This window comes from Gracilinanus agilis, chromosome 1 (assembly GCF_016433145.1).
Source record: "Gracilinanus agilis isolate LMUSP501 chromosome 1, AgileGrace, whole genome shotgun sequence".
NCBI classification, from domain to species: domain Eukaryota; kingdom Metazoa; phylum Chordata; class Mammalia; order Didelphimorphia; family Didelphidae; genus Gracilinanus; species Gracilinanus agilis.
The window spans coordinates 482,809,051-482,881,139 of record NC_058130.1 but is presented as its reverse complement, the minus strand read 5'-3'; the positions used below and the strand labels follow the sequence as shown (position 1 = coordinate 482,881,139).

General features: G+C 35.6%; 1 protein-coding gene across 3 annotated transcripts; it reads right to left on the bottom strand.

The window, feature by feature from the left end:
* Positions 1-17,722: 17,722 nt before the first annotated feature.
* Positions 17,723-50,345, bottom strand: SNX16 (sorting nexin 16). Of its 3 annotated transcripts, XM_044665815.1 has the most exons (8): positions 50,115-50,345; positions 49,888-50,027; positions 44,231-44,317; positions 41,660-41,808; positions 36,601-36,670; positions 24,870-25,006; positions 22,994-23,110; positions 17,723-17,945 (listed from the first exon to the last, which is right to left on the bottom strand). In XM_044665815.1, exons 1-8 carry the CDS (start codon positions 50,260-50,262, stop codon positions 17,843-17,845), a joined length of 951 nt encoding a protein of 316 aa, XP_044521750.1. In that variant the 5' UTR covers positions 50,263-50,345; the 3' UTR covers positions 17,723-17,842. The 3 variants fall into 3 exon arrangements, with proteins under 3 accessions (XP_044521750.1, XP_044521748.1, XP_044521749.1); XM_044665813.1 differs by having other exon boundaries at positions 49,888-50,345; XM_044665814.1 differs by lacking the exon at positions 44,231-44,317 and having other exon boundaries at positions 49,888-50,345.
* Positions 50,346-72,089: the final 21,744 nt, after the last annotated feature.

Here is a 72,089-nt window from a genome sequence, read left to right as displayed (position 1 = left end):
TTGATTCTCTTCTTTTTTTTCTTAAAGTCAAATTTAACCAATACTCTATTTTATTTTTTTATTCATTTATTTTTTCAAAGAACCAGCTCCTGATCTTATTTATTAGTTCAATAGTTCTTTTACTTTCAATTTTATAATTTCTCTTTTAATTTTTAGGATTTCCAATTTAGTCTTTAACTGGGGATTTTTAATTTTTTTTTATTCTTGGTTTTTTTTTTAGTTGCATGTCCAATTTATTGATGTTTTTAATCCATTTTATTGATATAAGTATTCAAGGATATAAAATTCCTGAGTAATGCTTTGAGTGTATTATATAAATTTTGCTATGTTGTCTCCTTATTGTTATTCTCTTCAATGAAATTAGCGATTCTATGATTTATTCTTTGACACCTGTTTTGAATAATTTTATTATTTAGTTTCAAATTAATTTTTAATTTTCCTTTCCATGAACCCTTTTTGATTTTAATTGTTTTGCATTATCATCTGAAAAGTTGATCTGTTTTTCTGCTTTTGGTTGTAAAGTTGTTTATGCCCTAGTATATGGTCAATCTTCATGTTTATAGCATATGCCGCTGAAAAGAAGGTATGTTCTTTTTTATCCCTATACAATTTTTTCCAGAAAAATATTAAATCTAACTTTTCTAAAATTTTCACTTCCGTTTTTTAATTTATTTTTTGGTTAGATTTATCTGGTTCTGAGAGGGGAAGGTTGAGGTCCTCCACTAGTATAGTTTTATGATCTATTTCTTCCTTGAGCTCCTTTAGTTTCTCCCTTAAAAATCTAGATGCTATAGCATTTGGTGTATATGTATTAAGTTATATTTATTTCTTGTCTATACTAACTTTTATCAAAATTTAATTACCTTCCTTATCTCTTTTAATAAGATCTATTTTTGCTTTAGTTTTATCTGAGATCATGATTACTACTGCTTTTTTTTGGTCTCAGTTAAAGCCCAATAGATTCTGCTCCAGCCTCTTACCTTTACTCTGTGCATGTCTCGTCTCAAATGTGTTTCTTCTAAACATATGATAGGATTTTGTTTTTTAATCCACTTTGCTATGCACTTTAGTTTTTTGGGGGTGCGTTCATCCTATTTACATTCACAGGTATGATTCCCATCTGTGTATTCTCCATTATGATTTCTCTTTTAATCCTGCCCTTTCTCCTTTCACTCTTTCCCTCCACACCAGTATTTTGCTTTTACTTACACCCCTACTTCTCCCTCCCTTATATTACTCCCCTCCCCACCACCACCTTTCTTATTCCCCTTCTGCTTTTTTTAAAGGAAAAGATAAGATTCTGTATCTCAATGAATTTGGCTGTTTCTCCCTCTCTGAGCCAACCTCAATGCCAGTAAGGTTTAAGTATTGTCTAGTACTACCCTCATTCTCCCCTCCATTGTAGTAGCATAACTCCCCTATGTAATATAATTTACCCCATTTTACTTCTCTCTTTCTATTTCTCTTAGTACAATCCTCTTTTTCACTCGTAGTTTTTTTCTTTTTAACATATCAACCTGAACAGCTTACTACCACACCCTCTGTCTATGTACAGGTCTTCTATTATGATAGCAATTTTAAGAGTTACAGATATCATCTTTCCATATAGAAATATAAACAATTTGACCTTATTGAAACCCTTAAATTTTTCTCTTAAATTTCTTATTTACTTTTTATGCTTCTGTTGAATTTTGTATTTGGACATCAAATTTTCTGTGTAAGTCTGTTCTTTTCTTCAGGAAATTGTCTATTTTATTAAATAACCATACTTTCCCCTGAAAGAATATAGTGAGTTTTGATGGGTAGGTGACTTTTGATTGTAAACCCAGTTGCCTCACCTTCTGGAATATCATATTCTAAGCCTTCTGGTCCTTCACTATGGAAGTTGACAGATCCTGTGTAATCCTGACTGGGGCTCCATGATATTTGAACCGTTTCTTTCTAGCTACTTGGAGTATTTTCTCCTTGACCTGGGAGCTCTTGAACTTGGCTATATCATTCCTGGGAGTTATCATCTGGGGATTTATTGCAGGAAAGGATCTGTGAATTCTTTCAATTTCTATTTTACCACCTTGTTCAAGAATATGAGGGTAGTTTTCTTGGATAATTTCTTATAATATGATGTCTAGGCTTTTTTTTTCCCATCATGACTTTCAGGTAGTCTGATAATTTTTAAATTGTTTCTCCTGGATCAATTTTCCAGGTCAGTTGCTTTTTCAAAGAGATATTTCCTATTTTCTTCATTCTTTTGATTTTTTTTTTTTATCGTTTCTTGATGTCTTGTGAAGTCATTAGCTTCTATTTGCCCAATTCTAGTTTTTTGAAAACTGAATTTTTCCCATGATCTTTTGATCCTCCACTTCCATTTGGTCTATTTTACTTTTCATGATACTCTTTTCTTCATTGGATTTTTTTTTGCCTTTTTCCAGTAGGTCAGTTATGTTTTTTAGTTATCTTTTCTTCATTGGATTTTTGTTCCTTTTTTCCAGTTGACCAATTTTGCTTTTTAGCTATTTTCTTTTTGCATTGCTTTATTTTCCTCATTTTTCTTCAACCTTTCTTATTTGATTTTTCAATTCCTTTTTGAGTTCTTCCAGAGCTTGAGACCAACTTTCATTTTTTTTTTTTTTAAGTTTTGCATGTGGTTGCTTGGATCTCATGATCCCCTTTTGGTTCTGTATTTTGCTCTTCGTCCCCATAGATATTTTTGAGCATGAAGAGTTTCTTTTGCTGTTTGCTCATTTTATCAGCCTTTTTTTTCGCCTGTGGATGAAAATTCTGAAAGTTGATGATTCTGTCTTCCCTGTTGCTGCCTTAAAGGGTTTGACAGTGTGAGGTATTTTGCCCTGGGGCTAGGTCTTCATCACGGCAGCATAGTCTTGAAAGAGCCCAGTGTTATGGATCTCTAGGCATCACTATGGCCTGGTTCTAGGACCTGGGACTTCAAGGGGTGAGTTATATGTGCTCTTTTTTGGGTGTAGCCCAGGTCTTGGGATCCTGAAGTTAATCTATTCCCAGTTGTGGAAACTGGTGTAGTAGGTAGAGGGGTGGTAAGCCAGCACTTGTATGTGTGCAGTTTTACTTCTAGTTTCCTCTTATCCCATGAGAACCAACTCTCTCTGCCTATCTCTAATTTTGTTCAATGGAAAGCCCCCTCACTCTGTGTTGCTATTTGTTTTTGACTCTTGTCATTTTGAGGCACTTTTTAAAGATTGGTTTGGAAGGATTGTCAGAGCAATTTCAGCTTTTGTTGCTATTAAGACACCATCTTGACTCTACCTGAAAGAACTAATTTTTGCTACTCCACTTTTTGAGACTGTGGAGATGAGAGTCAAAATGAAAAAGCAGCGAATAAAGGAAGAGAGCTAGGTGAGCCAATTGACTAAACTTTCACTGGAGACCCCCTGAAAATTAAGCCTTATTGTTGCATAACTTCTGTTTGGTTAGCATTCTCTTCATTAAACTCTTGGATCTCTTCTGCAGAATAGCCAATTTATCTCGTTCCCCAAATGGGTGGGCATGTATTAGCATCTCTAGTCTGGGAGAAGCCATTTGTTTTGTCAAAGTTCTTTGAAAAACTCTTGGTATTCTCATAGATGAAAACTTTTATTATGCCTTTGTCTACCTTGAATTTTTTTTTAAGGAGCTCTCTAAGCTATCTGATCTGAGTCCCAGTTATTATGTACTGTTATCAGCACAAAGTCTTTTAAGGTACATTGCCAATGTAGTCCAAGGGGTCTTTTACACTTGAAAGATATCTAGTCATTCACATCAAAGGAGAGGAAAAAAGAATAAAATGCTCTCCATTCTGACAGACATCGAAATCAGAAAATGTTCAGGAAGAGAACAGAAATGCAACAGCCTGAATGTTCACATATCCACAGGCAGGTGATTTGTCTGCCTGCTAATAGGCTTCCCTGTGTTTTGTATTGATTATAGTGTAACCCAGAAGAAAAAAAAAGGTTGACAAGATAAAGAATCCACAGTTTCTGTCATTTAGCAATGCATTAAATGAGAAATATATTTTTAAATTTTATTTTTTTTTAAAAACCCTTACCCTCCATCTTGGAGTCAATACTGTGTATTGGTTCCAAGGCAGAAGAGTGGTAAGGGCTAGGCAATGGGGGTTAAGTGACTTACTCAGGGCCACACAGCTGGGAAGTGTCTGAGGCCAGATTTGAACCTAGGACCTCTCTTCTCTAGGCCTGACTCTCAATTCACTGAGCTACCCAGCTGCCCCTATAAGAAATATATTTAACCAGTTCTTTCTTAGTAAGTGAAAGGATTATCCGCTATGGGTAATGATCTCTAGGTTACATGAAATGTTTGCCAAATTATGCTAGCCCATACCTAAAGGATGCAAGGTGCTGACGATGTATATCCCAGCTTCACAAAGGAGAGTGATTCATTATCTGCAATGAGGGTTCAAGCTTTTGAGAATCTTCCTATTGAAGGCAAACACAAGAGGGAGAAATCCCAACATTTATGCTCATTGTTGGATGTCTTTGACCAAGAAACCAGATTAGAAATGGCATCTTGGAGAGCTGGACTTTTCTCAAACAACTATCCCCTTGGATTTAGACAAAGATGGCAGTTTATCATAGGTCCCTGACACCATCATGTTTAATGACAAGGTGAACAAATAATTATCTTGTCAGGATGTCAGATTTCTAACTACCTTATTTCTGTGGAAAGAGAATACTTTTAAAAAATTATAGATTTCTAATTAAGGCTCCTTGTCTTTCATTCAGTTTATCTTTTATAAGAAAACCTCAGGGGCTGCAATTATTAGAGGTTGTGATGTTCTTGTAAGTCCCTTCATCCTCAAGTGTTCTAAGAACACAGATTGCCAGGCCTATGGGACTTTCATTTGAGTTGTATATTTTAGTTTCCTAAGTTGAGGAAAAGTTTTTATCCTTGAAAAAAAGATCATCAGACTATAATGGGCTCTCTATCCTAAAGCAATGTGGTGCTTGATAATATATATTATAAAATAATAATGCATAAGATAACATATAATATCACATATCTATGCTTATATTGAGATTATACTATGTAAGCAACCATGAATATTATGTTTGAAAGTTATTTTCCCCATAACCAGCCCTCTATTACTTTAATTATATTTTAGTTCTTCTCTTAACAGATGTAAGTTCTTTCAGGATAAGGACTCTTTCTTTTCTCTTTTCTTTTCTTTTTTCTTTTCTCTCTTTTTTAAACCTTTGTAGCCTCAGTACCCAGCATACTGCTAGACACAGGCTTGATTTTCCTGTTTCATATCTAGTTAACTTGAGGATAATATGGCTCAATGGGAAGAGATCTGCCCCTGGACTCAAAGGACCTGCATTCAAATCCAGCCTCTGATATTACCTGTGTGACCAGGGGCTGAGGTCCCTTTCAAATCTAGTTCAATGCTCCTAGGGCTCATGCATGGTCTCTAGCTCCCTTGCCATCCTGGTTGTTGTCCAGGCTTTCCTAAAATTTGTTGTCTAGAACTCAAGATAATATTCTAGATGAAGTTTGATCAGGAAAGTATACAGAAAGACTAACTACCTATTTCATTATAAATATGTTCATTCTGCCTATTATTTTTTTTTTAGCAGCCTGAGACATATTTTTGAATCATATTGAGCTTGAGGTCCCCTAAAACCACAGGTTTTCTTTCAAAGGAGCTATTGTCCAGTTACAACTTCCTCATTTTATTGATTATTTGGATCTAAGTTTGAGATATTATATTTAATCTGATTAAATTAATTTTAATAAGACCTGGCCTATAGTTCTAGCTTGCAGAAATTCTTTGGGATCAAGACAGCTCTCCAACATCCTATTTTAACTTGCTAATTCTGTGTCACTGGAAAATCTGAAATGTAGCATTTATCCCTTTATATCTAAATAACTGCTAAAATAGTTAAACAGCACGAGGCCAATCACATATCATTTGGGTACTTCCCTAGAGATCTCATTCAAATTATTTTTGTCAGCTTTGCCAATCTGATGAGTGTGAGGTAGAATATCAGAACTGCTTTAATTTGCATTTCTCCCACTTTTAGTGATTTGGAGTACCTTTTTATATGGTTGGCCCAGTCAGAACTCTACCAATAGCATATCAAAGTGCCTATTTCCTCACATGTTGTTTTCCAACACGTCATTTAAAAAAATAATCATCTTTGAAGAGGCTCTAGAAAAACATATGCACTGATGAACTGTTGGTGGTATTGTGAATTGGTCTGACCATTCTGGAAAGCAATTTAGAATTATACATAAAAAATTACAAAATAATCCTTTTTCTTTGACTACCTATGCCACTAAAAAGGCTTATGTATCCAAGAGACCAAAGAAAGAGGAAAAGACCCCATATATACAAAAAAATTTTTATCAGCTTTTTTTCTGTGGTGGCAAAAAGCTAGAAACAAGTGCCTATTGATTGGGACTAATTGAATAAATTTTGCTATATCAACATAATGGGATACTATCATGCTATAAAAGATAAGGAAATAGTTAATTTCAAGGAGACATTAAAATATTTTAAGAACTAATATAGAATGAAATGAGCAGAACCAGAAGAACAATTTATACTTAACATCAATATTATAAAAACGGACAATTTTGAAAGTCCTAAGGGCTCCAATTAATGCACCCCCAGTTCCACTGGATCTACTACTTACCTCCTGAAAGGTGATAAACTAAGGGTGAAGAATGAGGCATCTATTTTTTGGACATGGCCAATGAGGGAAATTGTTTTGCTTGACTATGCATATTCTCAAGGATTTTGTTTTTCTTTCTTTTATTTTCCTCTAATGGAAATGGGAAGGAGAGAAGATAGATTTTTGTTTATTAAAAAACAAAATTTAATAAAAATATAAAAAAAGAATGAAGAGATCTCACTCTAAATTGAGCCATTAATGACTACTTTTGGGAGACCTGCTCATTTAACTTGTGTTGAGCCTACTGAATTATGTTATCATCTATAGTCTAGTGATGGTGAACTTATGGCATAGGTGCCAAAGATGACATGCATGTGGGCATTCAGTCACTCTCCCTCCCCACTGCTTAGCCCCAGAGTTTGTTACTAGAAAGGCAGAGGGAGTCAGGTGGAGCTGCTCCCCTCCCCTTCTCCACCATGCCTGATGACATTTTTCCCATCCCCAATCCCTCTGCCCAGCAGCCAATGGGAATGCACAGAGTGTAAGGTGGGCAGCTCCCAGACAGCAGAGCTGGAGGGGAGCAGAGCCCTCAGACCACTCCCCTTCCTCTCTTTACAATAACTGAGGACATTTCTCACTTCATCCGCCCCTCTTCCTAGCAACCCAGTGAGAGCAATTTCTCCCTCCTCTGTGTGGGGTAAAGGGGAAGGGGTGCTGGCACAAGGTCTGTGGGGTGGGGTGGAAGGTAGGGCCTGGAGCTCCATCTCTAAAAGGTTCGCCATCACTGATCTAATCCAACTCTCTATCTTCTCCACAAAGAAACCATGAGAGATTTTGTCAAATGTTTTGCTGAAATTTAAGTGTCATGTCTGAAACATGCTCCTGATTCATGAAATCAATAACTATCCAAAAAAATTAAATAAATTAAGTTAGTCTAGCATGACCTATTTTTGGAGATCCTGTACTAGCTCTTTGTGAATATTGCTTATTTTTGTACATGCCCAGAAACCACTCCTTTAATAACACATTCTAGAGTTTTGCCAGGAATTAAAGTCAAGTTCCACCCCCCCTTTTTAAAAAAAAACTAGACATTTGCCTATCATTAAGCTGTATCACCTCTCCCATTCTGCATGATTTTTCAGAGATTTCTTACAATGACTAAAAAAATCACAACTCCTCATTCTTTGAGAGCAGTGAGGTACTCTCTGACCACTTCATCACTTGGGTTTCAATTTAATTGAATATTTAGTTATTTCCAGCTTGGCAATTCAGTGGATAGAATATCTATCTAAGTCTAAGGATAGGTATACTTTAGTTAAAATCCAACCTCAGACACCCCTGTGAAGTCTTTTAACTTCTATCTGCCTCAGTTTCCTCAGTCTAAAATGAGGATAATAATAATAATAATAATAAATTTTGTTGTTGGGAGGATACAATCAGATATAATTTGTAAAGTATTTATTGCAGTGCTTGGCACATAATAGGTGATTAATAAATGATGTTCTCTTCTCCATTCTCTTTCTTTCAAGTCCAAAGATCATTCTCTTTGGTAGAAACAAAATGAAAACATTTTTTCCTTTTTCTTATTTATCCATTATCATTATCTCATCCACTCTAAATAGTAGTCCTTTGCTTTTTTCCCTATTTCTCCCAAAGTAGCATAGTTTTAAAAAATTGCCACTAACAAAAATGAATAATATGGAAATAGGATTTGAGTGATAATATTTGTATAACTCAGTGCTTGTCGCTTTTGGGAGGGGGAGAAGGAAGAAGGGAGAAATACAACAAGAATCATGTAACCATGGAAAAAAATTAAGAAATACAATTTAAAAAACTGTTCCGTCATAGGTATTGTATGATCTAATGTAATGCAGAGTAAGAAATTTTGCAAATGAGCATAACTATTAAATCAATCAGATTGAAATATTACTTTGTTTAATCACAGTGATTAACCTATTTTGTATTAACTTGCAACTATTAAAGATTTGTGTTTCAAAGACATTTTAAATTTAGAAACCTTTTGTTTGTATGAACATTTGTATGAATCTTTTCTAAGTGGTATGAACGCCTTTGTTCTGCTCATGTTTCTAACAACTTAAGGTACTATCAAATTATTCTTCTCTTCACAGATTTTTGCCAGACCCATGTAATTTAGCACATGCCAGTTTTATATAGTGAGTAGACTTTCTTTGCCCTCACTGTCTCAAATCAAGACTGGTTCCCTGGCCCTCTCAAGGTTCTAGGAGTATCCATAGGAAGTTAGGATGTCTTTGTATAATGCCATGAGTTCAGGCTCCCATTCTGTGTGTGATCCACTCACAGTTATCTATCAGTGGCTAATGCCCAGTTCTATTTTGCCAACTAATATCAATTAGCTTTTATAAAAGGATATTTACTTCAAATATAGTAAGACCAGAAGTGTAGCTGGAAAAATCTTAAGTGGGGTGAATTACCCCACAGAACCCCAAGACAGGAACAGTTAAGAGCAGTTAAGAATGTGGGTATATAAGCAGCACCCCAAGTTGAGTGACTTTCACTCCTTCCTGGGACTGGGTGCTAGGTGGATGAGGGTAGTGGGATAATTACTGCTTTCTGAGGTCTAGCATAACTGACCAGAAGAGCTTGGTGGAATTTAACTTTTACCCATACTGATAATCAAGAGAGTTTCACATTGACCCTGAGTCAATTATTGCTGAAATCAACTAGCAGCAATTTCAACCTAAACTTCAATATCTTCAGATCTCCAATCAAGATCATCTTTAAACCATCTCGCTTTAGAATTTAGTTTATATAGGGAATTAGATTAGCTTGTGAGGAAGTGAGGGAAACAAGATCCTGGTGTGGGGCTTCTGCCCCATTAGGGGAGAAGTCATCCCATCAGCAACAAAGAGCTTTAGGCAGATTTGACCTTACCCTCTGTCCTATTACCTATCCACCCTTTCCCCTTCAAGATCATTAAATCCTTTTTTAACTAAGGCAATTGGTGTGAGATCTTCTGAGTTAAACTATATGACCTAATACATACATTACCAAAGTCAACCTCCATCTTGCCAGCCTTGGGGACAGTTGAAATCCAAAGAGATAGGAATCAGCTTTGTAGACATCCTGAGCCAATTACCCAGCCCTGTTTGGGGACAAACCTCAAACAGCTAAAGTCAGCAATTTCTTGTGGGGTTATTCCCTTTTAATATCAAGTTCAGCCCTAGAAAGCTTATCAGATAAACAGCCATACTAGTCCACAAACATTTCAGTTAGATCAACTCCCAGAGTCCTAAATTGCCAAAAGGGGGGAGGGGAGCTGGAGTTCTATTTACTTTCTTCCCTTCCCTGACCTGAGGTTTGAGTTTCTCAGTGGGGGTTCTGGGCCAGCTGCTTCACTTTTACATAAATACTAATGGTGTAGTGCATAGAGTTGTTGGACTTGAAGTTACGAAGACTCATCTGAGTTCAAATCTGGTCTTAGACAATTAGTTGTATGATCCATGGCAAGCTACTTAGCCCCTTTTGCCTCAGTTTCCTCATCTATAAAATGAACTGGAGAAGGAAATGGCAAACTACTCCTGTATCTTTGCCAAGAAAATCCCAAATGGTGTTCACAGAATCAGAACAACTGAAACGACTGAATAATAATGACTAATAAATACTTCAGGAACTCACTCTCCCCTATGCCACCTTGGTCTCTGGCGAAAGTGGGCTCAGATAACCCCAGTTTCTAGATTGCATTTGTCCCACCTACTTCATATCTACAGGGGGCATAATCCAGGTAAGCTCTTGTCTCACATACTGCTGGGCTGGTTCTGATGTTTGTTCCAAACTTCTTTGTACAGCAATACTTCCTAGTAATTAAACAGAATAAATTTAACTCTTGAACTTGGGCTTTGGGTAGTTCTCTCAAAAAGGCTTAGTTTCCAGATTCATTTCCTTGGAAAGAAGGCTCTATATTCATGGGAACCACATATCAGTTTAGGAAGGAGACGACCTGAGAGCTCTCCCTTTATAGCACTGTCTCACCTTATGGAATGGTTGTCATGACTCTCCAGTAGGTGGGTTCTACCCTTTTCCCCAAGGGGAATTCATCAGTGGCATTATGTGCATGTTCTTAAGGACTGGACTCTAATTAATCCCCCATTACATTTATTTCAAGAATACTTATCTTTTCTTGCAGTGAATAAGAATGGCCAGAAAATGTCCTTGTTAAAAAGGACCTTTAGGTATAGGTTTTTAAAATCCCTCACCTTCATCTTAGAATCAATACTAAGGGATAAGGGCTAGGCAGTTGGTGTTAGGTGACTTGCCCCAGGGTCACATAGCTAGGAAGTGTCTGAGGCCAAATTTGAATCAAGGACCAACTGTTTCTAAGCGTGGCTCTCTATCCACTGAGGCACCTAGCTGCCTCAGATATATTATTTAAAGATTTTTAGGAACATCTTCCCTGGAAGTCTTAAATATACTAGGCAGTAATAATATGAATAATTTAGATGTGGTTCTACCTTGAGTTACCTGTTTTTTGAGATCTCCTTCAGTCACCTCAAAACTAAACAAATTTGCTAGGAAAAACAAAATAAAACTTGAAGCTCCTTAACTAAGCACACTGAAAAAGACAATGTTTTGGGATGGCTTTAATGGCATCACAGATGTACTACTTGTGAAATAGAAGACGATTGTTTCTTATCTACCCTTTTTGTCTTTAAAGAGAAGTCCTAGTTCCTCTATCACCCTTAAACTTTCCTTCCCTTTGTTGCTATTCAGTTGCGTCCAATTCTTTGTGACCCCATTTTGGGTTTTCTTGGCAAAGGTTTTGGAGTGGTTTGTCATTTCCTTCTCCAGCTCATTTTACAGATGAGGAACCTAAGGCAAACAGGGTGAAGTGACTTGCCCAGGGTCAGAGAGCTATTAAGTGTCTGAAGCCTGATTTGAATTCAGGTCTTCCTGACCCCAGACCTGGCTCTTCTTCCACTGTCTCACTTAGCTGCCCCTTCTTTCTTCACTTAGAGTAGGGGTCAGCAACCTTTTTGGCCGTGAGAGCCATAAACACCACATTTTTTAAAGTGTAATTTCATGAGAGCTGTACAGTGCTCACAGTGCCGCTCCTGTAACAGCGCCTGAAAAAAAATTGATTTTATGGCTCCTGCAGAAAGAGCCATACGTTGCCAACCCCTGACTTAGAGGATGTCTGTTTTGGTCTTGGATAGCTGCCCCCTCTCTACTAATGTATTCAGGCTGCATATCAAATTCCATCCATATACAGGACTCTAACCCTCTAAAACAAAATTAAAAATGCTTTAAATTATATACATATATATATATACATATACATATATATATATGCATATAAACCATATATGAATTATAGAACTTGTAGGGCCTGGGAGTTGGTCAGGATGATATGCATAAGTTCTAAGCAGCTGAGTTATGACCCAGCAGAGTAGACTCAGCCAGGGAGCACCCAGGGATAGGTAAGCTCCCAAGTGAGGGAAAACATATAACCCAAAGAAAAGATGGAAGATCTGGTGACACAAGTTAAAGAAAACAAGTCCTCCTCTCACTTTCTGTCTTCTGATGCAGCAACATCCTCCTTGGCTGGATGGGTCACAGATGTACCAAATCTTTCACTTCTGTGTCAATACTTTGAAGAAACCTAGCCCTGACCCCAGTCTGGCCTTTTAGTTTATTTTGGCTTGGATCCTATTCATATTCTTGCTCTCTTACCCAGAAGACTATCTCTTATATTCCAGGGTTAGTCTTCATTGCTAGTATTTGTGGGTCTCTCCTCAGTGAAGAAGAGTTGGGAGGGGTGTTGATGTCATTTGTCTTCCTCCCACTTTTTTTTTTTTGCAAACAGTTCATGGATTCAAAAAGAGAAGCTGAGCATTACATGCAACATGGAAAATGGCAGGGTGGAATTCCTGCAAGATACAGGGTCAAGCCTCACCCAGAATTCCAGGGGACCCCCTCTGGAGAACTCTGGTTGAAGGGACAGTTTGAGAGTAGTTAGGCAGTTGATTCCTGGGGGTTGAAGTGAGCAGATCACTCTGCTTGCTGTTCCCGGTTTTGGGATTGCTTTGGAGGCCATTTGGGGCAAAAAGCCATTTTGGTTCTTCTCTCCAGTTTGCCTGTTTAGCTGAACTAGGCCTTTCCTGCAATAACATTTTTGTTAGCATTTGGCTATTTTAGATATTAGAAGTGATAATTATAGGCTTGAGGGGAAGCTAATTAAAAAGTCTGCCACTCCCTCCTGGGGGGGGAGGGGCAGTTTCTAACAATTCAGGGTTTCCCAGATCTTATCCAAATCCTGGAAACCCCTTTCCTTGGTTCCCCTTCCTCTCTTATCAGTAAAATACATCTTTTAGTAGCTGTGCCTGGCTATTATTTTGGGCATACTCACAGCCACCATAGAGCTTGGTTCCTTTCAGTTGCCAGCCAAAGAAGTCAGATCCTCGTTCTGTCCCTGATAACTACAAGACATCAAGCTTCTCCTATTATCCCTTAGTCAAACCTGTGGGGAATATAAATTGAGAAAGTGAACATCATTAGAGATTTGCCTTGCGGAGCCTTGCCAGAAGACACCAGTCCTGCCACCATTTCCAACTGATTTCTAACTGCTTGTTGGGAGGGGGGGAGAAAGGAGCACTGAGTTAGAATGAGCCCCTCCCTTCTCACTCAAGACTGTGTGTGGGGGAGGAGTGTGTCCTGCAGGTTCCTAGTTTCAGACCATCTCTTAAGCTTCCCAAATATCTGTTAAGATCAACATAACAGTTTACATAACACTACATCAGGGTTGTTGTTAGTAGCTAGAATGTATGTTAAAATTTTTTTTAAAGCCTTCTCTATTAGAATCAAGACTGTGTGTTGGTTCAAGGAGAAGAGATAGGCAATGGGGGTTAAGTGACTTGCCCAAGGTCATAGCTAGCAAGCATCTCAGGCCGGATTTGAACCTAGGCCCTCTCCTGTCTCTAGGCCTGGCTCTGTATGCATTAAGCCAACTAGCTGCCCCTATGCCAATTTCCAAATAAAATTTTTTTAAACCCTTAATTTCTGTCTTAGAATCAATATTGTTTACTGGTTCTAAGGCAGAAGAGTGGTAAGGGCTAGGCAATGGGGGTTAAATGACTTGCCCAGGGTCACACAGCTAGGAAGTGTCTGAGGCCAAATTCCAACCCAGGGCCTCTTGTCTCTAGGCCTGGCTTTCAGTACATTAAGCTACCCAGCTGCCCTTTCAAATAAGGTTTTCCACAAATAAGGAAGACGGCATCAATTGGGTTGTTTCCCCCATGTATAAGATCTACTCTCTTCATTATGACAATATGGCAAATAGTTGGGATTTGCTGTGTAATGTGTGACCACTGAAATGAGCTAAATAACTAATTTGGATAAAATCCAAGATCTTTACTTTCAATAAATAGCCAAATTGTCTCCAAACTTTTCTGATTATGCATCCCATTAGTAAAAAAAAAATTATCACTTATGCCTAATATGGTGATGGCAAACCATTGACACGTGTAGCCATTTTTGATGACATGCAGCCGCATATAGAGAAGTATGGAGCTGCATGATGAGGATGAAACATTTGCTGTAGTGTAGTGTAGATACTCTGTGCACTATAGATGACAATTCTACCTATATTGATTTACCTATTTTGGGTTATTAAATATAGTTATATATTACAATTATACATTTTTGTTATTTAAACTATAAATATTATGAAATTATGTTTTTTTTTTCTCAGTGACATACCACCCAAGTTATGCTCGGTTTTTTGGCAAATTTTGACACATCAAGCTCAAAAGGTTGCCCATCACTAGCCTAATATATAGATGCTTATTTAAATTATATAAATGCTCTACTGTGCTAATAATTATACATTAGAAAATAGAAATGAAGAATTATAAGGATGAAATATTTAGAAAATGATTATTTTATTAATGATACAAAACTATTATTTAAAAATTTAATTATATTTTAAATGAGAACAGTATAATTGAATATGCTTTATTATTATTATTTTTAATCTTGAAGGTCTGGTTCTAAGTTTAGTTTAATTTGATACTTAATTTTGGAGATTGTCATAGGTAAAAAAGATATTTCACAAAGATATATTGATGAAAAAAGTACATCATTACTTCTACTTGCTAAGTCATAATAAGCATTTTCTATTCTCCTCCACCAATTATGCAAAGGTTTTTGTTGATTTTAGTGAGTATATTTCCATTTTCCCTGATGTCAATCAGTTGCTTTTGCAAACTAATTAAAAGATGTTGTATTTAAATATTTAACATATACTAAATTTATTTTTTACTGCTTTGAGTTAACAAAATTTCCAATTAAAAAGTAGTACTTTCTTGATGCGCTATCAATAAATGAACTTGTATTAAGTTGTGCTAACAAAGCAGCCATAAAATTGTTTTCTATATGAATTATATTCAATTTTATTAATGTTGGTTATGTTTGAAGGTCACTACAACTATGCATGAAAACTCAAAATGATCAGGAATATAAAAGGCAAACTTAAGGGGAAAAAATTTTTCCCTCTGCTAAGCTAAACATTTAAATTTCAAATCTACCCTAAGGGAGATAGGGGGAGAAAAGAACAACACACAGAAGAGACAGAAATAAGGTATTTGCCATTGAAACTACAATACTTTCCATTGTACAGAAGAAATTCAGAAAGTAAATATAATACTGAGAATAAAATTACAAAGTAAAACAAAGAAAAATTCAAAATATAAACTAGTAGCTTCTAAGTACCCCCAAATTCAAATTCCTGCAAAACTATTGTTTCCTGATTCATTTATTCATTCATTCATTCATTTATTTATTTTTTAAACCCTTAACTTCTGTGTATTGACTTATAGGTGGAAGAGTGGTAAGGGTAGGCAATGGAGGTCAAGTGACTTGCCCAGGGTCACACAGCTGGGAAGTGGCTGAGGCCAGATTTGAACCTAGGACCTCCTGTCTCTAGGCCTGGCTCTCAATCCACTGAGCTACCCAGCTGCCCCAAAACTATTCTGTTTCTAAAGAAAAATATTTTAGGGGTTACAACTTTGGCTAATTTTAAAATAAGTAAATTATATTTCAGCAATTTGGTAAAAATCAATACTGTTAAGACTAAAAAATATGAAAGATTTAAATTATTTCTATATTGGGAAAGAAAATCTAGGCTATCTTAAAAGTTAAGTCAAAGAAATTCTCTTTCCTTTTCTATGTACAATTAAATAAAAAAGCAACAACAAATATTCTCTAGTGATTTATGAAATATTTCCAGAGAAACAAAAGCCTACTCAGGTACCTTTTTATCATATGGAAGTGAAAATAGGTTCTCAAATGTTATGCAAGTCTAGTATAATCTCTGGCAGGTCTTTCTAAGTTTAAAAGACTTTTAGTAAAGATCTCTGGTACAATGAATGTCAACAAAGACAGCTAATTTTAGAGAGGCTCATCAGCAGCAGGTTTGGTCACTAGGAAAATGAATTTCTTCTTCTCCAATCAAAATAATGCATGAAGAATGTTTTCTTTAGAGAAAGGTATACCAAATATGAGTGAAATCATAAATCCTTGAAATATTACAGACACTTTTTTTGTCCCCACCAACAGAACTGTAAATTTCTTGAATGGAGACTGTTAATCTTTTGTTATGCTGTGAACATAATGGGTTGTTATGTTGTTTTCGACAAAAGCCTAAATTAGATTTTTGGTACTTTCATGCCAAAGTATGTTCTAAGTTAGAATCAAAGGTGAATAACATTTATTCTTTGGAAATGTTTGTTATTAGTATTTGAGCTAATAGCCATCTATTAGTAAAAATGGAACAGAAATAAAACATTTTAAAAAGTTACAAAAATGGATAGTCACAATTTTATTTATCAGTTTCTATTTCTAGGAAAAAACACACACACATACATATATAAGTACAAAGCCTAACCATTAACTTAGTTTTCAAACTATGCATCATAGTCATGCTAGCATTAATAGCACTAAGCAAACAGTATGCACAAAAACATGTAACAACTTCTCACTGGAAAAAAAACCCAAAGGCACTTCCAATAACTAAAGGCAGGGCCCCAAATAAACATTAAAGAAGTTTCACAAAGCTGATCCAAAGAATTCTAAGACTTCTGTAATAGTAAAATATTAAAGGCACTACATAATCTTTTCTTCCTAACTCCTCTCTCTAATGAAGTTAACCAATTAAACTTGGCACAAAGGAGTTTTAATTATTGTAAAGTGCATCACTTGGCTAAATAAATATATTTTGGAAAAAAACAGGCTATAACATACTGAAACATCTCAACTACACAGCAATCAGATCAAACTAGTTATTAACCCGGCAGAAAGTATGGCTTTCTCTTTTGGTTATAAATCAGTTATCTTTAGATTACCTAGAATACATTTTCAAAAGAGCATACCTTAATTAGCAAGAAGAGGTAGTAGTTTGGGAAAAAGGCAAGCTCATTAAACCTACAGTTCAAGATGAGATATTAAAGTGTTGAGTGAAAAATAAACACAATACAGAATTATAATAATGAGGGATGCAGATAATACAATATCTGGATACCAATGAATTAGTTATTTTACCAATTACTATTTTATTACTTTCCTTCCAAGTAAAGGGAGAGGCAATCATAACTATTAAGGAACTTTTCATTTGATACTAACAAGTTTTTCTTTCTTTAAAGCATTAAAATGAAAAAAATTTTAAAAAAAATTTAAGGTACTTAAAATCACTGTTTTAAATTGTTCTTATGTTTTTACAATAAATTCCCTTAACTTTAACCAATTAAAAAGTATGTCTAAGACAAGTATGCTTCACATATGTAATTTCCATTTGACTAATATTACTAGTGATTTTATATATATGTAATATGTATATAGTTTAAAATATATTGGCAAAATATCATAATCATTTATGTACAGTACTTAAGAATATGGGTCTAAGTCAATAGAATCCTAACTAGACCTTTTTAATATATTAAATATAAATGCTAGATAAAAGCAAATCAAAAGCAGCATTGCATATATTTCCTATGTCAATAAGTTATATGATTTTGCTTATGTAAACATTTCAAATGTGCATCCTTTTTTCTTCTTCAGTAAATGCTTTACAATTTCTGTTCTATTTTTTAAATAAGTGTTTTTGCTAAAACATAATCCAGTCCAAATTGCTAAATCTTCAGATTTTGGCAGCAGTTGCTGCTGATTTCTCACTCTTCTTCAGCAGCGTAGGCTACTTCAGCTACCTCCACTTCAGGAATTGATTTTTCAGGTTCAGAATCAGTCCAGCCACCCTTGGGAATCTTATCAGACCTAGAACAACAATAAAACTATCTAATGAATGAACTCAAAGTTTGTTATCACCTTTAAAAGTCTTATTGAAGCTGTCAAATGAACTACATCTACCACATAAAACTACTTCATATATTCACTGCTGTGAAAGTGACTATGTAACGTATTTAAACCTTAGTTTTATAAAGAACCTGCAAAAGTAACCCATGTAACAAGAATAACCAGTCATATTTTGGTTATATTAGCATTAAACACCTTTTTAGTGACTTTTTAATTACTGCCACCAAAATAGGAATATTATCTTAATTATTAATATTACACCTCAATGTACATCCCACATCTGTTACTTAATTTTAATGTCCCCAGAATTCTTTTGGAGTATGCTGGGCGATTGCAATCATAAAATTTAGAAATAGGGCAGGCAAGTAAATTGTCTGAATTTACAAAATCAGCAAAAATTGGAGCTAGAGGGGACAGCCAGGTAGCTCAGGATTGATAGACAGGCCTAGAGATAGACGGTTCTGGGTTTAAATGTGGCTTCAGATACTTCCTAGCTGTGTGACACTGGGCAAGTTATTTAATTCCCATTGCCTGGCCCTTACTGTTCTTCTACCTTGGAACTTATACACAGTATCAATTCTAAGATAGAAGGTAAGGGTAATTGGCCAGAAAAAACACCCCAACTCTTCTAAATTCTAATTGAATTATATATGGGACACCAGTGATGTCTATGGTTTGTGGACTGGATCTGGCTTAATAAAGATGTATGGTTCTTAACTAATGCTCACCATGTGAAGGGTTGTCTTCTGCTGGACAAGATCTGTTCCTGAAGCTTCTACAGACTACACTGTCTGCCAAACCCTTTAATTCTATTAGTGTTCCTCACAGTTTTTCATAGTACAGATCACTTAAAACAGATGACTATTAAGATTAGCTAGTCTACTCTCTTTCTATTGTTTATAATTTACAATGACCCAAAAAAATCCCTTGAAACCACTTCACTAGAAAATTGACCAAACCAGCACTATTTCTGATATTGGAACTATATTAAATAGCCTAGGTAAGTAATTTTTTTCAAGGATAAAAATAATGGATGTTAATATTAAAAAACACATTATGACAATTTAGTCTAAAATCACTTGTAGCATTATTATGAACTAGATTATGTTCTTGCAGCTGAAAAAATGCAGTAAAATTGTTTTTGTTTGGATGTCTCTAATGCTGAATGCATGATAATCTGAAGAGACTTGAATATTTACCACTTTATTATTCCTGAAAAAAAATATTTGCTAAGCAATTTGCTTACAAAATTTTAAAGAAAATTTGTTCCTTAATGTGTGTGTGTGTGTGGGGTGGTAGCAGTAGGGGAAGACCACTTTATTGGCCTGAATAGAAAACAACAATAATAATTTGGCTTATTAAGTATAAGAACTGTTTCCAAGACTTCTGTTGAAGTAGAGGTTCTTCAGATACAAAGCTCTGAAAGTCTCAGTACACATTTCCATTTATTAAAAATTAAGTTAATTAAATTTAAAAAAGAAAAAAACAAAACAAAAAAAATTAAGTTAACCAATATCCTAATAAATAACAATTTGAAAGCAACTTTTTGCAAATGTATAGTTAGCTCTTTGTAAATGAATTTTTTTAAATACTGGAAGTCTTTTCTTCAGAAGAATATACAATTCCCCTCCTCCTCAATTATAGTTTATGCCATTAATTAGCTTTATAAACCATTAAAAAAATTGGTACCTAAGGTCAAACTTCAGCATTGCCCATGTTTGAATTATTGCAAATTCTAAATTCATGAAGTTTCATTTTACTTTTAAAGTTGATTAACAGAAGAAAAAAATTATCTATTAAAATAACTGGGTGTAGAGCAGGCTGAGGTAGTAATCCCCCAGCCTGATCCCTTCATTTTAAAGAAAACTAGACTCAAGAAGTTACTTACCTACAGCTAGTGACAGAAGAGTGAATTAACTAGGCCAGATGCATAATGCTTGGGAGATTAATAACTTCTTCCACATAAACTGTTCTCTGCTATCAATTCTATCTCAGAGCTAGCAAAGTCCCATCTTCTGTTCCCTCAGAGTTGCTAGAAACTGGAAGCAAAACACTTTTTTCATGGCCACTTGTTCTTGTACTATCAATCAGTTTAGCTGTACCAGTTCCCTGTCCCCCTTCCTATGTCCTCTCTTGCTTTTCCATTCTGTCCTCTAGAACTTTCACTCTATTGACACCCTGCCCCTACATCCTCCATCTCTTCTTTTTATCCTCTTTTAAAGCACTTTATCAAATTCAGTAATGATTGTTTCTGAATATTCTTTTCTCTTTTCAGAAACAACTTTCTATTTATTACCAGAAGTGATGAAAACCATCGGTTTTCCTAAGGTTCCCAAATTTCTTTCCCCAAAACTGATAATGTTAATAAAGATCAGTTACTTTTTGGAAAGAACTTTTGTTACTTAGCTCCAAATGTTTCTCCTCTATGATATGCTTGTACCTTCCAACCTCTTGACATGGATCAAGATAACTCTCTAGGTCTATTTTTGGAATGCTCTTTGCTTCCTATTGCCACTTCCAGATTCTTCCATCTCTACCACTTGGTAGTCTCTTCTCTTTTAAGGTTCATGAAATCCATATCTATTACCTAGTCAAAATTTCTGAGAGCTGTTGCTTATAGACCTCTAGGTCACACTCTTTCTTAATTCAATGTGAAATTTCAGTGCATGGCTCATTTTTCTTTCTCTCCCTGCTTCCTGCTTTCATACTAGGAGATCTCAATATACATACCAACTTTCCCTCAAACACTTTAACTATTCAGTTCCTCAATCTATTCACTTCCATGACCCACTCCTCAATCACACAAAAAGATGGTCATATCTTTGATTTCATCATCAACAAATGCTCCATACTGCTTTGTTTTAAAAACAACAACAAAAAAAACAACTCTTACCATGTTTTAGTATCAATTCTAAAAGAGTGCCAAGGGCAAGGAAACTGGGATTAAGGGCCTTGCCCAGGGCCACACAGCTAGTAAATGTCTGTGGCCAGATTTGAAACCAGGACCTCCTGACTCCAGGCCTAGTTCTCTATCCATTGTGCTACCCAGCTGCCCTCTACCCTCCATGTTTAAGAATTATGAAGTCCCCTTACCAAGTCTATTCTTTATTCATACCATGACCAGATATCTTATCTAGCAGGCCATTAACCCTACTCTAGTCACTCTCTTTTCTTCACACTAGTCCCTTAATGTATCAGTTTGACTCTGCACTGCCTTCTTGTTTTGAGGTTTTGGCCCCTGTATCACACTGAACCTGGTCAAGTTTTAGCTTTTGTTTACTTCCATGATCTGCTTCCAACACATGCTGCTGAACACATTCATCATGACTGGGTCTGCTACAAATCTTTTATACAATTATAATTATTCCCTCGCTGATGCTGAGCAATTCTTTTACATCTCTCACTTATAAACTCATCCCAAGGCTAATCTCTCTACCGGCAGAAGTGATCCCATTCCATCTCATTTCCTCCAATGGACTGCCTCCTCTGTCATTTCCATTCGATCTTTCCCTTTTGTCTAGCTTCTTCCTTACTCTTACAAACATGCCCATGCCTTCTCTACCCCATTCTCAATCCTTCTATCCCTGCTATCAATTTATTTTTATTTTTATTTTCAAATCCTTAACTTCTGTGTATTGGCTCCTAGGTGGAAGAGTGGTAAAGGTGGGCAATGGGGGTCAAGTGACTTACCCAGGGTCACACAGCTAGGAAGTGTCTGAGGCCGGATTTGAACCTAGGACCTCCCGTCTCTAGGCCTGACTCTCAATCCACTGAACTACCCAGCTGCTCCCGTTATCAATTTATATCTCTACTGTCTTTTGTGGCTAAATTCCTGAGAAGGCCTCTACAATGAGTACCTCTACTTCTTTCCTCTCGTTTTTTTAAACCTCTTATAGAACTTTCTTTTGCATCTTTTTGTGTCCCTGGTGCTTAGCAGAGTGTCTAGCACATTGATAAATGCTTATACTGGCTCACTGACTACCCTCCTTCCCATAAAACTCTTTTTTTTTTATTGTTGCTGTTGCTGTTTTTATTTTATGTTGTATTTTATTTTTACTTGACATTTCTAAAACATTTTATTTTAATATAAAGATACTTTATTTTACCAATTACATGTAATAAAAATTTTCCACATAAATTTTCTTTTCTTTCTTTCTTTTTAAAACCCTTACCTTCTATCTTAGAATCAATACTGTGTATTGGTTCCAAGGCAGAAGAGTGGTAAGGGCTAGGCTAGTGATGGGCAAACTTTTTAAAGAAGGGGCCAAAGGAAAGGAAATGCTCATCTGTCAGTCTGTTTCTAAGGCAACTCTTTGGAAGTTTCATTGTATTGTAGCCCACTCATTGTATTTGTTAGATTAGGAATAATGTTACAGCCAGATAGAACATTTCAGGGGGCACATCTGGCCTGAGGGCCATAGTTTGCCCATCATTGGACCAGGCAATGGAGGTTAAGTGACTTGCCCAGGGTCACATAGCTAGGAAGTGTCTGAGGCCACATTTGAACCTAGGACCTCCCGTCTCTAGGCTTGGCTCTCAATCAACTGAGCCACCTACCTGCCCAATTCACATAAACTTTCCAAAGTTATATGATCTAAAAAGTTCCCTCCTATCCTCCCGGAGCTGGCAAGAAATCTGATCTGGTTTGCATATGTATTATGCAAAACACATCTCCATATTGTTCATTTTTGTAAGAAAGCCCTTCTTTTTAGAGGAACAATTCATTCTCCTTGTCAATCTGAGAAAAGTCCCTTTAACTTTTCTACTAGGAGGGAGACCAGCTTGTACACTGACCACAGCAGTCATGTGGGCATGGCATATGGGCATATATCACATATACCAGGCAGATCATTTAAATTCTCTGTTTGCCATAGAGCCTCAGTCATTTGGTTGTTCTTAATGGAAACTCATAAAATGGAGAATACTTCTAAAATGTTCTACAACTTGGAATCAACTTCCTTTAAATAATTTAACATTATTAAGGTCATGCTATATTAAACACAACATACCTGTTTTTTTCATCCAAGGTATCTTGATCTGCTTCAATTGCAGAAGACTCTACCTTTCTGATACATTCACCCTCTCTTGAAATTCTAAGTGTTTCTTCATGCTCTAAAGACAATAACCTAATGAAATAAGTTGACAATAAAAACCAGTTTATTTCTACCAATATTTAAAATGCATTTTTAGTTTAAGTTGCAAAACACAAAATAATAATTATCAGCAATAGTCTAAAAGTTTACAAAACAGAAAGATTGCTACCTATGAAAGTAGCCCCTTTAAAATAAGATTCCATATTTTCCACATTCGAGATTTTTTTTTTTTTGGTTCATATTATTTTCTAAACATGTATAGAAGAGAAAATCACTTTGAAATTAAAACCTTTTAAAATAAAATATGCCATTTACTCACTTTTTAAAGTTAAGATTTTTCAAAAGAGAAGAGAGCAGCACAGTCTTATTAAATGAACCATGTTTTTTGTCAGGCCTTCCATAAGCATCAAATTTGTATTTTTCCCAGAACTGTTGAATGAAGAACCTCAGTTTTTCCACTGTTTTGGGGCACAGTTTCATAAAGCTAAATGGCAATTTAAAAAAGTGTGTGTGTGCATGAATGAGTGCATGCAATGTTTGTATTTTTTTAGGTTTCCTGGAAATTAAACTGTGGCAATTAACCTGAGGGAAGATTATTTCCTTATACTTTTATTTTGGTTCTAAAATTAAGGGATGTTAATTCTAGGAAGAATCATTAACAATTGTTCCTTTACCTTGAATAGGTATGATATGTGATAGTATTTTGTGGGTTACTAAGCCACAATTACCATTATCTGGAAAAAGCAGGAGGACATGAAAAAACAACCCCCTCCCTTTTCTAGAAGTTCTGAAATTAAGAGAAGAGGGGAAAAGTGGATAGTGAGAGTGATTTTTAAAAAAAGAAGAAAAGAAGGGAAGGAAGAAAATAATTGTCAATAAAAGTTTACAAAATACATAGAAGAAAGTAGAAGGAAAGTGTTCATGACAAAGTAGGTAGTTTAATTATTAGCTTGTAAAATTAAAATGTATGTATGTAAAACCATAATGAATATAATAGAAGTTTAGTTTCATATAAATCCATGTTAGTTGATTTTTGTCAAGTTCATGATAAAAAGCAATACTTTTAAAAAGTTGAGAGAAATTAATGTGGAGCTAAGGATGGGAGAAAACACACTCAAAATTCTATCGTACTCCCAATAGCAACCCTTCCTTCCAAAACACATCCAAAGAACATTTTATTATTTTTTCTTCTAAAATCCCTACCTTCTGTCCTAGAATTGAAACTAGATATTGGTTCCATGACAGAAGTGGTAAAGAGTTGGCAATTGAAGTTAAGTGATTTGCCCAGGGTCACACAAGAAATATGAGACCACATTTGAACCCAGGACCTCTGGTCTCCAGGCCTGGCTCCCTATCCACTGAGTTACTTGGCTGCCCCAACATTTTAGTACTTCAAGAATACTTAACGTTTTCTCTGTAGGTTAAGCAATAAAAGGATATAAATGCTAGGGGGCAGCTGGGTAGCTCAGTGGATTGAGAGCCAGGCCTAGAGACGGGAGGTCCTAGGTTCAAATCTGGCCTCAGACACTTCCCAGCTGTGTGACCCTGGGCAAGTCATTTGACCCCCATTGCCTACCCTTACCACTCTTCCACCTATAAGTCAATACACAGAAGTTAAGGGTTTAAAATTTAAAAAAAAAAAAAAAAAGGATATAAATGCTGACAAATTGGAGAAATGTTTTTAAGGTTTTTTTTTTTCCAAGTTAAATGTAAATAATTATCCATTACAAAGAGAGAAATTTATTAAGAGCATTAAAAATACTATTCAACATTGGTTGACATCATAACATACCTAATTCTGTTCTCTATAGTGTCTATATGAAGTTGTTTCTCATGTAGCAATTTCTTCAGTGATTCCACCTCTTTTTGTTTTTCAAGTAGCTCTTTTTGTAATCGATAGTTTGTTTCTTCTAGAGTTTCACAGAAAGCCTTGAACAAAAAGGGTGGGGGGAGGAGATAAATTTTATGTAATACTTGTCTAAAATCAGATAGAAAAATGAAAAGTACCAGTAACTTGGATAATTTAAAAACAGCAGACAGTCTAGACCAGTGACAGTGAACTTTTTAGAGAGGAGGGTGATGTCCTCGGGGGCATGTGGAGAGGGGGAGTGATGCAGTTCAGCCGAGCCCAGCCCAGCATCCCTTTGCCTTTCTAATAATGAACTCTGGTGAACTCTGTGTTGGGGCAATAGCATGCATGCCCCCTCTGGCATGCATATCATAGGATCACTACCATAGACCTCATATACTCATACTCATTCAGTTTCTGTCCTCACCAAAAATGGCAATGGTTTTGTAGAAAGTAACAATGATAACAGAAATGTTTGTGTGTGTATATTATTTTCATGCTGGGAATAAAACTGACTTGATTTACATTATTGGGCTTCTATAGTTAGCTTTTCAGTAAAAGCTGTCCCACTTCCAAATTTCCCCATTTTTTCGAAGTTGCCACCATTTTTCTAGTCACCCAAGTTTGAAACCTTAAATAGTCATGGCAGACTATTAAGTCTATGTTATATGCTTCCCACTGTAGTCTAAGCTTTCTCACCTTACACAGTCTATTTCATTTCCTTGCCTAAAATTTCTCCCCTTTCCAATTCAATCTTCACACAGCTGCCAAAGAGATTTTCCAGTGTCACTCCAGTGCCTTCAGGTTACCTTGAGCGTTACAGCTACCACCTCTTTTGTTTAGCAATTAAAGCTCTTCACAACTTCTTTACTGTTACAGTTTGGTTACACATCACTTCCCTTCACACATCCTATAGTTCATTTAAGCCAGTGATGGGCAAACTTTTTAAAGAGGGGGCCAAATGAAAGGAAATGCTCATCTGTCAGTCTGTTTCTAAGGCAACTCTTTTGAACTTTCATTGTATTGTATTTGTCAGATTAGGAAGAATCTGGATGAAACATTTCAGGGGGCCTGCATCTGGCCTGTGGGTCGTAGTTTGCCCATTACTGATCTAAGCTATCCATCTTGTATCACTCCATCTCCTATTTCTGTGCTTTTGCTCTAGATGCCTGCTACTATCAATCACTCACTTCCTTGTCCTGTGCTTACCTCCCCTCCCTCATTGCACTCACTTGTATTTCCCAGAATCCTGAATTTCCTTCAAAGTTCTCCTTTCAATGGCTGCCTTCTACAGGTCTTTCTTCTTCCAGCTGCTAATAGACCTCCACTCCCACCCCATTACTTTGCATTCACTTCATATACACCATCTTCCCCTATATAGTTCTTTGACGGCAGGGACTGTTTGTATTCGTATTCCACAGCAACTAAAATAGTGGCATATAGCAATTGCTTAATAAATGCTTACTTAAGGGGCATTTAGGTGGTTAGGTGGCTCAGTAGAGAACCAAGACTAGAGATGGCAGGTCCTGAGTTTGAATCTGGATGACTTTGGGCAAATCTTAACCCCAACAGCTCTTCTGCCTTGAAACCAATACACTATATTAATTCTAAGATGGAAGGTAAGGGTTAAAAAAAAAAAAACTTATTCCAGAGACAAAAAATATCACTATGATGAAATATTAGTTTCAATGTGGTGGATTTAGGTGGTAAGATTCCTCAGGCAAATTTCCTTACAGTAATTCTGTCCTAATGAATTTGGCTATATGTAAATGATTTATGTATACAAGTAAGATTTATTATATACTCAACTATTCTAATGAAGGGAAACTACATTATAAATAATCTACTTTCCTCCAAATGAGTAGAGGACATTGCTCCATTAGGAGAGGGATTCAAATTGATATAAAGCTTCATGCTCATTACTTTTTATTTGGACCACCCTGCTAAAGGAATCCAACTTCACTGCTTCCCATATAAGTTACTGTAAGTAGGGCTTCTAAGGTTCATGGAAGCTGAGTCACTAGGCTTTAGGAACTAGAATACTCCTGAAAATGGAATACTCTGGAATGTGAAAATCCATCATGATTTCTGGGAAAGTTGAAATTACTAACCGAGAATAGAAGTAAAGCTTAATCATAAAAGAAGAATATAAATAATTATATCTAATACTATTAGATACTACTGATATATAACTAGGTATTTATAAGAAGTTGATGATTTTCTAATATTTAACTGAAACATAAAGAAAAATAGAAATGTAGTCACTCAAAAGAGAAGAAACTTATAGTTAGGTTTTGGTATTACCATTGTGATTGCACAATTTTTTTTTGAGTTAAATAAAGAAGTAGAACAAAGAATGATTTTATAAATGTATAAATATATGTGTGTTTACACATATATAACAGGCAAGTTGGGTGGCATGGTGGGGTAAAACATGTGATTCAACAGTCAATAAGACACACTAGCTGAATGACCTCGGGCAATTCACTTAATCTCTGTGCCTCAATTTCCTCATATGTACAAAAGAGATAGTAACATGTTTTCTCTGCCCAAATGTGATAACATGTAAAACATTATATGTTAGCTATTATACATATACATACAACATATGATGGTATTTTAAAAAGTATTTTAGAGGGCACCATGTAAATAATATTTTTTAGTGATTTGTCTGAAACTTTAAAGGGCTACAAAAATGATTTATTTACAAATTTCTAGAGAAGATGATGCTAGTACTACATATGCCATATCAGCTGATCTCTCTGAAGGTAGAAGAATGTCAAAAATCTAATGTCTGTTAGGCATGACCTACTTTTTGGTACTGAAGATTTTTATTATTTTGAATGAGAATTAATAGTAGAATAAAATCAATTGTAGAGAAGCAATTATTTGACACTATCCTCTCTATTTATTATTCTGAACTCCCTAAGGCCCTATTTAATATAATCAAAATCTGTGAATTTAGGAAGTATCCTTTAGCTAAACTAATACCTATAATGCTCTCATGAAAATAGACAGAAAAGAAAATTGCTTATATAGCCAAGACCAATTACTTTTTAATACAACTTGAGTTACAAAAGCTTGCCTATTTAATAAGTCTTTCCACAAAATTAAATAAACTGGCACAATAAAATCTCATTAATTTGTATTCTGCTAATTTGAAATTTAAGATAATTTTGATATGCCCTGGGCTGAAGTTAACCTTTTTATTTTCTATAATAGCTACTAGCTATTATAAGGCTTACTAAACAACTTCAGAAGAAACAGAAGCCTTTAATATACTAATCATTTCTATATAAAACTATTGCTTATTATAAAAGGCATGCACACAGGAACAAGAAGAAAACACTTGGGGTTTATCACAAGTTAGTTTCAACTAGTATTAGGTTCCATAATCCTATAGTCAAGTTTAACTCAATTTTGAGATTTAAAAAAAAAAGCCATAAACAACTGACACACAGAAATGTTTGGAATGTTTTTCTTAATGGGAGATGCCATCCAAGGAGTTCAGGGCTTTCTAATAAATATCTTGATACACTGAATGTAGAAATATATAGCTACATAGCTAACAGGGATGGTAGGATCAAGTAAAGGTCTTTTTAAGGATGGCAGAGATGTGTGTTATTTCTATACTAGTGAAGCAGTCAGTAGACAAAGAGCCACTGAAGAGTAGGGGAGAGAATAGGATGATTAAGGAAGTAATCTGCTGGAGAAGATAGGAAAGAATGGATCAAGGGTACATGTTTAGGGTTTGTCTTGACAAAGGGAATGACCAACACTATGTGAGAAAAACAAAATGTGACAGTACTGGTAGAATCTATATCAGATTGTTTACTGTCTTGGGAAGAGGGGAGAGAGAAAATTTGGAGTGGAAAATGTCAGAAAACAACTGTTGAAAACAGTTTTTGTATGTAATTGGAAAAAAAAGGAATAGATGAACAAAGAAAAAGTGGTTGATAGGGTCACGTATCTGAGTGAAGTGAGATGAGGGAAAAAAGGAAGAAGGTAGAAATCCTAGCAAATGGTATTGGTCTTGGCCAAGAGACCATCTCTTTGTCAGATTCTGGACAAGATGAGAGGATTTACTTTTACTATACTTAATTACTTCTATATCTGGACTTTGAATTAGAGGCTCAAATCAGTTCTTTGACTTTGTACTCATTCCTTTGCACTTGAGAACTACAAGGAATGGCCTTTCTATACCTACCACCTTCCCCCCCCCCCACCCCGAAACAGAAACAAAAGATAATGAAGCTCATCTTGTTCAGTAAGAACTGGTTTAGACTAGGAGTTACTACTAATGACATAACACTAAATACATGACTACCTACCACTTACCATCACCCAGGAGACGGGAAAGAGTTGAGAGTTTTGATGGACTACCACCCTGTTGGCTATTTACCAATTAGAAATGTCTTGGTATGTCCAAGAGAGAGGCTGAATGAAGTCCCACAGTGTCTATTTATGGATCTGCTTGACAAGGGGACTTTGAGGTCTTTGGTCATTAGGAAAGATCACTGAGCAATTAATTAACTTGTTAATTCAAGCCTAATCAATAAATTGATAATCCTACCCAGAAGCAGTGACATGGCATTTTTAATTGTCTCAAAAAGAAAAGAAAAAGGGAATATGTCAAGGAATTTCAAAATATAGATAAGGAAGATAGAGAACTTATAGCCAATGATCTCGACTTTTAAAGTATCAGTCAAAATCCTCAGCAAAGAGAATAGGGTTAGGTAGTGAACCTTGGAGAAAGAAGTTTTGAACAGCTACTGAGGGAAGTGCATTTGAGCATCAATTAATCCACACTTAAATTTAAGGTCTCAATGACAATTCCCATTTTTATGTCTCTAGCCCCAGTCTTCCCCCTTTAACTAATAGTGATTATGAAACAAATGATAAAGGGATAAGAGAAGGATTTTGAAATCTAGTATAACATGAGCCACAAGAAACATCTTGGAAAATTTTAAAATGTAGGATGTGTTTTATGGTGTGGAAAATATGATATATGTGGGTTTAAATGCACACTAACCCATCAAGTATATATAGTATCCATTTAAATCCTTTTGAATGGAAAATAGATTTAAAAAAGTATGCTTCTTCCTTCCAGTGCTTAAAATCTTAAAAGTGCTTAAGTAACTAGTTTCTCCCTCCCTTTCTCCTCCCCTTAAAGATGATACATAGAGTAGATGCATGGACTAGTTATCTTCTAGAGCAGAGCAGTTCTTAAACTTTGTATCATGGACATTCTTGGCAGTCTGGTGAAATTGCAGAATAATGCTTTTAAAGGCATAAAAATAAACAAAAGTAACCAATTATAATGAAATAGTTAAAAATTAAAACTATCTATAGTCATATGAGGAAATGCTCTAAATCACTATTGATTAGAGAAATTCAAATTAAAACAACTCCGAGACATCACTTTATACCTATCAGAGAGGCTAATATGATGAAAAAGGAAAATGGCAAATGTTGAAAGGGATATGGGAAAATTGGGACATTAATACACTCTTGGTGGAATTGTGAACTGATATAACCATTCTGAAGAGCAAAATGGAACCACATCCAAAGGGCCATAAAACTCTGTATACTCTTTGACCCAGCACTACTACTGCTGGGAGTGTATCCGAAAAAGAGATTAGAGACAGGGGAAAAAGACCTACCTATACCAAAATATTTTTAGCAGCTCTTTTTGCAGAGAGACAAAATAAGGTGCCTGTCAAATGTGGAATGGCTGAATAAGCTATGGTGTATGGTTGCACCGTGTTAAGATAGTTTTTTTTAATTTCTACTTTTTATATTTAAGAGGAAAAGGAGTAATACGTTTTTTCAAGAGAGACCCCCTGCTGTCTTGTCAGTTAGTGAGTTAGAAGGGTGTGGCCGAGGGGAGTGAGTCAGTTGGAGCCAGCTGAAAAGGGGCTTTTTGTCTCTGGGTCCCCTGGAGAGAGGAGTGTATGTGGCTTGCTCTCTCCAGCACTGTTTGGAGTCAGAGAAATGGATTTAAGGCCTTAATAGCCTAATTTATTATTAATAATGTGGGTAGATAAGGTAGTTAGATAGTGGTTATACTGTTAGATAGGGAGATTAGGCAAGGGCTTCAGGATCTGGGGTATAGCTATAAGCTATTGTAAGACTACTTTCACTTTCCTCCTTCCTATTTCCTAATAATAAACTAAGTGTTTTGTATTTAATAAACTGCACACTGACTTCTGATCAAACTCCTGCCCTCCCCCCAACACCCCATTTTAACCCTTTACAACTGTAAGGAAAAATGAACAGGTCAGAGCACCCAGACACATGTACTGTTTATCTTGATGATAATAGCTGCAGGGAAATGTGACCCATTAGAACAGTGATTCCCAAAGTGGGCGCCACTGCCCCCTGGTGGGTGCTGCAGTGATCCAGAGGAGCGGTGATGGCCACAGGTGCATTTGGGGGCAGTGAATAACTGTAAGAGGGCGGTGATAGTATGTGACAGGGGGCACTAAGTAATATTTTTTCTGGAAAGGGAGTGGTAGGCCAAAAAAGTTTGGGAACCACTGCATTAGAAGATCCTGGAAGAAGAGGTTAGCAGGCTCCCTTTTGGAACCAATGTCTGATTTTTACATTAAAGTAGTAAGAAACGAACCCCTGACTTCATAGAACTGGGGTGAGAACTGCTGCTGGAAGAAGAAGAGGAGAAGCTGGAGCCTTTGGGAATGTGTTTTGGGATGAACAGACTTTGAGTCTGGTGGCCTGGATTCAAATCTAGTCTCAGACAAGTCCCTTCCCTTTTCTGGGCCTCTATTTTCTCATATGTAAAATGAGAAGGGATTGGGTTTAATGATCTCTGATATACACAGATTGCAGTCCTATGATGTGGGCTCAAATCTTAGCTTTGCTCTCAATTTGAAGAAGTTAGCTTTCTACAGCTCTTCAGTGTCTTCTTTCATGGAAGTGCTGGATTCAACCAGGAGTTCTTGACCTTTTTCCTGTCACAAATCCTCAGGGCAGCACCAAATGCCAATGAACTCCTCAGGTTAATGTTTTCAAATGCATAAAATGGAATGTACGGGTTTATAGAGGAAAAAAATAAAGAAAATAAATAAGGAACAGGATGAGTTCAGAAAAAATTAGACTTATATGAAGTGATGCAAAGTGAAGTGAGCATGACCAAGAAAACAATGTATAAATACTGTATGACAATCAACAGTAGAGGACTAGATGACTGTCAGCAAAACAAGATTCCAAGACAACTCCAAGGGACACAGGCTAAAAAAAAAAAAAACATGCTATCCACAGCTGAAGAAGGAACTATTGGAATCTGACTGCAGATCAAAGCATGCCATCCTTTACTTTATTTCCTTCATAAGTTTTTATTGTATAAGTGATGTGTGTTTTCTATCAGGACGTGGGGAATATGGAAACATGTATTACTATTTACTGTTTCTAGGAGGGGGGTAAGAAGGGAGAAAGAATTTGAATTACAAAATGTCAGAATAAATAGCCAAAAATTGTTTCTATGTGGAATTGAAAAAAATTTTCATAAAAAAATTAATGGACTCAATATTAAGAATTCTGGTTATAGGACTTTTCCTAACTCTTCTTCATAGAATTTCATAACTTAATTACATAAATTGTAACTAATATTTATAACTTATGATATTGGTTCAATCCCTTACATTTGTTACTCATTAAAGAGATGCCTAAATTCATAAATTTAAGTTAACAGTTCCTACTGTAATATAAAAAAATTTGTAATTTAATGGAAAAAACAAACAAAAAAATCCTGATGTGGGCCAATACACTGGTGGAACAGGGAGGGCTGAGTGAACATCTCTATACTCCTTCAGCCCCAGGGAAGACTGCTAGAAGCTAGGAAATTTTGGTTACAGACTTAGGTCAATTTTGTTCCTGGGTGGGAGGGCATGAGAAGAGAAATCTCTAAGAATTTAGACTAGAAGAATATGAAGGTAATTAATTCTTCACACTTAGCAGAGTCTCTGAGGCACAGGGAACCTCCTTGCCAACAGTTTTAATTTGTTTTTATCTTCCTGAGTTGTTTTGTAGATGTCTGGAGGGCTGCCTCTACCTGCGGGCACTGGAACAAGTTTTAGTAAAAGGACTATTTATTAGACCCTTGGTCTCTGAATGATCCACTGTACCTGGTGTAGAATAGCAAACTGGTACTTCCACTAATAAAGCATAGCCCATTTCAAACGTGAAGAGTTGCATTTAAAATTAGGTGAGTAACCATTTATATGTGCCATTTATCCAGATACTCTATTATTACTAAATCTGCCCTGAGAATCTAGCTATTGTTTAAAGATATGTGTCACTGAGACAGACGTCAGTTAAAGTAATTTGAGTTACACCAGGGACAAGTTGAATTTATGAGACATATTGACTGACTTCCCTAAAAGTTGGGCTTATTGTTGTAATCAATGTTCATTATTTTGGCTCTATGGACGAAGGAAAATTCAGTATGTAAAAGATACAAGTACAATTTTTATATTTTTTGGGAAGTATTCATTTCCTGTTTTTGTAAGAACCAATCAGAATTATGGTACCAAGAGTATACCAACTCCCAAGGTAGTCTCTCTTCTTTTCTCAAGGAGTTCAACATTTGGCTCACTGTAACTTCCTCTACTTCCCAACTCCTGATCTTGTCTTAGGAAACTAATATCCACAGATACTCCTACTACTCCAAACTACTCAAATTTCCAGTTCTTCAACCTCCTTAAATCTACACCACTCTACTTCAGTCACAAAAGTATTGTCTAACACTAGATCTCACTATTCCTAATTCTACTTCCCTAATTAGAAAATGATACTGCCCTGTCTGAACATATTCTCCTATCATTCCAGTTCTCTCTGCATACTTCTAAACTTATTCTTTGCTCTCATTGAAAAGTCAAATCCTTTCCCCTTCTCCTCAGTACTTTCTCAGGACATTACCACTGCCCCCCTTATTCTGAATTAATTTCCTTGCCTCTCCAACCTAAACCCAATTTAAAACTTTCCTCTTTCCTCTCAATCCTTGCCCTCATGTTCTATTGCTACTTACACCTCTTACTAGATGTTAGCTTTTGATTATGCTAATCATCTGATTCCTCTATTCCTCAGTACAACCTGAACATAACTACAGCAAGTCTCACAACTATGCTGATTAGATTCTTTACAGATTTAAGTTCGCTAGATTCAACTCTACTCTCACTGCAACAAGGCAGTTCTTTCATACCTCCCTAATTGGTACCATATCGAATTCCTCACAAAAGCTATTCCAAACCATTTTTCCCCTTTTTCAAACCTCCCACATTTTCTTTTCCACCCACTTCTCAGCAGAGGACCTTGCCTCTTTATTGTGAAAATGAAGGCTAGTTGATGTAAACTCCTTTTCTCATTCTCTTTATATGTAACTTTTGACAACATTCTTCACCCTTTTTTTCTTTCTCTCTCTGTAGTCTGACCATCTCCATGCCAAGATCAACCCCGTCTAGATGTGCACTTGAAACCCATATCGTTTTACCTTCTCTAGTAGACTATATTCTCAATCATCATCCACATTGCTCAAGGGTTCAGCTTCTTTATTGATTGCCACTCTCCTCAATATCTCAATATTATTTTATCTTAATCCCCATCCCCTTCCCTTTAAAACCAAACTTCTACAAAAAAATGATCTAAACTCATTGCCTTCACTTCTGGACCGGTTTTTGACTTCATCATTCAACCAAAACTGCTCCCTCCCCAGTTACCAAATATGCTTTTTTTTTCTCAGTCCTTATCCTTGACTTCTCTGATGCATCTAAACTTTTGAAAACTCTTCTCTTCTAGATACTCTCACCTTTCTGGGTCTTCATAATACTATTCTCTTCTGGTTTTCTTCCTTCTTGATTAGCCTCATCTCAGTGTCCTTTGCTGGTTCATTATTCAAGACAAACTTACTAAGTGTGGGCAGGCATTTCTCCAATGTGCTGTCCTATGTCCTCTTCTCTTTTTCCTCTACTGATGGCCTGGAGACATCTCAAACTCAATGTGTACAAAATTAATCTATCTTCTCCCTTTATTAAATGCTTGACTCTTCTAAGTCTATTTCTGCCATTCTGGACTCCTCACTGCTCCTCAGCTCTAAATTCAACCAGTCTATCTCTGTAATTTTTCTCATATCCCTCTCCACTCACATAGCCATCATCTTGGTTTAAGTCCTCATCATCTCTCCAATATATTATTTCAACAGTCTTCTAATTGATCTCCCTGTCTTAAGTTTCTCACAATTGCAATCCATTTGACATACACTGAAAATTAAAAGTAATTTTCCTTCAGTGCAGATCTGACCATGTGACTCCCCTACACCATCAACTCTTTTGACTCCATCTTGCTTTTAGAACAAAATATAACTCTGTTGTTTAACTTTTAAAGATTTTTGCAACCTGGACCTAACCTATCTTTCTAGATTCACTGTATATGAATCCTAATCCTGTACTCTGTGATTAAAACTAACTGGCCTTCTTGGTTCCTCAGACTCTCTATACCTTTTCATTGGCCATCTTCTCACTTTCATACTTAAATGTATTTCATTCTTCTTTTCACCTCAAAGAGTGTCTTTTTTCTTTTAGCAGCTTAACTACCATATGCTACATGAAGCTTTTCCTGATTCTTCTACCTACCCTGATTGCCAATGTCTTCCCCTCCCAATAGAAATTAATAATTTCTATTCAACTCTGTAGATATTTATATTTGTACATGTCCTCCCCATTAAAAAATAAATTCGTAGAGTAGAAATTGTTTTATTCTTTAGGTTTATACCAGTGATTCCCAAAGTGGGCGCTACCACCCCCTGGTGGGTGCTATAGCAATCCAGGAGGCGGTGATGGCCACAATTTTTTTGTATAACATTCTATTCTGAGTTCAATAAATAATTTCATAATTTCCAGGGGGTGCTAAGTAATATTTTTTCTGGAAAGGGGATGGTAGGCCAAAAAAATTTGGGAACCACTGGCTTATACCCTCAAAACCTAACATAGTGTTTGGCACATCGTATATGCTTAAAAAAATCTGATTGATTATAGGATTCATTTTCATATTTAGAATCATGTAGTTTTAAGAGATGGAAGAGACCTTATCTGCCTTACCCAAATAAGAATCCTTTCCCACAATATCACCAATATATGGTCATTCAGATTCACAATTAGTGATAGGGAATTAATTGGCCATTCTAAGTTGGGTTTTATGTGATCAGGGCAGAGGACTACCCTTCTGTGTTCCTGACATTCAACTTTTAATACTGCAGCTTAAGATCCAATTTGCTTTTTGGAGAACAAATGACACTTTGTATTATATAACAGGCTCATTAAATTTGTAGGGTCCTAGAACCCTTACATTTTTTTTATATGAAATTCAGTTTAGCCATGTCCCCCTTCATCTTGTACTTGTATAGTTGATTTTTTTTAACATAAGTGCAACCCTTTACATACTTGAATAGATCTGTGATTATCAATATGAATGTTCATTTCAATGAAATAGCCCTATGACTTAAATAGTAAATATATTCTATGGAAAACTACCACTAAAATAAAGTTTGAAAAATCATAATATTCTGTTTTTCATCACAAATCTTTCAAGTCAGCCTAGGAACAATATGGTTAGTGTACTTATTTGTTATTCTTTTCGATGTGACATATAATACAGCACTTACCCTGCTTTCTTCTAGGCTATCAAATGGACCTGGTGGATCATCCAGACAAAGAAATTCTCTTACTGCAAGGCTTTTCAAAGAAAAAGAAAAACAAATCAGATGGAGTACACTGAAATCTATACAAGACAGAAAAGTGGACCTGATAGCAAATTTATATTTTACATACACATATATACACAATATTATATTTTTCTTTATTTCAGGCAATTAATTATATTACATACTCCTAAAAAGCAGTCTTATACATAGTCTAACTTATGTTTTATATAATGGTATCTAAAAAAAATAAGAAAATCTTCCACCTTAAACTACACACAGAACATTTTGGTAACAATACACATTTGTCTGATAAATATGTTTGAGGATCATCTATATTTGTCTTATCCCTCTATAAATGACACATCTGTAGGGACCATCATCTTCACTCAAACTTTTTAACTTTCTTAGTGCCTAGCACAATAATCTGTACAAATATGTTTTCTTAGTCAACAAATACACAAATGATTGTAGATCTAGGGTTTTATAGGTGTAGGGAGCTCCTAATAAAGAAACTCTCAATAAAAGAAGATTAACAACTGATCTGCAATTTATCATCTGAGAGAATAGCCTAAAGCAGTAACATCTTAAATGACTTATCCAGGGAAACAACCAGAATGTGTCAGAAACAAGATTTGAACTGTTACCCTGATTTTGAGGTTGACTATCCACCAAGTCATGATATACTTATCCTTCAACATTTCTCCACTTGCCCCATATCTCCATTGTTCAACTTCCCATCTCTCTTCTTTTGTACCAGGCATTGCTCAGCTATAAGCTAGATGTTACTGAGGCCCCTCACAGTAGCAGCTATTGAAGTGCCATTGGAAAATTTCTCAATCATATCTCTTAGATTACTTCTGCCTATGGTAGGTTTCCTTTAGAAGGTGGCTCTGGATTCTGTGAAGTTCCCCTCTTTTAACTGAGGGTGGTATAGAGTTGGGCAGTATAAGCAAATGGATAGATTGCAATATGCACAGCAGGACTTAGTCCATTATCTTTCTCTCTAAACCAACCCCTATTCTGAACTTTTCTATTTCTATTGAGGGTAGCACAATGCTTTTAGTCACTTAAGATCGCAACCTTAGTGTTACCCTTGATAGCTCTCTCTTGCTCACTCCACATATCTAATCACAGTAGTTGCCAAATCTTGTAATTCATTCTCTATGAATCTCTCTTGTCTCTACTTTTCTTTACTCACACAGCCACCTGACTCAGAACCTAGTTAGCTGCTGCTTGCACAACTACAAAAGCCTTCTAAATTGGTCTCTATGCCTTAATTATCTCTTCATTCCAATTCATTCTCTACATAGATGAGAGACTATATTATTTACCTACTCAAAAGGCCCAGCTATTTTTTTTTAAACCCTTACCTACCATCTTGGAGTCAATACTGTGTATTGGCTCCAAGGCAGAAGAGTGGTAAGGGCTAAGCAATGGGGGTTAAGTGACTTGCCCAGGGTCATACAGCTGGGAAGTGTCTGAGGCCAGATCTGAACCTAGGACCTCGTTCTCAATCCACTGAGCTTTCCAGCTGCCCCCCAGCCCTAGCAATTCTTATTGATTTCAGGATTAAAATTTTATTTCCTCTTTTTCTCTTCCTTTAAATTTTTTTTTATGTGAATGTTTTATAATTACCTGCAGAGAAATACATTTTTATAATTTATAAAGCATATATTTAGTGGGAATATATGCTTAAATTTTTTTTACTGATGGGGGACTGTGATAAAAAATGTTTAGCAACCACTGCCTTAGAAAACTGTTAAATATTTCTAAGTTGCAGAAAAATTGTTGAGCAGCATCAGAAATGTTTCTTGAGCCAACAAAATCACAGCTCCAGTTTTTAAAAAAGTTCAAATAAGATACTAAAGAATAATGTGAAATTGGGGGCAGCTAGGTAGCTCAGTGGATTCAGAGCCAGGCCCACAACAGATGGGAGGTTCTGGTTGAAAACAAGACCTCAGAAATTTTCTAGTTGTGTGACCTTGGGCATATCACTTAGTGCCCACTGCCTAGAGCATAATGCTCTTTGCTTTATTATCAATACACAGTACTGATTCTAAGACAGAGGGTAAGGGTTAAAAAAAAAAATAATGTGAGATCAAATATTTTCCACTTTTTTACATTTAGAACTATTTTATTTTCATTTTTGACTATCTAATTGGAAATATCCAATTGGGTCTTAACCCCTTATCACTAAGTTTTTGGTTCAAAGACTCTAGAAAAATAGTTAATGATCAATTTTGACAAAATTTTAGTTCATCAGAGCTATTTTATTTTTTAAAACTCTTACCTTCTGCCATAGAATCAACACAATGGTTCCAAGGCAGAAGAAGGTGACTTGCCCAGGGTTACACACCTAGGAAGCATTAGAGTTATTTTAAATGAAATTCTACAATTAATACTTTATTAAAAGGCAGAAGTTACCTTTGCCAAATCACTTATCACTTGCCCCAGTTTCTTTATTTGTAAGATAGAAATAATATTTGTAATAGCTACCTCACACACTTGTTGAGACTCAAATGGTAACATATGTAATGTTAATATGTCTTCCTACAAGACAGTAGGCTATAGATACCAGCAATCATTACTAGTTCAAAACTTAAATAAACAGATCCACACTACCTTATTGATATAGGTACGCCCTTGTATTAGTGCAGATAGCAACATGTTTATGGTCTTTGAAGGTGAAGAATGTAACCTTTTTTTCTTTTGTTTTTGTAACCCTAGTGAATAGTAGAGTACTTGACACAGAACTGCCATTTATAAATACAAAATAGCATTAAGTTCAGGGTGGAGTCTGGAGTCAAAGAGAAGTTTCCCTTTTCACCCACTGTTAAAGAGTCAGAGTGGAGCTATCAAAAGCCAGGAGTTTTATACAATTTTGAGAGGAACAAAAGAAACTACAAGGCCAACATAGGATGGCATGATGCTCAAGGGAGTAATCTGAGAGTAGAAGAAAGGTGAGAAGAGAGAAATATATGTGAATGGGGGACAAACTAAAGATGTGTTTTGTCTTGTTTTTAAACCCTTACCTTCTGTCTTCGAATCAATGAGTATTGGTTCCAAGGTGGAAGAGCAGTATGGGCTAGGCAATGGGGGTTAAGTGACTTGCCCAAGGTTACACAGCTAGGAAGTGTCTGAGGCCAGATTTGAACCTAGGGCCTCCCATCTTTGGTCTGGCTCTCAATCTACTGAGCCACCTCATTGCCCCCAAATATGTTTTTCTTAAGGGTCATACTCAAACCCTATTGATAAGAAGCAGGTTCTAAAAGAGGCTGAAAATTCTTGTACTTAAACAGAGCCAAATCTAGTTCTTGCTAGGAGATGGGAGAACTTAGTCTAGCATCCAAATGAGATAAAAAATGTCAAGATGACATGAGAAACATAAAATTAGAAGATCCCATCTTTAGATATCATCTTATAAATCAGCAGAAAAAAGAAACTTATGAATGAGGTCGACCTTTTTAAAAATGACTCCTGAAAGTTTTTAAGACTAGTCTTTACTTTTGTAATTTAACTCTTTTATTTTAAAATAAAAAGAACTGTTATGTACTTCCTGCAGATAAGGAGGGTAATGCAGAGTTTCATTATCTACTTGCATCATAATAACACCCAAAAGAGGGAATCTTGAATTGTTGATGCTATCTTAGGGTTCAAGCACTTCCTGGTACTCTTATAATTAAGTTTCCCTTTTCCTAATATTACTAGTGTTCCCTCCTCTCAAAGATAGGGGTAATAATATTTGTTACCAACTTAATGAGCATAAAAATTCTATTGTGAAACATTGTTCTAAGTTCATAGTTCCTTCTGTAGTTTTATGTGACAATTATGGTCAAAAGTAACATTTTATATCCATCACAGATATTTGTTCCAGTTCTTCAACAGTGCCATCACTATTCTGACTACTCAGGCCTAATATCCCGTTTTCCTTTAATTTCTATATCAAACAAATTCTGTCCATTTCTTCCTTTGAAATTTCTTTCCTTGACATTCTAACACCTATTCAGCTGAACTTTTTGAGACAGGGAAGGGTCCAGACCATTGATTTTATTAATGTAGGGAATTCTTTTAAAAAGTCTCCCTGTGATGCTATTATTAGCATTCTGTTTCTATGTCTTCAATGTTCCTCCTCCTCTTCATTTTCACCTCTCGGAATCTCTGGTTTCCTTAAAAGACTTGGCATAAGCATGAAGTTGTTTTTGGTCCCCACAGATATTAATGCCATCTCCTCCAAAGTTACCTTGCATTTCTTTTATATGTAACATGTTAATACTTTTATACAAATGTCTTCCAAATTAGACTATGAGCTCCTTGAGAGCAGGCATTATTTTCACCTTTTTCTCTGACTCCTCAGACTATATCAGAGTGCTTGGAACATAGAAGATTAATTAATCAACATTTTGACTTATAGATAAGAAGCAAAGAAATCAGATATAAACTTTTTAATTTCAAAATCCTCACTTTTGCAAGACTATTTTCCACTTTTGTTTATATTCACTCTATCTCAAAACTTTACCTACAGTTTTTGGCTTATAGCAACAATAAGCATGAGTAACATCACTGAGACCTGTAGGGAAAACAAAAAAATCACTCTAATTATATTCTTTCAAACTGGTTTGTGCCTTATCTTTTGCAGAGTGTATATCTTATCTTCTATTATAACTAAAACTAAGTTCCTTTAATTTAGAATTTTTATTAAAATATTGAAGCAAAGTCTTTATTTAAAAAGGTGGATCCTTTAAGTTTCCATTTAGAATTTGTCAAAAATGTTATATACTTTAATAAATTGTCTAGAGCATTGTAATTTTCTTTCCTATTTTTGAGTTTTCACAAAGAAAACACTAAATAAATTCATTCCCTGAAAGGAAGAAACAATTTTTTATCAATGACACAGATATTACACTTGACTACTAGAATCCTACATTATTTTTTAACCTTTGAAAATTCCTTGATTTAGCCTTTGAGATATTTTTGGATATAAGATTGCGTCTAATAAAATTTTATTTAAGAAGTCACATACCAATTAGCAATGTCTTTGTGAGCCACTAAATTCTGTAGGAATGCCTGAAGTCCCAATTGTCTATCTTCTAAGAAATCGGCATTATAGTTGTCCTTGAACCAGCGTTTTGGTGGAAGGGCCAGCCGAAAGCCTGGAAACATTTCTTTTAACTGGAGAAAAGGAATATAATCCAAGAAAGGAGTTAAGAAAAGATTCAATATGACTTTTAAAAAATCAGCAATAAATGTAGACTAATCTGTGAGAGGACACAAAATATGCTTAAATACAAAATTTAAAATTTAAAATTTAAAAATTACAAATTCTTTTGTTTCTTCTAGATAATAAAAGTCACAATGTAATTAATGACTTAAGCTAATAAGAGCTTCATAGCAAAAAATTATTGAAAGTAAATGAAAAAAATTACAGGATTTAAAGATATGAATATATAATGTAAGAAAAAAATTTAAAGCAGGATGATATAGTGGAAAAAGGAATGGTTCTGGGGTAGAGGTCATGGGGTTGTTCAAATCTTATTACCCTTGATGGTCACTATTTGGGTGAAATTGGAAAAATCACTTAAGGTCCTCGTCTGTAAAATGAAAGGTAGCCTTTGAGATCCCTTCCAGTTTTAAATCTATAAACCAATGAACTCCTTGAAAATTATGATTTTGTATTTCAGATGGTGTGTGACATCTCATTTTCTGTCAAAACTCCTAATATTTTCAGCAAATAATTACATGCTAAAGCAAACATGAGGGATGCACACACTTATAAAAGCTTTGATAATTATAAAACTGAATTCTCAAAATAACTGGAAGGAGATAAAGATTAGTCTTATTTAACTTCAATACTAAAAAATTTAAATATGCTGATATTTAAAATAAAGAATTCATAACTTCTCCTCTAAACTTCTCTATTCTGATCTCCTATTGTTCTGTACTTAAGTCTATGCCACCTATCCTATTCTTTTCCCCCCATTCATTTGTTGTCATTTTATTTTAATGTATTACTACCCCAACATACAGTAAATTTACTATAGGTAAGAGCCAGGTGTCATATATTTTCTTTATCTTTTAAAGGGGCTAAACACAAGTGCTGGGCACAAGAACTAAAAAAAAATTTTTTTGATTAATTTTTTAAACAAAAGAACTAAAAAGGGTTCTTGACCCCTTGATCTGTGGCCAAAAGGATCAAGGTTAGAATCTCCTAGTTCTTTATGAGTTATAGGAAGCACTTTAAAGTCCCTACCAGCCAACATAATGCTACAAGAGGGAAAAAACACAAGCAATCTTGCTAGAGTTCCTTATCATTTAGCTGATAACATGAATGTTATGTGTCTATAGAAGGAAAGAAAGTGTTTTTTTCTGTTTTAAAATTATACTAGCATCTTTCCTCAACTAGCTTTAAAATTCTTTGGAAACTTGAATTTGCTTAGGATTAAATGTTCTCTGACAATGAAGATTAACTTAATTGGATAGAAATAAAGAGCTAAACATTTAATATTGGGTAAGCCAGGGAAAAGAAATGGATAATAAATTTGAAAAGATTAAATAGCTTTCACCTGGGCCAGTTTTATCAAGTTATGACTCAATAAAATTATTACAACTACATAGGAAAGCTCAGGATTAAAACTTCAATTTTATATTAGATTTCTAGTAATGACAAATTACTTTGTTCTTCCTCAATAAAAATCCTCAACAGGACAAAATTCTAGCTTCATAACTTACCAGTCTTTAAAATACTGAAACCTGGAAATGTAATGAAATTTCACATGGAATAAATGTTCCAAAACACTATAAACATTGCCTCTTAGAACAAACTTTATTTATCTTAAAGCCAGTTGTGAAAAGTTTCAGATAGATAAGTCTAAGTAACTGTTTCAGGGGTTCTAAAATAATTTGGCATTCAAAATTATCTCTTTTCTCTGAAATAATAATTAGTGAAAAATATTTTCCTGGTATGTATGTATGACACAACTGCCAGTTTTAAATAATCTAGAAGTTTGGTGGACAGATATTTTTCTTTATCTGAAAAGTAAACTATTCAAGTAATTTTAAATGTTATGAGGGAGTGAATGAAGAGAACTGATTTGGGAAAAAGAGTGTCTGACCCAATATATTAATGTATGTGAATTAAGGAATTAAAAGGCAGTAGATGCTGAGACTATCTCTACAAGATTCAAATTAGTGAGGGAATTTTTCAGGATTACAGTCTCCATTAGTGCTCAGCACTAAGCAATCTATACTTGCAAAATGTATTAATATAACAGAGGTAAAAAGGCTAGTTGTTATTAAAATTGGCCTTATCTTGTTTTAGTGTCATTTTGGACAATTCTAATGTGCCTCTTTTGCCAAAAAATTGTAGTGAAAATGAAGTGGTGCTAGACTAATGAGCAGAGAGAACATAAAGAAAACACTATATATTTCCTTATAAAGACAAAAGTGAAGCTCTGCATTATTAAAGCATCCATAGCAAAGGGCTTACTCAAATTTGCTTAACATTAAAAAGAAATGTAAAAGTAAACTAAAGAAACTGAAGGACTGCAAAAGTCAAAAGTTAGTTTCAGTAGACACAACAGTTCAAATTACTTACTTTGTCATTCAGTCTAGAGAAATCAGTATACCTTCTGAAAACAACCCAGCTTTCTTCTGGGCTTCTTCTTATTAGCACTTTATATACCTGTATATAAAATAGTATGAAAAATATGAAATTTCTAAGTATAAATTTAGATGTGAAAGGAGATATGTCAAAAGTATAAAATATTAAGGTTATCTTTGATAATCAAATTAGTAGAAAATTCTGACATTAAACACTGAGGAGGAAATGTAAGTACTAGTCCCAGCTCTGATAGCAATTATCTAGTTTCAGGAAAAACCACTTTTTTTCATATCTATATAAAGTACTGCTACTTACAAAACTGTATGATAGTACGAATGTATTACTTATGTCAGTCATTAATTAATTGCTTCCATTTTGTCAATAAATTACTAACGAAACAAAAAATAAAAGGAAAAATTAAGATCAATTTAGCCAAAAATAATAGTGAACTTCTACATGAATATTATTCTAGGTAAAAAGCTTTTAAAATTAATGATAAGAAAGGCAGGTGGCTTTGTGAATAGAGATCCAGGTCTGGAGAGCGGAGGTCCTGAGGCCTTAACTCAGATACTAGCTAGCCCTAGCTATGTGACTCTGGGTAAGTCACTTAACCCCAATTGTCTAGTCCTTACTGCTTTTCTGACTTGGAACTGATACTGCATATAGATTCTAAGACAAAAGGTAAGGGTATAATAAATAAGTAAAATTAATGTTAAAAGAACCAATTGTTTGGCTTGGCACAGCCATGAAAGGAAAACTTTCCAAACCTTAAAGTTTTAAAAAACATTTTAATATTTAAAATATAGCTGGAGTCTGGTAAATAGAGAAAGAAAGTATACTTGCTAAATTATTGTTTTTGAACCTACAAAACAGTATTGTTATACTCAGTAATGAAATCTGGCTAATATAAGCAAACGTATTCCACCAAGTACACAAAATAAAAGTCAGATTTATAAACTTAATTTCAGAAACTATTAGTATTTAAGAGAAGTTGTTTTTTTTAAACAAAGTACAGCTGGTCTTTTAAAAATAAGTACAGGGAGAATCTAGATGGCACAGTGGATAGAGAGCCAGGTCTGGGGTCAGGAGTTCCTGGGTTCCAATCTGGCCTCAGACACTTACTATTTGATCCTCCACAAATCTGGTAAATCACTTAACCCTATTTGCCTAACTCTTCTGTCTTAAGACTTGTTACTAAGATAGAAAGTAATGGTTTAAAAACAAGTACAGTATATGTTACACGAACATAGAAAAAAATTCTTTCCTAATATGCTGTCAATCACAGTATTCTTTGTTTCTAGCTACTAATCCAGAGTCATCTATAAGGACATAAGGGGTTAGCCCATTCTTTTTTCCCTTCTGGCATGGAGCTCCTTTTATTCTTTTAAAAGATATATTTCTATTGATAGTTTCCACTTATTGATAGTTTCCACATCACCTAGATTTCCCCTTGTAGCCTTTTTCTGTATGCCACATCCAGTACCCTCTCCCTTCTCTTATAAAAAAACATTTTTTTAAAGGAAAAGAGGAATTACAGAAAAAAATGAGTGAAACTAAATCAATATATCCCCAAAATTGACATCATAAATGTTTAACAGCTGGAACCTCCTATCTCTGCAAAGAAGTGGAGGGAGGTGTTTTCTTGTATTTTTTCTTTGCAGTGTTCTTTATAATTCTGCAACATTCGTTTTTATTATTTTGGAGTTGTTTTTCTGTTTATATTTTTCCATCAACATAAAAAGAAAGTGTATTATTTTGTGTATATTATTTTCTTGGCTCTGCTTACTTCATTTTGCATCAGTTCATGTAAGTCTTTTCATGCTTCTCTTTTCATCATACTTCTTTAGTCACTCTCTAATCAATAGGGATTTACTTTATTTTCATGTCATTGATACCTCAAAAATGCAACAGTAACTACTCTGGTTTGTTATGATTAAAATTCTCTGGAGACTATATAATAATTTAGGTATAATTTATATTAAATTCGCACAAGTATCATATGAAGACTTTCTCTTTCAATTGTGCCCTTGAGGCATAAGCCTAGCAGTGGAATTGTTAGAGCAAAAAGCCAGCAACACTTCCAAAATGCTGTCCAAACCAGATTAAAATGTAATAGGGACATATTTAACAAAATAAAAATAAAACATAAGATAAGAATGCATTCTAAAACTAAGCCAATTTGTGGATGGATCTTTATATGCAGATTAGTGGCCCCCATTTTTCTTTGAGTTTGACACCTCTGGTAAAGATACTTTTGACACTGTGAATTCCAAATTGCTTTCCACAATGGCTGTGCTAAATTCTATGATGTGCATTGTAGTGCCTTTCTTAACATAACCATTCCAACACTTACAATTCCCCATATTTTATTATGGAAGCCTTTCTTCTGGGCTACTAAACTTCTCTACTGAAAGTAGATAGAGGAAGAAAAGTGAGAACACACCAAGTCAGTTTATTCATCTACTTAACCAACACAAGCTAAATTATTTGGGCACCCTTTGGATCTCTAACAATTCTGAACTGTAGTTAAAATGGGAGCCAGGTGATGAGGTAGCTCCAGATCTTCTTTATTTTAAATATTAAAAACCAAAACAAACAAAACAACAAATAGATGAGATTTAAGGTAGAGTCTGGGTGACTTGCATATGGTCACAGAATGTCAGAGGCGGGAATGGAATGCAAGTGTCTCCGGACTATGTGACTATCATGTCAAATAAATTATGGGCTCCCTAAGAACTTTGAAATTGTTAAGCTACCTTCATAGCAAAGCAATGCTATGCACTGTGAATGCTCAAAATGTATTAGCTAAAGAATTAAAACCTTAATTGAAAATATTTCTCAAGCTGAAGGCAAAACTTTGACTGTAGTGATTCATGTATTTTCATTTCTTTTACTGCAGTATTGACATGGTATCCTTAGATTTCAAGCAAATACTTGGGAGCACCAAAAGAGCCAATAGCCAAACTTCTATTCCTTATTAAGTAAATGTAATGTTTTTCAAACCTATTTCAAAATTTTAGATCAGTTTATTATTTGTAGTAATAAGTATGCACATATATATATATATTTATAGTTTTTCCTCCTTTGCTTTTTTCTCTCCTTCACAGCATCCTTTTCAATTAATTACTTATAATCTACAAGACTTTACTGTAGAATCCTTCTCTAATCTATCCTTATAAATGGATGGTGGGAAATGTTGATAAATATAGATAAAGCTTAAAATGTTTTTTTATGAAAAGCCTGGATTCTTGTACAGTACTCTATATGTAGGCTTGACAGGAAAGGCTTTAAGTGCTATATGTAGCATACTTAATTCAGTGAATAAGATTAGGAGTCCTTGACCTTTTATGTGACGTGGACACCTTATGTAGTGTGGTAAATTTAGCCTATGAACCCTTTTTCATAATATTTTCAAATGCATAAAATATACATAATTACAAAGGAAATCAATTATTCAAAGTTCATAGACCTCAGGTTAAAAAACTAAGCTAGATGAGGTCACCAATAAGGTGAGATTTGGGACAAATGACATATGTCCAATGTTTATTGGCATAAGAGAGTCAAAAGTATAGGAGACACCCTCATTCTGGAAACAGCAAGGGAATAGTAAATTAAGCAGTAAAACTGTGAGTTTCATAATTTTTTTCCCCTAGTCTTCACATGAGTAAAAATATTGGGAAAAAATTGTTTTCCTGATCATTTCTACTCCCTTTTCTCATCCTTTTATTTCATTTTTAGCTATAGCTTGATTTCACTTTTACATATAAATACAATATAAAAATATAAATCTAACTAAAGTCCTAACCAGAAATCAATGTAGTGTTCTGAGGTTCTAGCTAAGTAGTCCTCTTTAGCTCCTATGTGATGGCAGCTGAGTGCTATTAAAGTAGGAAAGAATTAACACTCTTTTTAGGCTATGAATATTAGTGTGGTTAGTCAAAATTTGACATCCTGTCCCAAATAATCAACCAATTGACATATTACCCAGGGAACTAAATCATTCACCCAGAGAAATAGTCTCTAGCACATTGGGTAGAAGATTTATGGAAAGGCAGAGATAAAAGTCACACTGGGTGAGTAGTAGACAAGTATAAAATATCTTAAATTCAGACATACTTAAATTTTCTCAAAGTGTTCTCATCTTTATTATTTCATTTGGTCCTTTAATAATCATATGGGATAGGTAGGGTAGACTGATTAACACTGAATTTGTCTCACCAAAGCCAGATTTCCTGCCCTGTTGGTCCAACCTTCCTTTTTTATTTTTTTTAAACCCTTACCTTCCATCTTAAGAGTGGTAAGGGCTAGGCATATGGGTTAAATAATTTGCCCAGGGTCACACAGCTTGGAAGTATCTGAGACCAGATTTGAACCCATGATTTCCCATCATTTGGCCTGGCTCTCAATTTCTGAGTCACCTAGCTGCTTCTGGTCTAACCATCCTGTTAGTACTCAAAAGTAAAAAAGATGACAGATTCCACAACCCCCCACCCCCACCCCAATCCTTGCTGATTCTACATCTTAGAAAGGCAGGACAACATTTCATTATACAAATGGAAAATAGTCCCTTCAGCTAAATTATCTGCTCACATCAAATACAATTAAAGAAATGAAATGAGAAAGTTTCTAGAAAACAAATTCAGAGTTCTTTCAACTTATATTTGAGGTAACAATGAAAATCCTATTGTAGTAAATTACTTTCTTTTAGACTGGGAATCCTTAACTTGGAGTCCTTGGAAATATTTCATAAGGTCCATGAATCTGGATGAGGGAAAAAAATTGCAACTCTATATATTGGCACCAACCTCAATTGTGAATTAATGTAGGGAATAGACACCATTCGGAGAAGAGGTCAACAGGATTTACCAGGCCACCAAAGGGATCTATGGCTTGTAAAAAGTAGTCTTTTTCATAGCAAAATAGGATTCAGATCAATGGAAAGGAAGACTTCATGAATGGCAAATAGATAATTATTGCAGCAACGTAATTTTTGACACACATAAGCAGGTTGACAGATGCTATGTCTCACCTCCTTCACTGACTCTTCATAAAAATTTTTAAGAAATGGAAAAAAAAACCCCTACAACCCTGTTCATCTTCATTTATGTTTGCAACCCTGTTAAATTAAGTCATTATTGAGGACATATGAACATAAAGAAGTGGACTCATCATATGATAACAAAAGTGAGGGATAACAGATAACTGCTTCCCTAGTAATCATGAAATATTACAAAAACTGGAAGGTTTCTGGTGTATTGGGTAAATACTCTGTAGAAGATTAATGGAAAGATTTATGGAAGAAAGCAAGGAGAGGTTGTCATTTGCATCAAGTGGATACACTAGTGAAATCATTTATTTAAAAGTTCAATGAAATCAAGGACAAACAAAAGAAAACCAACAGGATCAATTCATCTACCAGAACAGAAGAATTCGTACTATATTTAATGGAAACCAAAAGTCCAGACAGCTAATTTTAGAACTTTTTTGTAATGAATTTAAAGCACTGAGATAATTATCATCTTAACTGTATACCTGCAAATAAACTTTATAGCATAGGAAATAAAATGGGTAGTCAAATGAAAATGTCTTGGTATTTATGGCGGCCCCAATAATTTTTTCCCTCTTTTCTTTCAAGTATTTTCAATACTTACAGTAAATTTAGCCCTTTCTTCCATCACCTCATAACCCAATATAGTAGGTGTAGAAGGTCTTTCTTCCCAATTCACAGATTCTGTACTTTGGTCTTCATTTTCTACTGGCCTAGTAGAATATTCAATGGAAGATTCTATACCTGTAAATTTAGTCCTAATAAAAGGGCTGCTACACATAGAAGAATTGCTATCCATTTGATCAGGCATAGTTGTCTTTTTGTAACTACCCACATTAGAGTCTTCTGGTTGGCCTTTGGAAGAATTTGAACTTGTTGAAATACTCCCAAAGGAAGAACTTCTTTGGCTTCTGTTTGTTGTAAAATTTGATGAAGAATTTCCTACAGGAATAGGCACAGGGACATATGGAGTTGCCATTTTTTTCTGGAATACTGCAGCAAATCTATCAACTTCTGCACCCAGTTAGAGAGGAAGTAATATAGGTGTCATTGTTTTCTTCCTTGGAATTCAATGTCTAAAAATGACAGAACATAGATACTGAACATTAACAAGTGTGAAGATGGGATCAAGTGAACACTAATTTGAAAAGGTCTGTATTTTCAGAAAAAATACACACATTATTTTAGCTCATTGTCTGATTAGGGAATTATACCTTGGAAAAACTTTCCCCTGGTTCTCCCAAAGACCTGAGGTTTATAGTGCTATATAAATGTAAGATCTTATTCATACCTGTAAAGGCATGATTATTTCATAGTTCAAAGGAAAGTCAAATAACTTTCCCATTCTCCACTCCCCAGTGGGTGCATGCTGTCCTTTTGAGGCCTCACTGCTCATTTTTAGGCTTTTCTCAATATTTTTACCCAATTTAATCCACATTAAGAAAACCCCCAAAGAAAGCTTAATTCTTCTAAACTAAACACAGGTAAGTTCTTTTCATTTAGTTTCCCTCCCACCTTGGTACCAAAATACTGGAACTCAATACATATTTATGAACTATCCAAACACCATTATTTTTCTTTTCTTTATTAACTTTTTTATTTTCAGTAACCAGCTGACTCTCAAATGGGAAGAAAGAGAATGCAAGTGTTTGTCTTTCAATTAATGGAATAATAAAGTAATTAAGTAATCACATGAATAAACATATATATCAAACATCAGATGACACATTTCAAACTAAGCTCAGGCAAACTAGCTGAACTGCCTCAAACTGATCAGGCCTCAGTCACTTAGTGGCTCTGAGACTCTGGGCAAGTCACTTAACACTATATGCCTCAGTTTTCTCATCTGTAAAATGAGCTGGAGAAGGAAATGACAAACCACAACACTACCTTAGCTATGGAAATTCCAAAATAGATCATGAGGAGTCCGACTCGACTGAACAAAAACAACAGAAATGTGTCAGGTACTGTGCTAAGTGCTCCTGGCATAAAGACAGACAAAAATCAGTTCCTGCTCTCGAGGTGTTTACAGTATAATGGGGGTAAAAAAATAACACGAGGTGACATTTGCACAGTACTTTAAAAAAGTTTGCAAAATACTTTACATGTTAACTTATCTGATTCAAACTCTTACCTTCTCAAAATTTTATAGACAGACAGACAGACACACACTAACTGTGGCAGAAGGTACTTTCTCACCTCGGAAAAATAAGGCTGCTGGGTCTGGGAGGGATGAAGCTCGGAGAAGAGGGGTATGGAGTTGGACAGATTCTGGCCACCAAATGCCCAAGAAAACAGTAAAATCCTGAGCTCTGCCCCGGGACGCCGCGGGGTAGGCTACGTCCCCACCTTGGGGCAGATAAGCCTGGGCTTAGCACTGACCCCAGCGCTGACAGGCGAGGAAATGGGGCGAGACCTGAGGGGAGACCAAGCTCCGAGGGGACCGAAGAACCTGAGACTACCTTGGCTGCTCAAGATTCAGGACACCCCCAGCCCCAAACGTAGTTCTCCCGCTCGCCCACGTGGTGCCGGGGGCGGAGGGGCTTGCGCAGCTTTGGCCCAGCCCGCAGCCACCGTGGGGTGCCGGGGAACAGGTGCCGCGCGCCCCAGCCTGCTCTTCCCCTCCTCCCCCGTTGCGTACCTCAAAGGTGCAGTTTCTCCCCCACGACCGTTAAACGACCTCCTGGGCGGCAACGGCTCCAGAGCTGAGTCCGTGTGTAACCTCACGTGACCCTCGGCCGGCCCCCTGCGCTGCTCTCGGCCTCAGGCTCTCCCAGGCCACCGGGGCCAGGCCAGCTGTGCTGGGGCCTTGGAGGGAGCCCCCTGGAGCTCGGGCCACCACTCGCTGCAGTGACGCCACGTTCGAGGGGCGGGTCGTGGCCCGCAAGGTAAATGGCTTGGAGCTTGTTCACTTGTGGGAGGTGCCTAATGTCTCACAACCCATCGTTTGTTTATATGACCAAGAACCTCACCGCTACGAAGACTGCAACTCACAACCCTCTGTTGTAGGCGACCGGAAGACTACAGTTCCCAAGATGCAATGTGGCATCGCGGGACTTATTAGTGCCCGATCTAGCCTGGAGGGGCGGGGCCTAATAAATGTGGAGGGAGAATCAATAAGGCTTGGTAATTGATGAGGCATGAGAAGCGAGACAGAAGGAAAGAGTCAAAGATTACACCGCGTCTTTTTACATGGGAAACTGGTAGTGCCTCTAAGAGAAATATGTCAAAAGGAGCAAACGGAAAATTTAATAAATTGTTTTGGACAGGTTGATTTTGAGGTGGTTATTAGATAATCAGATGGAGGAAAACGCCAGATAATAAATTAATTATTGTAAGGCAGTGGCAGAAGTAGAAAGAAATATATAATTATGTTAATTTCAAAATAATAGCTTTTATTCTGCATAAACACATCATGGCTGTTTCATATCCAGTCCTAAGTTCATTGAAACCTGTAGATTTAGCAGACCTCTATTTCAGAATCCCATTGCCAATAATTATTAGCCATATGACTTTGGGCAAGTCACTTAACATCTCTGACCCTGTTTTCTCATCTGTAAAATGGGAGTAATAATGTAGTGTCTAATCTCCTTGGGCTACTGTGAGCATCAAATGAATTGGTATGTGTAAAGTGCTTTGCAAACCTTAAAGCTAAGTGCTTAAGAAAGTGGTGTCTGAGAATGTGGATTTCTGGATCAAGGATCAATGGACAGGAATGACAGGCTCCTGGTCAAGGATGAAGTGTTGTTAAAAAGTGCTGTTAATGTATTTCCTTGTCTTGCAGATCTTTTCACTGACTTTTAACTGAGAAGGAAGGAGTATGGGGAAAATTGCCTACCTATAACCCACCAAGTTAGATGACTTAGAGAGTTGTTACAATGTAAGAAGAGTATCAGAAATTCTTACAAATTCAAGGAGATAAAATCCAAGAAAGAAGCCATTCATGAAATTCATACTTTCACAAAATTTAAGAGGCAAAATGAACTTGTATTTGAAGACTTGATGAGACTTGGTATAATGAGGTACATTACAGAACTAGACAGCCTTAATCAAAAGGAAAAGACTGAACAGAGTAAGGGGAGGGAGGCTGAGTAGCATTTTTTGTTAAGATTATAAAAACTCATAATAAGGAATCCAGAAATGGGGTAGGAAGTATGGTGGAGAACATTCAGGTGAAGATCATCAGAGTGGGGCAACTAGATGGTAAAATGATTAGAGTACCAGGACTGGTTTTGGGAGGACCTGGTCTAGCCTTAGACACTTCCTAACTTTGTGACCCCAGACAAATACTTAACCTTGTTTGCCTAGCCCTTGCCCTTCTGTCTTTTTACTAAGAAAGTAAGGGTTAAAACAACAAAAAAATCATTAGAGGGAGAAGCACAAGTGACATTGAAGTATATACTATAGATCACTTGAACAGAAATAGGAAATAGATGAGTTAAAAAATACTTCATATTTCTGATACAGAAAGATGATGTATTGATAGGGGACTTTATTTGAAGTCAATAAAAATTCTGCCAAAAGCAGAGTAACTAATCTTTCTTTTAACTTGCCTTAATGATAATTTTATCCTTCAAAATGTGGGCAGGTCAATTAGAGGAATTTCTATTCTGGATCTGATCTTCACCAACAAGAAGAATTTATTGCTAAGGCAGAAATCTTAGTATAGTATCTAGGGTAACCTCCTTCCCTTGCACTTTTTATACAGGCCTAATATAGCATCTAGTAGAACTCCTTGCAACTAGAATGTGATCTCTATATATAGCATGTGAGGGGAACCTAAAATTACACATAGGTCCTACTAGAATGAGCCAGATTCAAGGCACGCTATGAGTCTTACCCACTAAAAAACATAGCTTATGAGTATCCAATAATAACTTTTACTAGTCATCCAGAGGACACAATTAATCCAGGCATTTCTTGTTTATTGAAATAATGCCCTCAGCTGACTTGTCTCTAAGAGACAATGTCTTATAGTTCTGACCCAGAACTTATAGCTTGGGGCTCTGCTATCACAATAGATGGGTGTCTCCCCTTCTCCCCCCATTTCAGTCAGGTTCCATTCATTCTTCTTTTTACCCCTGGTTATCTTTTTTATTTATTTATTTATTTTTTTACACTTACTCTTTGCTTAGTAACAGATGTAAGACAGAAGGGCATCAAGAGCTAGGCAATCAATTAAGTGACATCCTAAGACATCTCTGATTCGTAAATAGCCACTGAGAAAGTGGAGACAGAGAACCCAACTCTTTCCTTCCTCATTACTTCATCAAAAGAAGAAGTGGGTCTCAGGAAGATATAAAATCTCTTCCACCTCATCACATGGCTGGGTCAAGCCAACCTGGCTTCTTCTAATCTCTCCACTGGGTTAAGTGGCTGCTTGATTAAGGGCCCTGCCCTTACTCCTTTTATCCTTAATAAAAATCTTACCAAAAGGGAGGTTATAATCCAGTTTCATGGCCTGGGGAAGAAACTGTTTGAGGGGGAAAGTTTATTTCGCAATTCAATATTTTTCCCAGAAGTTTAGGTTTCTTTTCTCTTCTAGTTATAATTAATACTATGATACCTTAGACATTCCAAAAAGAACCAGTAATTGTTGCAGTTTACTTTTATTTTAGGGAGGGAAAAATAATATCCTTAATATATGTCCAACATTGTAATCTAATGTTAGCTCACTAACACTTTTGTGGTCTGATAACAATCACTAAATAACATAATTTGAGGTATCTTAATACTGTCTACAAAATTATCTGACCTTTCAGTTTACTTATTTGTACTGTGGATACAAATAATGGCTAATAAATTTGATAAACCACTGTGTTAGAACTATTGTTAAAATAGACATTTCTTTAAAAATCTGTATTCTTTTGAGTTTCAGATTAAGCTGTTATACATTTAGTTGTTGAAAGATTGATGTAAATTGTTTGAAACTGTTCATTTATAGAGATGCCAAGGATGTTTTTGTCATGATTTTGATATAGCAAGAATCTCTTTAAAATTTTGTCTTTATCTCTGAAGAATCCTAAGATCTGCTAAAAGTTTAAGTATGGTGACTTATTTTAGTTGAGAACTAAAAAAGTTGCAGAGAAGGGGGCAGGTGGGTAGCTCAGTGGAGTGAGAGTCAGGCCTAGAGACAGGAGGTCCTAGGTTCAAACCCGGCCTCAGCCACTTTCCAGCTGTGTGACCCTGGGCAAGTCACTTGACCCCCATTGCCCACCCTTACCAACCTTCCACCTATGAGACAATACACCGAAGTACAAGGGTTTAAAAAAAAAAAGTTGCAGAGAAGAGATTCATGTCTCTACCCATTATATTATACTGCCTGAAGAATTTTGAAGCCTTAACTGCTTAGTCTGTTATAAATGAAGTTAGATAAGCATTTGGTAGTCTGCCCCCACCCACTTTAGCAATATTAATTTTGGCTATTACAATTTTTTAGTGCTCTATCAGTTTTAGATTTAAAAAAAAAAGCAACCATTATCTTCTGCCTAACAATTGATAACTAAGTTTTGGTTCCCAGGCAGGAGAGTAAGGGCTAGGGACACAGTATTGGGTCACCTAATCCTCCCCTTTTATCCAATACCCTGATTAACTTCATTAAATACTTTAACGTCAGATAGAGTTACAACTTATTCTTGAGACAGATAAGGAAAGAAGTACAACAGCTTTGCCTCACTGGGATCCATGTTTTAGCCAGACCCCCTATGGTGCAGACAATTGATCAAGGGGTGGGGCTTATGTGAGCCCTGGTTCTGAGCAGCAATGAGCCTGGTCCCCACATACCCCAGCCTGTGTAGAAGCCTTCCTTCTAACCCTCGAGGGGCGGCACACCTTCTCTGGGTACCCCAATTTCTAAGGAGACCCCCTCCCCATAGTCTCACAGTATTAGTGGCCAGCAGTGAGTGATTAGGGGATTGCTACAGTGGTTCCACCTTATTCCCTTAGCTATATCCTCCTCCTCCTCATTAGCCACCATACTACACCACACATGCCCATTAAGAGAATGCCAAGTCATGTGATAGGGGAAGACCCCCCCGCCCCCATGGCCACCTGAAGTCCTGACTCTATGATTAGGCTGGCAGATGACATGCCTGGGGATGTGCCTGGAGGACAGAACTTGTGACCCAGACTGTCCTATCAGAGAACCCCAGTAAGGATGACTTGATGATGTCATTAGCCTTATGAGAGTTTGGACAAGCAGGAGGGAGCCTCTTTTTGGCTTGGGCGTATCCTGAATGAAGGCTCTCATTGCCCAGCAGTCTCTGATCTTATCCCAAGCTGCCTCTAGTAAAATGGGCTGGGGCCAGCAGGGAATCTGAGAACTGAAGAAATACTGAGAAGCCTGGAGACTGGTAGTTTAGGGACCTGCTGGCATTTTTCTCTTTCCCACCTTTACTAATAATTATAATTCAATATACAGTCTCCAAGATTAATTTTAATCATAACAGTAAACTTCTCTGTTTAGGAACAGAGGGCAAGGGTGGCCCCAGGCATGTTGGTCCAGCTCCTTAGTTCCTGCGTTTGATTTCCTATATCTGTGAAACTCCAGAATGTGATTGCTGTGTAAATTAAATCTTGACAAAGTTTTTAGTTGTATGAATTTAATATAAATTGTGCCCTCTTATTTGGTTTGAAAATCCATTTTGATCAGTATCAGCTCTATCTCTTGATTGGGCATGACTTGTACTATGGGAGGACACCAGATGTCTAATGGCTCCCTGGCTCCAAGTCCATTGTGACTCTTGGAGTCTGGAAGACTGGGCTCTGACCCAGACTGAGGTCAAATCTGTCCAGCCGGAGTGCCACAGGAATGACATAATTGGCCTTATAAGAAGGGGCCAGAGGAGGTCCTTAGTCTTTTTCAGGACTGGAGACTCTTGTGAATGGAGTGATCTTTTGCTGCCAGGTAGAGTGGCAAAGAGTTTAAATTAGGAGGTCAAGTTATATGAAATTTCTCTCTTTAACCTGTACTAATAATTGTAAATTAATATGTAGTCTCCAGGGAATTTTAATCATAATCATAGTATAGTAGTAGTGTATAGGATGATTTGTGGTTATGAAAATTGTGAAATTGTTCTAGGAATAGTTTGGATTGAAATTATATCTTGAACCAGCTTAGTCTTACTAGACACCAATTTTATAAATTTTATTTTGTTTTACGAGTTAATATACTTTAAGAGATAGATATCTCTTAGTCAGAATGTGTATAGTAACCAATATTTTTCTAGATTTTTGAGTAAACTATCATATTCCATTTCTATGAGGAATTTTATGAATGTAATTATTGATTTCTAGTGAGATTTTATACCAACATGAATCTAGACTAAAGAAAAAAAGCATATTGAGAGTCACCTCAGAGAGAATGAGCCAGAGAAAGAAGAGTCTAGATGACCACAGGTAGATAGAGGCCAGAATAAGGGAACAGATAGCTTGTTTCAACAATACTTCACCTCATTGCTAGGAAATTAATTCTGATAAGGAAAATAAGGGTCAGCTATTAAAAGAGAATGATATGGATAAATAGGAAACTTAGAAACCAACTTAGGTTTTCAAAAGGCATCGTCAGAAAATAGAAGAAAGAACAGGTTATGGAAGACAAATGAGAAAGTATTACATAGCCTTATAACAATGGTATGAAAGAGCTAAAGCTCAGCATTAGATAAAATTAGTAAGAAAAGCAATTTGCTTTAGTTTTTAGCATATTGTGAAAAAAAAGGCTAGTGGAGGTGACAGAATTCTAGCTGCCTTTTAAAATTCTAAAAGTTGATACTGTTAAAGTGTTGCACTCAATAGGTCAGCAAATTTGGAAACTCAACAGTGGCTACTGGATTGGAACAGATCAGTTCATATGCCAATCCCAAAGAAGGGCAATGTTAAAAAATATTTAAAGTATTGAACAATTGTGCTCCCTTCACATATCAGCAGTTATTCTTAAGATTCCTTTTTTTGGAAAAAAATTTTATTTAATTGATTAATTTAGAATATTTTTACATGGTTCCATGGTTCATGTTCTTTCTCTCCACTCCAACCTCCCACCCCCTATAGCCAATGCACAATTTTACTGGGTTTTACTTGTAGCATTGATCAAGATATATTTCCATATTATTGATATCTGCACTAGGGTTATCATTTAGAGCAGTGGTTCCCAAACTTTTTTGGCCTACTGCCCCCTTTCCAGGAAAAATATTACTTAGCACCACCTGTCACATACTATCACCGCCCCCTTACAGTTATTCACTGCCCCCAAATTCACCTGTTGGCCATCACCGCTCCCCTGGATCGCTGCAGCACCTACCAGGGGGCAGTGGTGCCTACTTTGGGAATCACTGGTTTAAAGTCTACATCCCTAATCATATCCCCATTAACCTGTGTGTTCAAGCAGTTGTTTTTCTTCTGTATTTCTATTTCCACAGTTCTTCCTCTGAATATGATTAGCGTTCTTTCTCTTAAGTCTGTCAGAATTGTCTTGGATCATTGCATTGCTGCTAGTAGAGAAGTCCATTACATTCGATTGTACTACAGTGTATCAGTCTCTGTGTATAATGTTCTCCTGGTTCTGCTCCTTTCACTGTGCATCAATTCCTGGAGGTCATTCCAGTTCACATGGACTTCCTCTAGTTCATTATTCCTTTGAGCACAATAATATTCCAACACCAACAGATACCACAATTTGTTCAGCCATTCCCCAATCAAAGGACATCCCCTCCTTTTCCAATTTTTTGCTACCACAGAGAGCGTGGCTATAAACATTTTTGTACAAGTCTTTTTCCCTATGATCTTTTTGGGTTATAAACCTAGAAGTGGTATGGCTGGGTCAAAAGGCAGACAGACTTTTAAAACCCTTTGGGCATAGTTCCAAATTGCCATCCAGAATGGTTGGATCAATGTACAACTCCACCAGCAATGTCCCAATTTTGCCACATCCCCTCCAACATTCACCACTTTCCTTTGCTGTCATGTTAGCTAATCTGCTATATGTGAGGCGGTACCTCAGAGTTGTTTTGATTTGCATTTCTCTGATTATAAGAGTTTTAGAACACTTTTCATGTGCTTATTGATAGTTTTGATTTCTTTATCTGAAAATTGCCTATTCATGTCCCTTGACCATTTATCAATTGGGGAATGGCATAGTTTTTTGTACAATTGATTTAACTCCTTATATATTTGTGCAATTAGACATTTGTCAGAATTTTTTGTTATAAAGATTTTTTCCCAATTTGTTGCTTCCCTTATAATTTTGGTTGCATTGGTTTTGTTTGTGCAAAACCTTTTTAATTTGATGTAATCAAAATTATTTATTGTACATTTTTTAATTTTTTTCTAACTCTTGCTAGGTTTTAAATTCTTTCCTTTCCCATAGATCTGACAAGTAAGTATTCTGTGTTCACCTAATTTACTTATAGTTTCCTTCTTTATATTCAAATCATTCACCCATTCTGAATTTATCTTGGTGTAGGGTGTGGGATGTTGATCTAGATGCAATCTCTCCCATACTGTTTTCCAATTTTTCCAGTAGTTTTTTTCAAATAGTGGATTTTTTGTCCCAAAAGCTGGAATCTTTGGGTTTATCATAGATTGTCTTGCTGAGGTCACTTACCTCAAGTCTATTCCACTGATCCTCCCTTCTGTCTTTTAGCCAGTACCATGTTGTTTTGATGACCACTGCTTTATAGTACAGTTTAAGATCTGGTACTGCTAAGCTGCCTTCCTTCAAATTTTTTTTTTCATTATTTCCCTTGATATTCTTGGTCTTTTGTTCTTCCAAATGAACTTTGTTCATTCTAATTTAGTAAAAAAAGTTTCTTGGTAGTTTGTTAAGTATGGCATTAAATAAGTAAATTAATTTGGGTATGATGGTCATTTTTATTATGTTAGCTCGTCCTACCCATGAGCAGTTAATGCTTTTCCAATTTCTAGTTTTAATTGTATGGGAAGTGTTTTGTAATTGTGTTCATATAATTCCTGTGTTTGTCTTGGCAGATAGATTCCTAAGTATTTTATATTGTCTAGGGTGATTTGAAATGGAATTTCTCTTTCTAACTCTTGTTGCTGAGATGTATTGGAAATATATAGAAATGCAAATGATTTATGTGGGTTTATTTTGTATCCTGCAAGTTTGCTAAAGTTGTTGATTATTTCCACTAGCTTTTTAGTTAATTCTCTGGGATTTTTTAAGTAGACCATCATATCATTTGCAAAGAGTGATACATGTTAGGCTTCAGCAATATATGAAACAAGAATGATCAAGAGTACAGGCTGGTTTTCAAAAAGGCAGAAGAACTAGAGACCAAATTGTCAAAATTCACTGGACTATGGAGAAAGCAAGAGAGATTTAGAAATTAATATCTAATGTTTCATTAACTATTCAAAAGCCTTTGTATGAATCATAACAAAATATGGCAAATCCTTCTGAGCTTCAAAAATATTGAAGCTTAAGCAATAGAATCAAACATGGAACAATTGATTGATTTAAGGTTGGGAAAGGAGTATGACAAAGCTGTTCGTATATTGTCACTTTATTTAACTTATATTATGTGAAATGCCAGACTGGATGAAGAAAAAGCCAGTATTAAAGCCAGTTTCCAGGAGAAATATCAGTATTCTCAGATATTCAGACAATATCACTCTGATGGTAGAAAGTAAAGAATTAAGAAGCTTCTTGATTAGGGTGAAAGAGGAGAGTGAAAAACTGGCTTGAAGCTTAAAATTAAAACAAACTAAGATCATGGCAATTGTTCCCTTCACTTTCTGCTAAATAGAGAAGAAATGTAAGCAGTGTCATATTTTATATTCTTGGGCTCAAAGATCACTGTAGCCATAAAATTAAAAGACACTTGCTCCTTGGAAGAACTATGGCAAATCTGGACAGCATACTGAAAAACAGAGATATCACCTTCCTGACAAAAGTCCATCTACTCAAAGCTATGTTTTTTTCAGTATTAATGTATGGCTGTGAAAGTTAGACTATGAAGAAAACTGAGTGTCACAGAATTAATACTTTTGAATTGTGTTGCTGGAGAAGACTTTTGAGAGTCCCATTAATAGCAAGGAGAACAAATCAGTCAATACTTAATTCAGATTATTCATTGGTAGGAAAAATATTGAAGTTGAAGTTTAAATACTTTGGCCACATTATGAGAAGACAGTGTTCATTGAGAACAAGCCTCATGTTGGGAACAATAGAAGGCAAAAGGAGAAGGGAATGAGATAAATAGTGTCATGGATGCAATAAACATCACTTTGGACAGACTTTGGAACATAATGGAGGATGCAAGGGCCTGCTGTGCTGTGGTCCATGGGGTCATGAAGAGTTAGGCAAGGCTAAAACCACTGACTGAACAGCAAAAACAACATATTGTGGGAAAGGGTAGCATTAAAAAGATGGTATAAGACTACTGATCTGGGAGAATGGAAAAATGATAAATAGAGAGAAAGCAGGATTACTCAACTCTTTTATTTTTGTTTTCCTTGCCATAGAAAATAACTTTTGGATTGGAAAGGAAAGTACCTAACAGGGAGTTGATACTTAAGCTAAATAAAAATATAATAAGAGAGCATTTAGCTGCTCTGATGTCAAGTAAAAAGAGACTTAGGTAAACTACATTTGTGAATGCTAAAAGAAGTGGCATATAGGATTCTTGAACTCATGTTAGTTGTCCTTGGAAGATGATGGAGAATGAGAAAGACAGGAAGGGATTTGAAGAAAGCCAAATATCCTAATTTTCAAAAAAATGAAGAGATACAATCTATAGGACAATTTGGAGAAGAGAATATGCACATATTAAACTTCTACTATGTGCCAGGCACTGTGCTAAGAAGGTATCATTTTTTACAAATATCATTTAATCCTCACAACCATCTTGTGAAGTAGATGCTATTATTATCCCCATTTTACATTTGAGAAAACTGAGGCAGAAAGAGTTTAAGTAAATTGCCAAGGGTCATACAACTAATAAGTGTCTGAGGCAAGAATTCAACTTAGTCTTCTAAGACTCCAGTCTCAGCACTCCCTGAGTTATCTAGTGGCCTCTAGTTAGGAAGCTTGATTTTAATTTCTAGCAAAATTATAAAAAATCTTATTAAAGGTGGTGAATATGTGGAACATGTAGTAGTGTTCATAAAAAATCAGCATAATTTCATGAAAAATGAATAGTGCCAGAATCTCAGTTCTTTAAAATTTTTATTATATCTATGTCTGTCTATCTATATCTATCTCTATCTCTATCTATCTATCTATCTATCTATCTATCTATCTATCTATCTATCTATCTATCGATCTACTTTAATAATCCTTGCCTTCCATCTTAGAATCAATACTGTGTTTTGGCTCCAAGGCAAACGAGGGGTAAGGGCTAGGCAATTGGGGTTAAGTGACTTGTCCAGGGTCACACAGTAGGAAGTGTCTGAAGTCAGATTTTAACTTAGGACCTCCTGTCTCATGGCCTGGCTCTCAATCCACTGAGTCACCCACTTGCCTCCTCAGTTCTTTTTTAAAACAAGATTACCAGGCTGGTAAATTAGGGAAATGGTCTAGATTTAGTTTATCAGACTTTTAGGAAAAGCATTTGATAAATCTATTCTATTTTTATGTTAGAGATGAAAAGAGTGAACTAGATGACAAATGGCTGGTTTGGAAATGGTTGAATGTCCAGACCCGAAGAGTAGTTATTAAAAATTCTGTCGTTGCCAAGGCTGAAATATTTTCCTTTGACCTCATGTGTTTGTAATAAGGGTGTTATTTTTCTTTCTCACATGGGGAGATAAAGTGAGAATATGAAAATGCAGATTTTTGTCAGTTTAGTAGGAAGTCTCTAGTGAAGCATACTAGGAATATGTACTTGGTCTAGTTGTATTTAACATTTAAAAAATCAATGACTTAAAAAAAGACATAGCCAATTTATTAGTTTTGTGACTGACAAAAATAGTAGGTATAGTGAAAACACTGAATGACTAAGGCACGATCCAAATTCAAGTAAATTTAATAAATATTATGGGCCCTACTATGTGTAAGGAACTGTGTTTTATACTAAGATTTCATTGATGTAGTGATTAAACCTGGTAATTAAACCTCCTATATCCATGTAGATGTCTGACTTCTACAATGTATCCTTTTAGTAAGAGAGATAGAAAAACAATAAAATTGTCCCTGTCCTCAAGGAACTTACATTGTCCTGGGATGATCCCACAAGTAATCTTAGTAAATATAAAGTATGTACAAAGTAATAAGGATAGAACACTATCTAAGGGAGGAAGAAAAGGCCTAATTGAGGAGGCAACACTTTTGCTGGACTTTGAAGGAAGAATAGAGATTATAAGAGGCAGAAGAATGGAGTTCATTTCAGACATAGAAAATTTCCTATGTTAAGGTCCAAAAGTAGGAGATGAAATTTCCTGTACAAGCAACAGATTTCAGAACATTTTGGAACAGTGTTAAAAAAGAGTATTATACTGACAAGCCAGACTATTGAGCCAAATCTACTGAGTTTCATTAGGGTTATATGTAATCATATACTTAGATTTAAAAAATTAATATTATAAAGTCTAAGATGGAGGAGGTGTGGCTAAACAACATTTCTTTTGACCAAGATATGGGTTTTTTTTGATAGACTACAAGGTCATTGTGATCAATAGTGTAATATTCAAGAGAAAAAAAATCACTTATTTTAGAATGCATTGAGCATTAAGGCACAGTGTCCAGGAACTGATAGCCTTGCTGTACTCTGTCCTGTTTTTTTTTTTTCTTTGCACTGACATGGGATATTTATTAGTCACCTCTCTCAATGTTTAGCATGTGAGCTTGAGTGCACATGTGCCATTCTCATTTTATGGCTTTTACTTATATATATAATACTTTATTGCCTGTACCTTGTGCTACACACCTATTTTTTTTTTTTAAGTTTATGTAAGTGAAATGAGACCACTTGAGGAAAAAATTAGAAAGGTGGGGGCAGCTGGGTAGCTCAGTGGAGTGAGAGTCAGGCCTAGAGACAGGAGGTCCTGGGTTCAAACCCGGCCTCAGCCACTTCCCAGCTGTGTGGCCCTGGGCAAGTCACTTGACCCCCATTGCCTACCCTTACCAATCTTCCACCTATGAGACGGTGCACCGAAGTACAAGGGTTTAAAAAAAAAATTAGAAAGGAAATGAGAATTATTGAAAAAATTGAAAAAATCCTGGCAAAAGAAAAAAATGCCCTCAAAATTAGAATGAACCAAATAGAAGCTAGTGATTTCATAATGCAACAAATAAAAGTGAAAACATTGAAAAACCAGAAAGAAAATAAAGTATTGTACAACAAAAAATTTCGACCTGGAAAATAAATCCAAGGAGAAAAAAATTAGCAATCACTAGATTTTCTGAATGTCATCAAAAAAGGGTCTTATTTCAAAAAATCTTAGAAGAAAGTCTTATAAGCAAAGGGTCAGAAAGAAAAATGATCTTATGGTCAGATTCTGGAAGAAATTCCAAAATATTTGGAATATTTTGTTCAGCTCTGGGCATCACATTGTATATGTCATCAATAAGCTGGAGAATCAACAGGAAGGCAACCAAGTTGGTGAAAGGCCTTGATATCTATGCTATATAAGTATAATATAGGGATTAATTATGGGATTTAGTCTACTTAATTCCTGATGCAGTGATTTCTGACTTTGGGTATATATCTGAAAAAAGGCTGTGACTTGGCACTCCTTTGCTGTTCTCCTTTCCAGAAAGGCATTTCCATTCCTAAAAGGCTAGAATTATATCTGGTACACATCAGGTATTTACAGTGTAGGTTTACAATGATCTTTTAGCATTGGAATAAAAGCCATTTTCCTTCATTGCTTTAAATGGGAGGGTAACAGTTTATTCACGGCCAGTTTAGCTTCTTCCCAGAAAATATTTCTTACACAAAAAATAATCCTAGATGGCAAGGAAACATTTATCAAGTACGTGATGAACAGAAATCAGGGAAGTTTTGCAGATTCAAATAGCTGATAGAACATATAAGAACAGATATAGATAAGATCTTTGACTGAAATAAACCAGAAGTTCAACTAAGAAGAGAATATTGTCCAAATATTTCTTAAACATTTCTAGAGGCATAGGCTCTGGGAAATGTGAAACATGTTGTGAGGACAACTAGTTCCATATACCTGTGGCTGGCTTCATGGAGGTCTCTCTTTTGAAGTTACCTCCTCCCTTATTTTCTTCCTGCTTTACCTCTCCTCAGACTCAAATTCCCTATTATGCCATTTACAGCATTCTGGGTTTAGAGGACTCTGCCAATTAGGAGTCATGTCTCCCAACATGACTGTAGCATGCATGCAACATGCATGTAGCAACCATGTTACATAAGGGTCAGCTTTATGTAAAAATCCTGGAGATTCAGCTAAAAATTAGTTGAAAAATTTTTTAAGAAAAATAGGATATAAAATAAACTCACATAAACCATTAGCATTTCTCTATATCACCAACAATGTTCTGCAAAAAGAGATTAATGAGAGATAACCCACTTGAGCTAAGCATAGATAGAATAAAATTCCTAGGAATATATCTACCAAAACAGATCCAGAAATTATGTAAACATATTTATAAAACACCTTTTTATACAAATAAAGTTAGATTTAAATAATTGGAGAAATATTTATTGTTCATGGGTGAGCAGAGTCAATATAATGACAATCCTACCTAATCTACTTATTCAATGCCATGCCAATTAAATTGCCAAAATTATTTTAATGAACTAGAAAAAATAATAAATTCATTTGGAAAAACAAAAAGTCAAGAATATCAAAGGAATTAATAAAAAATGCAAACAAAGGTAGTTTAGTAGTACAGGATTTTGAACTGTATTATAAAGCAGTAATTATCAAAACTATCTGGTACTGGTTAAGAAATAGAAAAGTAGATTAGTGGAACAAAACAGACCTGTGACAAATTGTTGTAAAAGATTATAGGAAACTAGTATTTGATAAAAGTAAAGATCCAAAAAGATCCACAAGATCTTATTTTTGGAATAAGAATTATTTGGTAAAAATTGTTTGGTAAATTGGAAAGCAGTTTGGCAAAAACAATATATAGGCTATCTTACACCATTAACCAAGATAAGATCAAAATGGATATATGGCCTAGGAGTAAAGGGAGATTTAATAAGCAAATTAGAACAGAAAACATATTACCTATTAGATTTATGGATAGGAGAAGAATTTATAAATGAAATAGAAAAATGAGATGCAAAATGAATAATTCTGAATATATTAAATAGAAAAAGTTTTTGTACAAATGAAACTAATGTAGCTAAGATTAGAAGGAAAGTAGAAAGTGGGTAAAAGTTTAGACAGATTTTTTTCAGAGGTCTCATATCTAAAATATATAAAAATATGATATATTTCTCAATTGGACAGTCTAAAGAAATTGAGTTTTTGGATGAATAAATCAAAGCTATATATAAGTATGAGAAAAAAAAATGTTCTAAATCAGTGATGGGCAAACTATTCCCCATAGGCCAGATCCAGGCCATAGTTTTTCCATCACTAAGTGCAAACTATGGCCTGGATCTGGTCCGTGGGGAATAATTTGCCCATCACTGTTCTAAATCATTATTAAAAAACAAACAAACAACTCTTACCTTCTCTCTTAGAATCAATACTGTGCATTGGTTTTAATGCAAAAGAGTGGTAATGGCCCGGAAGTGACTGAAGCCAGATTTGAACCCAGGAACTCCCATTTTTGGCCTGTTCTCAATCCATTGAGCCACCTACTACCTGACCCTACTCAAAATCATTGATTGGAGAAATGCAAATCAAAATAACTCTAAGATATCATCTCACACCTACCAGATTGGCTAAAATTATTAAAGGATAAAATAAAAAATGTTGGGATATGGAAAAATGGGGACACTAATATTCTATTGATAGAACTGTAAACCAATCCAATCATTTTGGAGAACAATCGAGAATTATGCTTAGAGAATAATAAAATTGTGTATATCTTGTTTTTTGAGGTGAGAAGGGAAAAAACAAAAGAACCTATATGTTCTAAAATATGTATAGCAACTGTCTTTGTTGTGGCAAAGGACTGGAAATTGAGGAGATGCCCATTAAAAAATGCCTAAATAAGTTGTGGCATATGATTGTGATGGAATACTGCTACACTTTAAAAAATGACAAACGGGTCGATTTTGGAAAAATATAGAAAGACCTAACTGAAATCATTAAAAGTAAAAGAAATAGAACCAAGAGAACATGCAACCAAGAAACAATAAAGCAACAGAAATATTGTTTGAAGAATTTATGCATGTCTATCTCTAAAGAAAGAAGCGATAATTAGAAATAAGACTGTTTTATATATACAGATGTCTTTTTGTCATATGCTAGTGAGGGAAGGGGAAGGAGAGATGGAATTAACTGGGTATTTAAATGTAACAAACAAAAAATAAAAGGGAGATATTTGTGGAAAATTAGATATAGGAAGTGAGTTAATTTTAGACTGGAATAGAGAAGTTTTAAGTGGGACATTCTAACTGTTTTCAGTTATTTGAAGGATTGTCATGTGGAAGTCAAATTATTCATTCCATGGGATTAGACTCTTCTGTTTCATACCACAGAGCAATCCTAGGAGGGCCGGGTAAAAGTTACATAGGGGTAGATTTTAAGTTGATCTAAGAAAATCTCCCTAAAAATGAGAATTAATAAAAAATGAAATGGACTACCTAGGTAAGAAGTAGTTTTTCTCTCACTGAAGGTCTTCACATAGATGATGGAAGATCACTAGTTGTGCACAATTTAGAAAGAGTACTTTTTCAAGAATAAGTTGCATTAGGTGATTTTTGGAATCTCTTTTAATTTGGAAATGCTTTGGTTTTGTAAATATGGTTCTCTTGAACTGTCCTCTAACCATGTTTCTCTCATCCTTTTGTACAATTGATTTTTTTGAATGAAAGTGCAAGACTATAGATTTGTCCCTATTATATTTCATCTGGTTAGCTTAAGTCCACTTTTCTAGCCTGTTTGATATCCTTTTGGATTCCATTTCTGTATTGATTACCTATTAGAACTTTATCTTGTCTGTATATTTCATAAGGATGCCATTTAAGTCATGGCTAAAAATATCGAGGAAAGCAAGGACAAATGTAGGACTCTATAATATTTCCTTCTATGTTTTCAGCAATCCATTGATCATAACTTTAATCAGTCAGACAGTTCTGTACTATCATCCAGGTAGACAACATAATACTTTATGTATGTATTTGTAGTTCTAGTAGCACAGGGTAATAATAATATTAGGTAACATTTATATGGTACTTACTTTGTGCCAGGACCTCTATAATTGCCTCATGTGAATCTCGCAACTGTCCTGGGAGGTAAGTATTTTTATTATCATCTCCATTTTATAGATGAGGATACGGAGGCTTGCAGATAAACAAAGATTTACGTGACTTGCCCAGGATCACACAGATAGAAAGTGCCAGAGACTGGATTTGAATTCAAGTCTTTCTGACTACAGGTCTAGTGCTTTACTGAGCTACCTACCTCCTCAAAGCAGGAACTCATTAGAGATCTCTTGAATGAATGTAAGGAAATGTTAGGGAAGTTTTTGTGAAGGTGTTGAGATGAACTAGTTTGAAGGATTTGAAGGGCATTCCAGAGAAGGGGAACAATACAATAGGAAAGTAAGTATGGTAAGATTGTGGGATAGTTTGTGACCAACCTGACTAAAGTGGAGAGAATAAGTTGGAAGGTAGTGACAAGGTTGGTTTGGTAGGTGGGCTCAGTTTACATAGGACCTTGAAAGCCAAGCAGAATTGCTAAATTGATGTGTATGTTATATATGTATATACACATATGTACATACACATGCATATATACATATGTAATGCATATATATTACATATAGAAATAAATAGCCGTGTATACTAATTATGCACATATTGTTTTCCCTGATAGAATGTTTACTACCTAAAGGCAGGGACTATTATCTGTGGTGCAGAGTACAGTTTGGCACCTGAAGCACTTAGTGCCAGGAAACTAAGTGGTATGATGGATAGAGAGCTAGTCCTGGGATCGGGAAGATTTTGGGGCCCAAATTCAGCCTCAGACACTATCTGTGTAATCCTGGTTAAGTCATTTAACCTTTGTCAGCCTTAGTTTTCTTCCCTATAAAATGGGCATATTGTAGCACTGATCTCTCCATGGTTATTATGAAGATAAATGATCTAATATTTGTAGAGTGTTTTGTAAACCTTAAAGTGCTATTCAGATGCTAACTGCTATTATTACTAAAGCTATTGATTGATCAATGTGGTAGAACTTGGAAATTATGAAGATTTCTAAGCTAGGAAATGTTATAATGAACATGGAGTATAAGAAAGATGTTTTTAAAAATACATTGGAAATTTCTTTGTGCTACGTTTGGGAATTGTGTCATTCCTCAATTTTCTGAGCTAGATACGTTTAGATAAGAGTAAAGTTATCAGATAAATCTGTTTAAAAAAAAGGAATTTCTCACCAGGCCAGAGTTGTAGATATTTCTGAAAACTTAGTTTTAGTGTCTAAATTAAATGTAAAAGGCAAGAAGAGAAAATTTTACAAGGTGAAAGGATTATCTCTATTTATTTTTAAGATTTATTTTTATTATCATGCAAAACACATTTCCATATTGGTCATTGCTGTACAAGCAAACTCATATGTAACCAAACCCCCCAAATAAAACTAAATACACTAATGTGAAAGATGACTCCACCAGTTCTTTCTCTGGAGAGGAATAGCATTCCCCATCATAAGTCTTTCAGGATTGTCCCAGAACAATGCAGTTGAAAGTAAGTTTTTACAAATAATCAGCTCTACTTGATGGTTGAAGTATAAGAGTGTTGGATTTGGAGTTGAGGACTTCAAATCCTAGCTCTGCTTGTGACAACTTATTTATAAAATGAAAAGTTTGGAGTAGATGATCTCTGAGTTTGTTTTTAGGTTTAAATCTATAAAAATGAAAATAAAGATAACTGACAAAATAATTTAAGGTTTTAAAATAGTTTTGCATATACTATTTTATACTTTACAAAGCCCAGTGAGGTTGGTATTATAGGTATTATTATATCCATTTTATGGATGAAGAAAGTATGGGTCAGAGAGATTAATTATTTTGCCATGGTTACACCTGTATTGTCAGAAGCAAGACTGAAACTGGTTCTTCTTCATCTCAAATCCAGGACTCTATCCACTAAAACAGGCATATCTTCAAAGAATTGACCATTTTAAGGGAACATGACATACACAAGTAAGTATAAAACATGATAGTGTGCAGTGCATATTAGAAGAAGAAAATTTCACTTTTAGCTGGGGTGGGGTGAGTGTGGATTATAGGAAAGAGATGGCACCTAAACAATATATTGAAGGATGAGAAGAATTTCAACTGGGATGATAGAGGTCATTCCATATATGGGAGATTATTTGAAAGAATATAGTGATGGAAAAGGGCAGGATGAGATCAGCATAGTATCAGTTGTCCAGTTTGGCTGGGACATGGAATACATGTAGGTGAATAGTGCAAAATAAAGCTGGAAAAGAAGATTAAAACTTGATTATGGAAGGTTTTAAATTACAGTCATAACACCTTCTTTGGGTTACTCCTCCAACTGGCATTAGAACTAACAAGTTGGGTCCCAAGAGGGGTTCCTATCCTCAGATTCTAGGGATAATCCTGTGGGTATCTTCTTTCATTATAACTTACAATCATTCAACTACTGGTGTTCTTCTCATTAGTCAGTAGATACAATTAGCTGTTACTGAAGGGATTTACTGAGATGGTATAGTAAGAACAGTAGTTACAAAACTTTTCCCCTGTAAACTGGGGGATAACCTTCCACAAATACAGAATGCATGAGTAGGCTGAAATATATAGTGCAATAGTTGTAAGACATGCATACAGGACACCCATGTATCAAAGGCACAGCTTCTGGTACCACAGGCTTTGGAAATCCTTTTCTCTTTATGGAGTGTTCATTTATCTATCCTTGAGTGCAGTATCTTTGCTAACTGTGTTGGCCTGCTAGGCTCCTAGTATCTATAGGTATACCTTAGAACAGTGATGGGCAAACTTTTTAAAGAGGGGTCCAAAGGAAAAGAAATGCTCATCTGTCAGTCTGTTTCTAAGACGATTCTTTTGAAATTTCATTGTATTGTATCCTACTCATTGTATTCGTCAGATTAGGAATAATGTTGCTCTACCAGATAGAACATTTCAGGGGGTCATAGTTTGCCCATCACTTTCTTAGAGGTACTATGTGTTAGTTCTAGACCACCACAATAAACCAAATATCACAATAAAGCAAGTCACATAAATTTTTTGGTTTCCTGGTACATATAAAAGTTATGTTTACACTATACTATAGTCGATTAAGTGTGCAATAGTATTATGTCTTAAAAATGTGCATACTTGAAGTAAAAAATACTTGATTGCTAAAAATAGCTAGCCATCACCAGAGCCTTTAGGAAGTCTTTTATCTTTTTGTTGGTGGAGGCTCCTGCCTCAATGTTGATGGCAGGGTGGTGGTTGCAGAAGATTGGGGTGACTGTGGAAATTTCTTAAAATCAGAGAACAATGATGTTTGCCACATTGATTGATTCTTCCTTTCACGAAAGATTTCTCTGTAGCAGGTGATGTTGTTTGATAGCATTTACCCACAGGAGAACTTTCACAATTGGAGTCAATTTTCTCAAACCCTGCTGCTGCTTTATTAACTAAGTTTGTGTGATATTCTTTAACATTGTTGTGTCTGAGGGAATAGGGAGGTCTGAGGTGAGAGAGAGAGACAGGGAAATAGTTGG

Bases quoted from the DNA above. Each gene is read 5' to 3' on its own strand.
- SNX16 (XM_044665813.1), bottom strand. From the start codon at position 50,262: ATGGCAACTCCATATGTCCCTGTGCCTATTCCTGTAGGAAATTCTTCA. The intron at 23,111-24,869 runs GTATGTTATGAT...TTATTTCATTAG, and splicing joins ACTATAGAGAACAGAATTAG to GTTATTGTCTTTAGAGCATG. The intron at 17,946-22,993 runs GTATGTTGTGTT...TTGTTGTTCTAG, and splicing joins ACCTTGGATGAAAAAAACAG to GTCTGATAAGATTCCCAAGG.